Below are 72,089 nucleotides of genomic sequence, written 5' to 3' on the forward strand. Positions count from 1 at the left end.
CCGGATATTATCGGTGATTCATTGAAGGGTTTTCGAAGATTGCGAAACCAATGACAGCGTTGCTAGGCAACAAAGTTGAGTTCAAGTGGACCGAGAAATGCCAAGAGGCCTTTGAAGCGCTGAAAGAGAGGTTGACTACAGCGCCTGTCCTAGTCTTGCCTGATGTGCACAAGCCCTTCTCGGTGTATTGTGATGCTTGTTACACAGGTTTGGGATGCGTGTTGATGCAAGAGGGAAGAGTTGTGGCTTACTCGTCCCGACAGCTGAAGGTTCATGAGAAGAACTACCCAATCCATGATCTAGAGTTGGCAGCAGTGGTTCACGCACTGAAGACATGGAGGCACTATCTGTATGGACAGAAATGCAATGTTTATACGGATCACAAGAGTCTGAAGTATATTCACTCAGTCAGAGTTGAACATGAGGCAACGAAGATGGTTAGAGTTGATCAAAGATTATGAGTTGGAGATTCATTACCATCCAGGCAAAGCAAACGTAGTGGCAGATGTGTTAAGCAGAAAGAGTCAAGTCAATCTGATGGTCGCTCGTCCGATGCCTTATGAGTTGGCCAAGGAGTTTGACAGGTTGAGTCTCGGATTTCTGAACAATTCGCGAGGAGTCACAGTTGAGTTGGAACCTACCTTAGAGCGTGAAATCAAAGAAGCGCAGAAGAATGATGAGAAGATCAGTGAGATCCGGCGACTGATTCTAGATGGCAGAGGCAAAGATTTTCGAGAAGATGTAGAAGGCGTGATATAGTTCAAAGATCGCTTGTGTGTTCCCAATGTCCAGTCCATTCGAGAGTTGATTCTTAAGGAAGCTCATGAGACAGCTTATTCGATTCACCCTGGCAGTGAGAAGATGTATCAGGATCTGAAGAAGAAATTCTGGTGGTACGGAATGAAGAGGGAAATCGCAAAGCATGTGGCTATGTGTGATAGTTGTCGAAGAATTAAGGCAGAGCACCAGAGACCAGCTGGATTGTTGCAACCGTTGCAGATCCCTCAGTGGAAATGGGACGAAATCGGTATGGATTTCATAGTCGGATTGCCTCGCACTCGAGCCGGCTACGATTCCATTTGGGTAGTAGTGGACCGCTTGACCAAGTCAGCCCACTTCATACCTGTCAAGACCAACTACAGCAGTGCAGTATTGGCAGAATTGTATATGTCTCGGATCGTTTGTCTTCATGGTGTGCCAAAGAAGATAGTATCAGATAGAGGAACGCAGTTCACCTCTCATTTCTGGCAGCAGTTGCATGAAGCCTTGGGCACCCATCTGAATTTCAGTTTAGCTTATCACCCGCAGACAGATGGCCAGACCGAAAGGACCAACCAAATTCTTGAAGATATGCTGAGAGCCTGTGCGTTGCAAGATCAGTCCGGATGGGACAAGAGATTGCCTTATGCAGAGTTTTCCTATAACAACAGTTACCAGGCCAGTTTGAAGATGTCACCATTTCAGGCGCTCTATGGAAGGAGTTGTAGAACTCCGTTGCAATGGGATCAGCCTGGAGAAAAGCAGGTGTTTGGGCTAGACATTCTGCTTGAAGCCGAAGAGAACATCAAGATGGTCCGAGAGAATCTGAAGATAGCGCAATCAAGACAGCAAAGCTATGCAGACACAAGAAGAAGAGAGCTGAGTTTCGAAGTCGGAGACTTTGTCTATCTGAAAGTGTCACCGATCAGAGGAGTCAGAAGATTCGGAGTGAAAGGCAAGCTAGCACCCCGCTACATTGGTCCGTATCAAATTCTTGCAAGACGTGGAGAAGTGGCCTATCAGCTCAGTTTGCCAGAGAATTTGTCAGCTGTGCATGATGTCTTTCATGTGTATCGGTTGAAGAAGTGCTTGCGTGTGCCAGAAGAGCAGTTGCCAGTGGAAAGTCTTGAAGTCCAAGAGGACTTGACCTACGTGGAGAAGCCAGTGCAAATCCTTGAGGTCGCAGACCGAGTCACCCGGAGGAAGACTATCAGAATGTGCAAAGTTAGATGGAATCACCACTCTGAGGAAGAAGCAACCTGGGAGCGTGAAGATGATTTGATGGCTAAATACCCTGAGCTCTTTGCTAGCCAACCCTGAATCTCGAGGGCGAGATTCTTTTAAGGGGGATAGGTTTGTAACGCCCTAAATTTGGGGGTAGAATTTTTTCTTCTTTTCTCTCACCAAATTCGGGCGTTACTCTCTTTTCTCTTTCCCCGTTTGCTCCTTCTTCCCAATTTCAAACCAGTATAGCGACAAGTGACCGTGTCATGTATAAACCAAAACCTAAGTGTCATGGGTGTTGCATCATGCCGAAGCACTTTTCTTTGTCTGATGTTGAGTGTTTGTCTCGTTCCGTTCTGGATTTCGATTCGCAATTTAATTCCGTTTAGTGGTCCGCGCACGTCGTGGGTTTTCAATCCGCGAAGTGGCTCGACCCAGCCTAGCCCAGCCCAGCCCAGCCGGCCCGGTCCGACCCGGCCCTGCGCGCCCCTGGCGCCCAACCCCCCCATGCGCCCCCTCCTCTCTCTCTCTCTCATTTGGATCTCCCGCGCAACAACCTCTCCTCTCCCTCTTCCACCTCTCTCTCCCCGTGGTGCCCTAGGATTTGGAGACGGCGATCACCGGATTTTGGACCCCGAGGTGAGCTCCCCTCCCCTCCCCTTCTCCTCTCTCTCTCCCTCTCCCTCCTCTTCTCTCCCCCACGCGCGCCCTCTCTCTCTCCCTGCTCGCACGCGCCCCCGCCCTCCCCTGGCCCGCGGCGGCGCGGCCCCCGCCCCCCTGCCTGCGCGGCGGCGCCCGCGGCCCCCGCCTGCTCCCCCCCCGCGGCGCGCGACCCCGCCCCGGCCTCCCCGCGGCGGCGCTCGCCCCCGTCCCAGCCCCGTGCGCGGCGGCGCAGCCCCGGCGGCCCCTGCTCGCCCGGCGCGGCCCCCGGAGCGGCGGCGCGGCCCCGGCGTGGCCCCGGCGCGGTCCGGCCCCCGGCGCAGCCCCTGGCCGGTTCAACCGCCCCCCCGGTTCAACAGCCCCGGCCCGGTCGCCCCGCCCCCGTCCCGGCCTCGCTCGACCGTATACTCGCTCGCCCGCGCTCGCGATGATTATTTGTTAGTCGATAGTTAATGTCAAACTCCGTTAGTTAGCGTGCTGCGTCGCGCGCTTCGCCGCGCGACGGATTGTCTAAATTCAGATTCTATCTATGTGCTGCGTCGTGCGCTTCGTCGCGCGACGATCCATTTTAATTTCAGGTTGTTTAAGGTGTAACGCCGCGTGTGTATTCACGTGACGTTCCACTTTGGACTCAGTTTAGTCGACGTATGCTGTCGCGCGTCTCGCCGCGCGACCATCCTCTTTATTTATCTCCACCTGCTTATAATGATTAGACATGAAACATGACTTTACTTTACGCTAAACATAGTGTCTACATTAAATTTCCTTACATTAAGCGAGTGGTTAATTTATAATCATGTAACGTGATCGTTTCTCGACTGTCTTTTCCTCTTTCTCTCTTAACCGTACTCGCGAACCCGCGTGGAACGTCTGTTTACTTATTGCATTCTATTGTATGGTGTACTGTTCTTTTGTATTAAATATGTGGATGTATGTATGTTTGCAATCGCATAGAGAACGATCCGGTTGAAGAGCCCGAGGAACTCGCAGGAGAAGCCCCTGAGCAGCAGTCGGTTGGTGGAGGCAAGTGTCCCTTGACCTATCTCTGTCCTATTCATTATTTAATTCACCTCCCGCATTACACATTTATACCTAAGGATTTACTAGCTTTTGTGATCCATGTCCTTGTTTACCTATCTGGGTTGGATTATTATTGTTTAGCTTTATGCTATTGCTCAAACTCTAATCAATGAACATGATGAGATTATCTATGATACGCTGTTTTCCCCTTTCTTATGATGATGTTATACTTGTGGTCTTCAAGGGGGCTCGAGCGGTTTCTCGAGTGCCTCTCCGTAAGGACCTGTTCTTTGGATGACCGCCCGGGAAAACAGTGCAACCATGAGGGTGGAATGGGGTGCCCTTAGCTGAATAATTAGAGGATCCGGGGTGTAGTTCGCTTAGCCGTCGTGCCGTCAATGGGGCTCGGTGTATGCGGCTCGCTCTGCCAAGTTTGGGTTCGCCCCTTGGGGAGGAGTGCGGTGCATTTAGGAAACCTAACGGGTGGCTACAGCCCCGGGGAATCTTTGTAAAGGCTACGTAGTGATGCCCTGCTAGGCCACCTAGGTAGTGGTCAATGGGGAGTAGCTCTCTCCGGGCAGAAAGGGAATCACGGCTTGTGGGTAAAGTGCACAACCTTTGTAGAGTGTTTGAAAACTGATATATCAGCCGTGCTCGCGGTTATGAGCGGCCAAGGGAGCTCCAGTGATTAGTGGTAGTTGATCAGAGATACTTTGGTACAGGTGGCGATGAGATCAATGGTTTTGGTTATGACTATGGTGCTGGTAAGTGGTATTCTTTCCGTTTGGAAAGGGTACATCGGGCTAATAACTTGGGTTAATGCTAAAACCTGGCTTTTTCATTAGTAAATAATAATCTGACCAACTAAAAGCAACCGCTTGACTTATCCCCACATAAAGCTAGTCCACTACAGCCAAACAGGATACTTGTTGAGTATGTTGATGTGTACTCACCCTTGCTCTACACACCAACCCCCCCATCCCTAGGTTGTCAGCATTGCAACCACTGCTCAGGCGAAGATAAAGCTGTGGAAGGAGACTTCCAGGAGTTCCAAGACTACGACGAGTTCTAGGTGTGGGTTAGCGGCAACCCCCAGTCGGTTGCCTGTGAAGGCCGCGGTTATCTACGTTTCTTTTCCGCACTTTGATTTATTGTAAGGACTATATGGACGTCTCAGACGTATGATGTAATCGACTATTATTTCCCTTTTTAATACTATTTGAGCACTGTGTGATGATGTCCATGTTATGTAACTGCTGTGTACGTGAATAACTGATCCTGGCACGTACATGGTTCGCATTCGGTTTGCCTTCTAAAACCGGGTGTGACAGCGACCGACCGTTGCGCTGGCGACCGTTGGCTCACCGGACAATCCGGTGTACCACCGGACAGTCCAATGAATTATAGCCGTACGCCGCCAAACTTTTCCCGAGAACGGCCTGTTAACCGGAGACCAGTCTGGCGCACCGGACACTGTCCGGTGCACCACCGGACAGTCCGGTGTGCCAGACTGAGCTAAGTTTTGGCTACACCGAGCCAAGTCTTTTTCCCATTCTTTTCTCCCTATTTCTAGTACTTAGACAAAATATGTTAGTACTCAAAACAATATACTAAGTCTAGAAACGTACCTTGTTACATGATTTGCACTTCTTGCTTGTTTGGCACATCAGAACTCAATTAAATGTGTTGGACACTTAATCACCAAAACATTATAGAAATGGCCCAAGGGCACATTTCCCTTTCAACTAGACCAAGGGAATGCAATTCACAACCACCCTCAATATTCTTCTATCTGCCATGTTTTAGTGACTACGCATGAGATGTCTACTTTAAAATATTTAGCCGAACAGATTTACTGTCATGTTACCCCTTTTTTTATACAATTATCTTGAGAACTATTTGTTGATAAATTAATTTTAAGCAATTGGTTTTGCATATCCTTGACATGACTGCAATTTTCTTAGTAGTTACATGTTTTCTTACATAACAAGTTCTCGGTAATTTTGGTGCGATTTTCTTTGCTAATGTATAATGTTTTTTTGTTTGTCGATGGACTAGTTGTAATTTGGGGACCTTGCCATTAAAACTTTCTAGACTACTCTCGATGAAATAAACTCTAAGCATATCACAAGATTTACCAAAGTCAATCATTTTTAGAGCCTTTTGAGGCAGAATAAATGTCTTTCACCAATAAATCAATTGTTTGTTATGATAATAGCTTCTATATTCACTAAAAATAAGGAATGGAAGGTCATGGGAATAAGGAAGATTGTGCTACAAAGGCTAAGGAATGGGTTACTGCTAAATCTGTTACGGGAAACTAACAGATTCAACAACATGCCATATCTACAAGTAATTGGAGGACATCGTAATGGTTACCATGATCAGTATCAACAACTAGCTGGTCTGCCCACATAAGTTATAGAAGCTTTGCACCCACCAGTACCTCAATCGAGTATTGATCATGTGCCATTTCTAATGATAGGTCAACAGAGCGAAATAAACCATTTATTAGGTGAAGTATCTTATTTCCTTTGGTCTATAAATTTTACGTACGGATGTGCAAGTTTTAGAATGAAGCTGAAGATTATATTGCAAATAGAGGTCCAATGGTGTCTCCAGCAAAAAATGGTTCATTTTCGTCCACCTGTGAGCAGGAGATCACCTACAACAGAATTGACAATAAAAATGGGTCCTTCGGCGCAATGGATGTCCTCCTGAGCAAGCGACACTTCCCAGCGGTGCCAACTCAGGTCCGTTGGAGTGGGGGAGGATATTGGAGGTGATTCCTGCTGCCTTGGCCCCCATCTCACCGAGGCGGCGTCCACCCCGGTCTCCCGCGTCCTCTTGGCCATGACCTCCTCCATTCAAAAACCCCGAGCACACGAGGGAGAAACGAAGAGAGTCACAAGGTCAAGGAGCTCTACCGATGCAGACGCCGAGAGCGTGGGGAGGGAGAAGATAGAAAATAGAAAGCAATCACCCTAAAGGATGGTAAGTTATGTGGGACCTAGTTGTGAACTTGTGATTTGGTTATTCCACCGGTGTCGATGTGCAAAAGACATGCCAAAAGGATCAATTGACCTTGTAGTAGTGAGTTGAATGGTTTGTTTTCATGTGTTCAATAAATCCTATGTGATATAGTTCTCATGACCTTTCTATTTGACATTGACTACTAATGAGACCATAATGTTTTTTCTTTATTTTCGATGTGTGGGTGGGTCTTCCCGGCCTCCCGGCATAGGGAGATATATGCATATTCATTAACCATAGTTTATTAGTTTGTGTCTAGGAACAACACACGGAATTCTCGAGGAAACTCTTGGGCAACTAGATGCTCTCACTTAATATCCGGAACACCTGACCATTTTTGTCTGACCGCTCTTTGGACTTTGGATCGGTTGTGAATTCCAGCATAAGTGTATGCCCTTTTATTTGTTGCATTTGGTATAATAAGAAGGATACATGTTCTATAGTTTCTCATGCCTTCTTGTTTGTTACCTACATGATAAGGTTATAATCTGCCCCGAGTCACTGTATTTGTTTTTTAAGGCCGAGTGGTTGGTTGTTTTTAGGGTGTAATTGTATTTGTTTTTAAGGCTGAGTGGTTGGTTGTTTTTAGGGTGTAATCGAACCAGATACAGACGAATATTGTTGGTACCATATTTGTTTTTATATTTTTCTTTTCGAATTCGGATTGGATATGAATATTATTATCGAGGTGTGTCGGATAAGATTTGAATAGATATCGATATCTTGAATATTCAACTTTGAGTATAAGAATATGAATATAAATTGCATACGGATCGGATACTGAGTACCCGAAATCAAATACGGATTGAACATCAGTCTTCTATGGGCTAGTTTGACAACTACACTTTCCCAAGAGATTCCCATTTTCTAAAGGGAAAATAAACTAATTTTCCTTTGGAAAATAAAAATACCTTGAAAAACTAGGTTGTCAAACTAGCTCTACGACGAATCAAATAAATAAGGACAAATAATATCCATATCATTTACGTCTTTAGTTGGTTTGATTTTGCATACCAAAAGGAGACGTTGTGATGGAAGTGATATGTCATATGTCCAGATCAAATGAGAGGAAATCTCAGTTTGAAATATATATATATATATAGTATTTAGAGCCCTGGGCTCTACTTAACTACAGGAAGCCCCACCAGGTGCGCAGACCGCACCGAACTTTTTTTGCTTATTGTACCTAACTGTGCTTACGCTAAATTATAATACGAGTTATGCTGATGTGTGTATCAGTTTATGCAAATATAGTCTGCGCATATTACGTGCATCAGGCCCACGATCCGGCCCACGCGCTCACAATTATCCAATCACATGCTGCCACTATAAAAACACCCCCACGCCGCCAGGGATTAGGTTTTAGCGGCGGCTGCGGTTCCCTCGGGCGTGCGAGCATCGGTGATCCTGGGGGGGCAGCAGCGGTGTCGCCTCGAGGCAGGCGACCGACGGCGGCGCTCCGCTAGGAACGAGCGACAACGACGCTCCGAGGCAAGCGGGCAAGCGGTGACGGCGCTGTCGAAGCGGACGGACGACGGCAGCGCACCCTAGACCCAGCGATAACGACGGTTGTCCCGTCTGTCTCTGTGATGGCCACCGTCGCCGCCGCTCCAGCATCTGTGGCACCGTCCCTTGCACCCAAGGCCAACGACAACAGGAAGGCGGTGGTGCCCGTGGATGCGTCGGAGCTGGAGAAGCACGTGCTGGCGGTGGACGACAAATCTGTGGACCGTGTCGCGATCGCCAGGATCCTGCGTGGCTCCAGGTACAGGGTGACCGCCGTGGAGTTGCTCGCGATGGGACTGCTCCCCGACGTCAGCATGATCATCACCGACTACTGGATGCCTGGGATGACCGGGTACGAGCTGCTCAAGCGCGTCAAGGAGCCGGCGGCGCTCAGGGGCATCTACGTCGTCATCATGTCGTCTATGACCATCGTGATTTATACATTTTCAAACAAAATTTTACGATAGCTCTTATTGCATTTTACGCTTCCACTAAAAAGCAAGTGCCACATTCGTCGTTACAAGACAGATAATTGATTTACGCTAAAATTCGTATCCATTTACGCTGTTTCGGATCACGTTTTACGCTTAAATCCACCTGACCTAGAACCTAAGCATGTTCGGAGCGCGATTTTCACGTCGTAATTTAGGCCACATTCGTCGTTACGAAATATATTGATGATGTACGATAAAATTTGTACCCATTTACGCTGTTTGGTTCATGTTTTACGCTGAAATTTGACCAAGCCAAAATCCGTGCATGATCGAACGTGATCAATTTTCACGCCGTAATTTTCGGACCCCATTCGCTGTTACAAAATAGATCTATAATTTACGTAAATTTCGTATTCATTTACGTTATGTTGATTCACGTTTTATGATTAAATCCACCCGAGCCAGAACCCTAGCACGATCGACTGCACGCGATTTTCACGCCGTAATTTTGGGCCCCGTTTGATGTTACAAAACAGATATAGCTTTTACGCTAAATTTCATATTCATTTACGATGTTTTAGCTCACGTTTTACGCCGGAATCTGCCCTAGCCAGAACCCGCGCATGATTGGGTGCACGCGATTTTCACGCCGTAATTTTGGGCTTCATTTGCTGTTACAAAACTGCTATATGATTTACGCTAAATTTCGTAATCATTTATACTGTTTTAGCTCACGTTTTATGCTGGAATCCGCCCGAGCAGAACCCGCGAACTGTGGCTGTAAATTAAAATTTATTTCCTTCTACTAATGCTCCTCAAACCGTAACTATCCCTTTATTTACGCGATTATGCAGCACGTCTTTCCTTATATCAAACCGGTCAATATTTATATAATGCATGGTTTATGCTATCATGTTACACATCGTTATGCAGTCGTAAACGGTGTGCACATGGTAATATTCGTTTCCGTGAGTCGAGGTACAAAATATTCCTTCTATGCATGATTTATACACATTACTACATATATTTATGCGTGCATATATCTCCTGACGCGTATCACCCGGGATTCGTGGCTATCATGTGCATGGCTGACGCAAGCACACGTACACTAGGCCGACCGCGGTCTGGCTGGGGCTTCCCCACTAACGAAAGCCCAGGGCTTCCATTACCTCTTCCATATATATATATATAACACACACTAGCCAGTTGGTCGTGCTCTACTACGATTTTTATATATCATATAAATAGGTATTAAAATATAACTATTTTTTATTTATAAACACTAAGACACGTGTGGCTTTTGGTTAGCCTCACATTTTCGGGGTTGGGTGTGTGGGTTCAAGTGCTCGCTCTACACTTTTTTGCGCGGTATGGTAGCTGCGTGGGTGGGGTCTGGTGTTGAGCTAGCACCAGATGTCCACATTAGGTTCTTAATAGAGTACTATAGATAAATATGTATTGATATATTTATTCAAATATAATTGTGTGGGTTTGAGTGCTCGTTTTGCACTATTTTTGTTATATATATAGTTTATCTATTAAGAGACCTGGGCTTTATATAACTGTGGAGAGTCCCGACCATCAACACTGCAAATCCATTTAAGCCCACGTTCGATCACTTTTTATGCAAGCGAACTGATTTAGCGTAAACGGAAAACCACTTTAGCGTAAACAGAGTAAAAGTCGCGAGCCCTCGTTCCAGAAAAAGCGGTTTTAGGCCCATTTATCACGTGGTCAACCATATCTTCCTTAGTCAACACATGTTTACACTACTCCATTCTCCTGTTTATACACAATAGCGATTTAGCGTAACTACTTCATCCGACCCAAGTTACAGAAATACAGGATTAGGCCCACTACCCCACTTCCCACGCGGTCAAACATTTCTATACCCTAACCCCCGCGCGGTCAACCTTCCTGGCCGACTCGCCGCGATTCTTCAGGCGTCGCCAGGGCGATTCGTCTTCATCCTCTCCCGACAGCGCGATTCACCGTCCTCCGCCGCCGCACGCCCTCAACTTTAATCGTCGCCGCTGTTGACAGTATCGTCGAGCCGCTGCTGCTGTCAATCCTCTGCGCCTCGCGTCACATTGGTACACGTCCGCGGACGGTCTGTCGTCCGGATTCCAAGGTGCTCGAGTTCCTCTATTAAATTTATGCCTTACAATGCAACTTCCTAATATCCTTCCTCCCCTCCGGCAGTGCGAATCGCCTTTGTTTGTCCCCGCGCGAACTCAACCCTAATCGGCGCCGCCGTTGACAGTGTCGTCGAGCCGACCGCCGCTGTCAATCCTTCGCCATCGCGTCACATCAACGGTCGTCCTCTGATTTCCTAGTTTTTTTCAGACAGGAGGTCAGAACGCCTACACTCATAGTAGCTTTCAGTAGAGAATTTAGTCATGTATAAATGTTTAGGTTGCTGCTTATTAACTACTACTGCTGCTGCATAAATATATATTTTCCAGAGGAAATACTGTTTTAGATGAACATTATGTTGGTTTGCATATATGTATATGACAGTCTATAGTACTCTCATATATAAGGTAGGGATAGGGAGCTTCACCTTCCCTCCTTGAAAGCAAATTGTGGCGCTTCCGAGTATGTGGTATTCCTAGCCTTGAACATCAAATTTGATCATAAGAAAATCAGAATAATTGCCAAACTGTAATGCCTTATATGAATGCACAATTTGTTTATGCACTATGGCAACCAATCAATCATGGTTTGCTACACCCTACTCAGGTTGCAGTTAATATTACAAACAAAAAACATTCTCTTTTTAGACAAAGGGAACTGAAACATGATTGCTGAAACCGAGACCATAATCACCAATTTGAGACCATAAATGGTAGAAGATTATTTCTTCATTTTGTTATTTGCAAACCGAGACCATAGTTACTTGAACGCAATAAAAATTATATCAACCCATCAATTACAATAATGAAACACTGAAATGACCCCAAAAGCACAAGGATCTTGAAATAAAGATCATACTCAACTGACCTATTTTTTCTTATCATACTCAACTTGAGTCACCAGCCCAAACAATTTAGGCGGTTCTAGATATGTAGAGAGGTCAAACAACAGGCATATCTCTACATTTTAGACGGTTCTAGATAAAAAAGGGACAAGACTGCATAAGTCTAGAACTTGTAGAGCTTGTTTAGTAACATACATCAATTCCAGAATGTGATTCAGCCAGTTGGATGTTTGCTTTTTTCAAGTAAATTATTAGAGTTTTATTATGTAAAAGTGTTCCAGATGCACAGTAAGGGTCTAATATCCACGTAAACTAATATGTTATGAACTGCAGAATTTTGAACTTATGGTTGCATGTTTTTGTTTTAGTCATGTATAAATGTTTATGTTGTTGCTTATTAACTACTACTACTACTGCATAAATATATATTTTTATGAGGAAATACTGTTTTAGATGAACATTCTGTTGGTTTGCATATATGTATATGGCAATTTCTACAATGCAATGATATAATTTTTTTGATGTTTTGTTCACTTACCATTTATGTTGTTAGGGTCATATAACACAATTGATGAATTATAATGTGTATGACTGTGTTGAGTGTACAATTGGTTCGTATAATCATTGGTGTATATGTTGATGTAACTCAATAAAGCACATATGTTTTACATTGTTCCTTTGCAGGCCGCTGCTTCAATTATGCGAAAGGTTGATCGACCCCAACCAATCTGAAGCGTTTAATCATTGAGTCAAGTCAAGAATGTTTCAGTGTTGACATTCCGCGCTCGACTGACATTGGAGACCCTACAAATACGCAGTGTGTTGGTGATCCTTCGTAGCATAGAAAGAGGGGTGTTGCTGCCGATGCTAAAAAGATTCCTATGCCTAATGTGGATGATGATGACTTTGAGCCACCAAAAAACAAGTGCAATATCACAATGGATGCCCAAATAAGACGCAAGTGAGTTTACAACATTGCAGAAATTTATCGTTTCCAATATTTTAATCATGCATCTAATCACAATACATAGCTTATGTGCTTAAATATATAGGTTTCAACATTACCTTAGCTCATTAATCCAAAACAGTCATAGGCCAAGGAACTTTGTATAAATAAGATCACATAAATTGTGATATTTAATTATTAACATATTCATCCATCTATCTACGTTTTCATTACAGAGACTCAACATCAGATGCAACCCAGGAGATGTTCTCGCGTCCATTCAGATATTGAATGAAAGGCAACGTCAAGCTATAGTCAGAAAAGGCTTCTCCAGTATTCTTGACATGACAATTGATGCAATTGGATGTCGAACACTTCTTTGTTGGCTCATGAAGAAGCTAGACCCCAGAGACATGACTCTTCATATTGGTCCAGACAAAGAACTCAAAATCACCAAGCAGATTGTCCATCTGATATTGGGTCTTCCAAATTCGGGTGGTGGAAAGCCACTTAATATTGTTGAAGCGAACGAAGCGGCAACACTTCGGTCCTCCTTGAATATTAGCAAGGATGAATTTGTTATTTCAAAGCTACAGGACAGATTGAGGCTAGGCCAGGATGATGAGCTTTCTATCAGATGTTTTTTTATTCTCTTCAACCGGCTGCTATTTCCAACAACTAGTTGGTCGATATCTTTCAATGAGGTTCTACTTACAGAAGAATTGGAGCGATTCCCTCAAATTGATTGGTGCCATCTAATTTTTAGTGACCTATGTGAAGCTGCCCAGAAATGGCGCAATAGGAGCACTAATAATGTGTCGGCGACGATATATGGTTGTTCCATCGTTGTTCTTGTAAGTTTCATACTTAATTTGGCAAATCTTTTATTAGATTAATCAATTGCAATCTGAAAATACATACATATATTATGTGTTTACGTTCATTTGCATATGACTCTCATGATATATATATGTTATGTAGTTGTATTATTTGGACCACTTGCACCATGCCGCAGCTCCCAACAATAGAAGTGGCACTCCGTGCATAAAGTATTTTAATAAGAATATCATAAGGGCGTTGTCAATGGCTGATAAGCGTAAGCCTCGCCAGGGAGGCGAACCATTTGGTGTTTGCCCTGTGAGTATTCATTTATTCTATCATAATTTTAGCTTAATGCACATTTTTTCGATACTATATTGTTGTTTGTAGTGTTTACATTTTGCACATTACAAGGCGTCATCTATGTTAGGTGTCATCACATCATATTTTTTCTGTTTTTTACAACAATGTTATTTATGACTATCTACAAATTTAATGATTTTAGTAGTCATATCATGATCTCAATTCATGGCATTTGTCAATCCATATACATAATTCTTAATTTTCATTCAGTTTCATCAGTTTGGGAGGAGCAGTGAGACTTGTTATGTCTCAAAATCGCCATCTACTAGTCAGCTTGAGGTTAGATCACATATCCACTATGTTCTTTGTTTGTCTGTTTCTTTACCATACTTATTCTATCATTATTATATTTTTTACTTTAGTCTACAATGAGGCCAGAAACAGTTGATGAAGACCCAAATGAACATGGCTGACTTCCCAATATAAACATCCAACTGCCTCTTATGCAAGACCTGATGGCAACTAAGATCCAGATGCTTCCTGTACATCAACGCCAGAAGTTCCAAGCTAAGTTAATTGATTATGACTTAGTGAAAGGGAAATAGGGTCAAACCTTTTCCTAAATGATTTTGATGGTTGAATTGCCCAACACAAATAATTGGACTAACTAGTTTGCTCTAGAATATAAGTTCTACAGGTGCCAAAGGTTCAACACAAACCAATAAAAAGGTCCGAGTTAGGGTTCAAAAGAAAAGAGCAAAAGAAATCGAAGAGGACCCTGGTCTGGCGCACCGGACTGTCCGGTGCACCAGGGAGGATCGACCTCAAACTCTTCACCTTCGGGTTTCTTCAGGCGCACTCCGCTATAATTCACCGAACTGTCTGGTGTGCCACCGGACTGTCCGGTGCACCAAGCGGAGCAACAGCTATCAGCGCAACGGTCGACTGCACAATGCCCTGGCAGAGCTACAGTTTGCGGCAGAAGTCAGAGCAGGCGCCAGAGGCGCACCGGACAGTGAACAGTGCCTGTCCGGTGCACCAAGATGTCAGAGCTCCAACAGTTGAAACCGTCAGAACCCTAACGGTTGGGTGACGTGGCTGGCGCACCGGACAGTGTCCGGTGGCGCACCAGACTGTCCGGTGCGCCCATCGACAGCAGCCCAACCCCAACGGTTTGTTTGGTGGTTGGGGCTATAAATACCCCCAACCACCACCATTCAAGGCATCCAAGTTTTCAACCATTGCATTCAATACAAGAGCTCTAGACTTCACTCCAAGACACAAACAAGAGATCAAATCCCCTCCCAAGTCCAAAATCACTCCCAACACTTAGTGACTAGTGAGAGAGATATTTTCGTGTGCATTTGAGTTCTTGTCGCTTTGATCGCTTTTCTTCTTCCCCATTCTTATTCTCAACACCTTTGTAATCAAAGCAAGAGACACCAAGTTGTGGTGGTCCTTGTGGGGTCTAAGTGACCCATTTGATTTAGGAGAAAAGCTCACTCGGTCTAGGTGACCGTTTGAGAGAGGGAAAGGGTTGAAAGAGACCCGGTCTTTGTGACCACCTCAACGGGGAGTAGGTTTGCAAGAACCGAACCTCGGTAAAACAAATCACCATGTCATCCGCTCTATTTCTTTGGTTGATTTATTTTCGCCCTCTCTTTCGGACTCGGTTATACTTCTAATGCTAACCCGGCTTGTAGTTGTGCTTAAAGTTTATAAATTTCAGATTTGCCTATTCACTCCCCCTCTAGGCTACTTTCAATTGGTATCAGAGCTCGATACTTCATTAGAGTCTAACCACTCGAAGTGATGTCGGGAGGATCCGCCAAGAGGGAGATGGAAACGAACACAAGCCGCGAGAAAGCTCCATCGAAGGAGTCCGGCGCCAAAGGAAGGGAGGAATCACCTCCCCGCGTCAAGTCGCATCGGAGTGGCGACAAGAAGAAGAAGATGAAGAAAGTGGTCTACTAAGAGACCGACTCTTCGTCGCCATCCACCTCCAGCTCCGACGCACCGTTCGTCACTTCTAAGCGCCATGAGCGCAAGAAGTTTAGTAAGATCCCCTTACGCTACCCTCGCATTTCTAAACGTACTCCATTACTTTCCGTCCCATTAGGCAAACCACCAGTTTTTGACGGTGAAGATTATTGTATGTGGAGTGATAAAATGAGGCATTACCTAACCTCACTCCACTCTAGCATTTGGGACATTATTGAGTTTGGAGCGCAGGTACCATCCGTAGGGGATGAAGGATATGATTCAGACGAAGTTGCCAAAATCTGGCACTTCAACTCCCAACCCACTACTATACTCCTCGCCTCTCTAAGTCGAGAGGAGTATAATAAGGTGCAAGGGTTGAAGAGTGCCAAAGAAATTTGGGACGTGCTCAAGACCGCGCACGAAGGGGATGAGGTGACAAAGATCACCAAGCGGGAGACGATCGAGGGGGAGCTCGATCGGTTCATCCTCAACCAAGGAGAGGAGCCACAAGCCATGTACAACCGTCTCAAGACCTTGGTGAATCAAGTGCGCAACCTCGGGAGCACAAAATGGGATGACCATGAAATGGTCAAGGTTATTCTAAGATCACTCGTTTTTTTAACCCTACACAAGTTCAATTAATTCGTGGTGATCCTAGATACAAGCTAATGTCTCCCGAGGAGGTTATATAAGAAAGTTTGTGAGCTTTGAATTGATGATCAGAGGCTCCAAACAAATCATCGAGCGAGGCGCCACCTCCACACCCGAGGTGCAACCCGTTGCATTCAAAGTGACGGAGGAGAAGAAAGAAGAGTCTACGTCAAGTAGACTCCCCATCGATGCCTCTAAGCTCGACAACGAGGAAATGACGCTCATCATCAAGAGCTTCCGCCAAATCCTCAAGCAAAGGAGGGGGAAGGATTACAAGCCCCGCTCTAAGAAAGTTTGCTACAAGTGTGGTAAGCCCGATCATTTTATTGCTAAATGTCCATTATCAAGTGATAGTGACAGGGGCGACGACAAGAAGGGAAGGATGAAAGAAAAGAAGAAGTACTACAAGAAGAAGGGCGGCGATGCCCATGTGTGTCGGGAATGGGACTCTGATGAGAGCTCCACCGACTCCTCCTCCGACGAGGACACCGTCAACATCATCGTCACCAAAGGCCTCCTCTTCCCAAACGTCGCCACAAGTGCCTCATGGCAAAGGACGACAAAAAGAAGAAGGCAAAATCTAGAGCCTCCACTAAATATGCAACATCTAGTGATGAGGATAGCTCTAGTGATGATGAAGAAAATTTGCTTGCTCTTTTTGCCAACCTAAACATGCAACAAAAAGAAAAATTAAATGAATTGATAGGTGCTATTCATGAGAAGGATCAACTCTTGGGTAGCCAAGAGGACTTCCTTATTAAGGAAAATAAAAAGCATGTTAAGGTAAAAAATGCTTATGCTTAGGAAGTAGAAAAATGTCAAAAATTAACTAGTGAGCTTAGCATTTGCCATTGTTGGGGGCCTTCGTCTTCTGAAGGTCCTCAAAAACATGATTTAACAATGTTTCTGGAGTTTAATACATGAACAGGTACCTTCGGACTCGGAACAGAACTACAGCGTGAAGAAGCACAAAGAATACGAAGGTTGGCACGAAGCCGAAGCTATGCGCAAGGGAGCTTCGGCATGATAGCAGAAAAGGGAACCGACTTAAAAGGAAAAAGGCTATTTAGACCTCGATGGATCACTATAGAGTCATTAGCAAATGAAAAGGGCATGGGTGTAATTTTACATGGGCTGCGTCCCGTGCCTATAAATAGATGAACAGTGCTCCTGTACTATTCACGCTGACTCGGCATTTGCTTTTGCATCACGCCTGTACCTTTGTTGTCTATCAAGTCAAAGGTATCAAATGTAACTCAATATTGTTTTTATTCTCTCATGATAATATAATGGAGATGAATTGATACTACTATATGATTGTCTATATTATCTTTTATATTTTGCGCGCTTCCTTTTATTACCTTCATATCTTCGATATACGAAGGTATGTATTTTTAACCTTCATCTAAAGATCATTATGTCCCAAGGGAAATAATATTTCGGAGGATGAAGGGATTTAATATTTAACATTCTATGTTGCCTCGTTCTTGATTCATAGCATTTGAGAACAAGTCCCCAACATTGGCGCCCACCTCCGGTGAATCCTTTTCGACCACCTTCAGCAAGCTTGACCTTCGTCATGCCATCGAAGAAAGTTTCAGCGCCAGGGGCTGCCGCTTTGCAGCCGCTGGACCCGAACCAGGAGACCCTTTCTCTTCGACAGGCCCGAAGCCAGAAGAGGAAGGCCACTAGTCCAACACCCCAGGAGGACGAGTTGGACCAAGAAATCAGAAACATGGAGATGCTTCATCAACAAGTACAAAGGAAGAAGGAGAAGATGGCTCGACTAGCCGACCTTCAAAGGCAGATTGACGAAGCCACTGAAGAAGTACGCCATCTTGCTCAAGATGAACAAGAACAAAGGCCCCAACACAGGGAGCTTCATCAAGAAGGCATGTTCGATGATGGATGGTATGATGATTTTAATCATGGTACCTTTACTTTTGACGATGCTTCTCCCTTGGCAGCAGAACTGCAAGCTATCCCATGGCCCCCATCGTATAAGCCACTTCAGCTTCCGATGTATGATGGGCATTCAGACCCGAAGCAGTTTTTGATGAGTTATGAAGCAACTATATCCTCATACGGAGGTAATGCAGCTGTCATGGCCAAGTCCTTCATCATGGCAGTCAAGAATGTAGCTCAAACGTGATATTCTTCTCTTCGGCCAGGGACCATCACTTCATGGCAGAAGCTTAAGGACATGAAGTCATAGCTCAGGCTCTGTTTCAATGCACGCAAGACCATGAGGAGTATCTCTAGGCATAAGTTTGAAGGTTCTTGCGTCTAAGAGCACAAGCGCCTACAGTGCCCAATGAGATCGTCATTGAGGGCATGATCAAGGGGCTTCGTCGAGGACCTACGGCCCAGTATTTCGCTAGAAAGCCTCCACAGACTTTGGAGAAGCTGCTTCAAAAGATGGATGAATACATCTGTGCTGACAATGACTTTCGCCAAAGAAGGGAGGAAGCCTACAGGTTCTCTGAGACGACCAGGGGCTTCAGAGGAAGAATCCACCCAAGGCATGTCAGGTCAATCCACTCCACCCAGAGTGACGATAGAGGAAGTGAACAGCAGAGGCCGCAATATTCCTCGCAAGCTTCGGGGCAACAACAAAATTCTTTCCGGCCACCAGCTCCAAGAGGCAGAGGCGCCAGGGGCTTCGGAGGAAGGTTTGGGGATCAGCCTAGGAAAATTTATTGCCTATTCTGTGGTGAGGACAAGGGCCATACTACAAGGATGTGCCATGTCACCATTCAGAAACAGAAGGAAATAGCAGAAGCCACAGCTCAATAGAACCAAGCGAAGCAGGTCATGCACACTGCTTCGTATCACTCGCCCTACATACCAGAGTATGTGGGTAACCATCCTGCAACTTCTGTGGCTTCGGTTAGCCAGCCACAGGCATCCTGGCAACAACCTCCACCTCCACCACCACTACAACTTGCATATTCACGAGGCCAGCAGCCAGAAGGGAGCCATCAGCAGCGAGATTTCAGGGAGGAGTCCGAAGCTCGCACAGTCAAAAGTACTGTGCCAGAATCGAAGCATATCTATTGAGAGATATCCTACTCCTGAAGCAATCTTTACATTCATCGTCACTTTCTTTTTTACTAAGGAACAATTCTCTCGTTAATTTCAATTTCCTGTAATAACTTCGTTCTTGCAATAGTGAAATATATCTTCTCCACAAACTCACGAAGTTTGAAAAGTCGTTCTAAAGGAACGCAGCGTAAGTTGCCGAAGCTACGAAAAGTCGTTCTAAGGAACGCAACGTAAGTTGCCGAAGCTACAAAAAGTCATTCTAAGGAACGCAGCGTAAGTTTGCCTAAGCTACAAAAAGTCGTTCCTAAGAGAGCGCAGTGTAAGTTTTCTGCTCAAAAGTCGTTCCAAAGGGAATGCAGAGCCAAATACCGCCGAAATATAAGGCGAAGCGCGAAAAGTCAACGTGAATACCGCCGAAATAGAAGGCGAAGAAGTTCAAAAGGCGTTCCTAAGGGAATGCAGAACTTACAGCGAAAAGTCAGCGCTGATACACCGAAAAATAAGCGGTGAAGCCGAAAAATAAACGGCAAAGAGATTGTGTATTCCACTATGGGAATGTGTGTCTTCGGCACAAATATCATTTTGCATAGCATAACATCATCACATCATTTCGCATAACATAACATCATACATCATATTGCATCAATGGCACAAGAAGGGGATACAATGTTAACCTTCGGAGAATGCTTCGAAGAAGTGAAATTGTGCTAAGGCACAAAATAAGTTTTGAAGAAATACAGCTTCATCAGCTCTGATACGGAGGAAAAAATCTATTGTTGATGAAGCATTAATGTTTTGGCGACACTTGGAGGATTTTTTACGAAGCATTCTGTTGTGGAGGAAAAAATCTATTGTTGACGAAGCATTAATATTTTTGCCATGATTGGAGGATTTTTTATGAAGCATAAAAGCCCTTCTTTACGAAGCATGAAAAGAAGGGAAGGTGTTTTTTCGCCGAAGGCTCAAAAACGGTATGTACATAAAAGTTCCATGCATCGCAAAGAAATGAATTACAAAGCCATTTATATATTACATTCAAAACCCATGAGCACCAAATATTACAAGCATAGTCCACCAAATGTTACATTCACATTCTACAAATGTTTTTACAATAGTTGTTCTTCTTCTTTCAAAACTCTATCTGCAACTTTGGTCAGCAGGTGGGTGACGACTTCAACCATAATGGTTTCGGCCATGCTAATAATTTCTATTGATTCCTTTGCCTCTGGGTCGGCCAGTGACTCGAAGGGCTCTGGGGGAGAAGATAGTTCAGCTGCGGTAGAAAACGTAAATCAGTTCGAATTCATAAAAATAAACAATAGAGTTAAAAGCTATAAAGCAATACCTATCCGTCTTTCGAGTTCCGCAACTTTTTCAGCTGCTTTCGCTGCTTCTCTAGCGTCGTGAGTATCTTTTTCGCTCTTCTTTATTATTTCGTGGGCCATCCCTCGGCCGCCATTTTCCCAGATGTCAGTGAAGAATTTTCCACCAATTAAGCTTGCTTCGGCCGAGAGGTCTTTCGTACCGTCAACAGAGAAAGCAGCTTCGGCTTGGGCCAGAATTTTCACATGTTCGCACCCTGCTTTCTCCAAAATACTTGCACCAGAGAAGGCACAGACGTCCCCTCGGTCGCTCAAAATTTCTTCAAAAGCTTCGGCTTCGTTGCTGATCCACTCAATTGGGCCTTCGGGGTCGCCCCGTACAAAGTTATCTTCACTTGAATATGCGTCAACATTGGCGAAGCTGGTTTTTATCTTTTTCACACATTCTACAGATTTTTCAAAACATCTTTCTTTGGATATGCGAAGTTCTTCGATGTTTCTCTCTAAATAATTTGTCCATTGTTCGCTAATTTCTCGTTTGGCTTCTGCGACTGCGCACTTCTCTTTAGTTTCGGCTAATTGCTTCCGAAGGTCTTCAATCTCAATTTTTTGGGTTTCAGATTGGGTTTTGAAGTTAGCTTCATCTCCCTTTACTTTGTCCACCAATGTAAGTAGAATTTTGTCTTTTTCCAAAGCTTCGTTCCTCAGCTTAATAACCTCTGTTCGAAGGTTGTTGAGAGCAATAGTGCAACTCTCGTCTTCGGCATTCTTTTGCGCCCTTAAGACGTTGCTGAGTATTAAGCCCTACACCAAAGAATGAATGAATCAATATAAGAGCCAAAGGCTAATTCAAAATTCATAAAATTCCAAATTCGTACCTTCAGACTATTGTATGCGAGGCTATCTACAAGATCGTCCTTCGTCATGGCGCAAAGGCCAGCTTCAAGCTTCGGAAACCCCATACTTCTGGCCATCTCCCGGCAGACAGATAATTCTTTGTTGTCTGGGAGGCAATATAAGAAGTCATCTTCGTATGTGCCATTGAACACTAAGGCCCCTTTCGGGTACCTCAGTTCTCGGGCATAGTGTTTAGCTTCAAAAATATCTTCTTTAGATAATCTTTTTCCCGAAGCGTGTCGTATAATATAATCAAGAGCTTCGAGAGTCCCTTCGGGAGTGGGAGTGGCAACTTTTTCATGCGCAATTTGTTCTACAACTTCCGTTTCCGCTGCCTTTCCTCTGGTTTCCAAGGATTTTTCCTTGGTAGGCTCTGAAGGCCCAGCTTCGGCGTCGGCCTGGCTCTTTGTAGCTTCAGCTTTGGTCAGCTTTGTCTCGGTTTCAATCTGCGTTTTCGAAGCCTTGGCAGTTTTCCCTGGAGTAGAGCTTGAAGCTTTTATTGTCTCCAGCACATCTAGTACACAGGACATCCTTTTTCTCTTGGGAGTCGCTGTAAAACCTTTTCTTCATCTTCAACCACAAATTTGCTTAAGGGTAACCGAAGCCCAGCTTTCAAGAAGCTTCGGTAGATCACAACTTCATTTTCTTCGGTAACAGGAACAGTCTTATCTCCGATGTTAGCCCTCACAATAGACATATCCCGAAAATACCTTCCTCTCATATTATCGAGATGACTCTGTTTAATAGTTGATTTTCCGAAGACTGAATGGCTTGGCCGCCAGGGTCGATCTTCGGAGTCTTCGCCCCCACTTTCTGCATCATAGCTGTCGCTGTCATCAGTATCTTCAGATAAGCCTTCTAGAATTTCTTTCGTAATTTTCTCTGTATTGGTTTTTGCAATTGACTCAATGAATCCAGCAGTCTTCTCCTTAAGGAGCTTCTCCTCCTCACTCAGCTTCGTCTCAGCAACAACTTTTTATCTTGAGACATCTTCTCTTCGGAAACGGTGAAAATGTGTTCTTAAAACCGAAGCTTTCAAAATCTAAGAAACTAAGCAAATGTTGGCAAACAAGAGCTAAAAAATTAAGCAAAGCAAAGCAGGCGTACCAAATGTGCTCGGGGTGAGTTCTTATTTATACGCCCAACGCGCTCCGAGTTGGAGGGTCCCGTTTGTCATTGACTGTTGCTATTCTAGCAAAGGGAAGGTGTTTTTCGGACCTTCGGCTTAAGGCCTTCGTCCATATCTCAATCTGAATTCGTTATTCTAACAAATTAACCTTGTGAGGGGCTACTGTTGGGGGCCTTCGTCTTCTGAAGGTCCTCAAAAACATGATTTAACAATGTTTCTGGAGTATAATACATGAATAGGTACCTTCGGACTCGGAACAGAACTACAGCGTGAAGAAGCACAAAGAATACGAAGGTTGGCACGAAGCCGAAGCTATGCGCAAGGGAGCTTCGGCATGATAGCAGAAAATGGAACCGACTTAAAAGGGAAAAGGCTATTTAGACCCCCGATGGATCACTATAGAGTCATTAGCAAATGAAAAAAGCATGGGTGTAATTTTACATGGGCTACGTCCCGTGCCTATAAATAGATGAACAGTGCTCCCGTACTGTTCACGCTGATTCGACATTTGCTTTTGCATCACGCCTGTACCTTTGCTGTCTATCAAGTCAAAGGTATCAAATGTAACTCAATATTGTTTTTATTCTCGCATGATAATATAATGGAGATGAATTGATACTACTATATGATTGTCTATATTATCTTTTATATTTTGCGCGCTTCCTTTTATTACCTTCATATCTTCGATATACGAAGGTATGTATTTTATAACCTTCGTCTAAAGATCATTATGTCCCAAGGGAAATAATGTTTCGAAGGACGAAGGGCTTTAATATTTAACATTCTATGTTGCCTTGTTCTTGATTCATAGCATTTGAGAACAAGTCCCCAACAGCCATGACACTATCTCTAACCTTAGAATTGAAAATGCCAAATTAATTGCTAAGATGGAGAAATCAAATGTTTGTAATAATTCTCTTGTCAACCTTAAAAATGATAATGCTAGTTTGATTGCTAAGATTGACAAGTTGAATGAATCACTTTCTAGCCTTAAGATTGAGAATGATAAATTAATGTCTAAGGCTAAAGATTTAAATGTTTGCAATGTTTCTATTTCCAATTTTAGAAATGAGAATGCCATGTTACATGCTAAGATTGATGAATTAAATGTTTGCAAACCCTCTACATCCACCGTTGATCATGTTTCTATTTGCATGAGATGTAGAAATATTAATGTTGATGCTATCCATGATCACATAGCACAACTAACTAGTAAAATTAATGAGCATGAGATAGAAAATGAAAATTTTAAATTTGCTAGAAGTATGCTCTATAGTGGGAGACGCCCTGGCATTAAGGATGGCATTGGCTTCCAAAAGGGAGACAATGTCAAGCTTAATGCCTCTAAGAGATTGTCCAATTTTGTTAAGGGCAAGGCTCCCATGGCTCAGGATAACGAGGGCTATATTTTATATCCTGCTGGTTATCCCGAGCACAAAATCGGGAGAATTCATTATAGGAAGTCTCATTCTGGTTCTCATCATGCTTTTATGTATAAGAATGAGGCATCTAGTTCTAGGCAATCCACTCATGTTAAATTGCCTAAAAAGAAAACTCCTACTGCATCAAATGATCATAAATTTTCATTTAAGACTTTTGATGACTCTTATGTTTTAACTAACAAATCGGGCAAAGTAGTTGCCAAATATGCTGGGGGCAAACACAAGGGCTCCAAGACTTGTGTTTGGCAAGGTGCTTGTTTCTAATGTCAAAGGACCCAAGACCGTTTGGGTACCTAAAAACAAGGCCTAAACTTGTTTTGTAGGTTTATGCATCCGGGGGCTCAAGTTGGATCATTGATAGCGGGTGCACAAACCACATGACTGGGGAGAAAAGGATGTTCTCCTCCTATGAGAAAAACAATGATCCCTAAAGAGCTATCACATTCGGGGATGGAAATCGAGGTTTGGTCAAAGCACTTGGTAAAATTGCTATATCACCTGACCATTCTATTTCCAATGTTTTTCTTGTAGATTCTTTAGATTACAATTTGCTTTCTGTCTCTCAATTATGCAAAATGGATTACAACTGTATTTTTACGAATATAGGTGTTACTGTCTTTAGAAGAAGTGATGATTCAATAGCATTTAAGGGAGTATTAGAGGGTCAGCTATACTTAGTTGATTTTAATAGAGCTGAACTCGATATTTGCTTAATTGCTAAGACTAATATGGATTGGCTGTGGCATCGCCGACTAGCCCATGTTGGGATGAAAAATCTTCACAAGCTTCTAAAGGGAGAACACATTTTAGGACTAACAAATATTCATTTTGAGAAAGACAGGGTTTGTAGCGCATGCCAAGCAGGAAAGCAAGTTGGTGCCCACCATCCACACAAGAACATCATGACGACCGACAGGCCGCTTGAGCTACTCCACATGGATCTATTCGGCCCGATAGCTTACATAAGCATCGGTGGGAGTAAGTATTGTCTTGTAATTATGGATGATTATTCTCGCTTCACTTGGGTATTATTTTTGCAGGAATAATCTCAAACCCAAGAGACTTTAAAGGGATTCTTGAGATGAGCTCAAAATGAGTTCGGATTAAGGATCAATAAAATAAGAAGCGACAACGGGACAGAGTTCAAGAACTCACAAATAGAAGGCTTTCTTGAGGACGAGGGGATCAAGCATGAGTTCCCTTCTCCCTACACACCTCAACAAAATGGTGTAGTGGAGAGGAAGAATAGAACTCTATTGGACATGGCGAGGACCATGCTTGATAAGTACAAGACTTTGGACCGGTTTTGGGCGGAAGCAGTCAACACCGTTTGATACGCCATCAATCGACTCTACCTTCACCGAATCCTCAAGAAGACATCATATGAACTTCGAACCGGTAAAAAGCCCAATGTTTCATATTTTAGAGTCTTTGGTAGAAAATGCTTCATTCTTGTTAAAAGAGGTAGAAAATCTAAATTTGCTCCTAAGGCTATAGAATGCTTTTTACTTGGTTATGACTCAAACACAAGGGCATATAGAGTCTTTAACAAGTCCACTAGGCTAGTTAAAGTTTCTTGTGACATTGTGTTTGATGAGACTAATGGCTCCCAAGTGGAGCAAGTTGATCTTGATGAATTAGATGATGAAGAGGCTCAATGCGTCGCTCTAAGGAACATGTCCATTGGGGATGTGTGTTCTAAGGAATCCGAAGAGCCCACTCATGCACAAGATCAACCGTCATCTTCCAATCAAGCATCTCCACCAACCCAAGATGAGGATCAAGCTCAAGATGATGAAAATGAAGATCAAGAGAATGAGCCACCTCAAGAGGAGGACAATGATCAAGGGAGAGATGACAATGATCAAGACAAGAAAGATGATCAAGAAGTACAGGGTCAAAAACCGCCACACCCAAGAGTCCACCAAGCGATACAACGAGATCACCCCGTGAAATCCATCCTCGGCGATATTCATAAGGGGGTAACCACTCGATCTCGTGCCGCTCACTTTTGTGAACATTACTCTTTTGTGTCTTCTACTGAGCCATATAGGGTGGAAGATGCATTAAGAGATTCAGATTGGGTGTTGGCAATGCAAGAGGAACTCAACAACTTCACGAGAAATGAGGTATGACATTTGGTTCCACGTCCTAATCAAAATGTTGTAGGAACCAAGTGGGTATTCCGCAACAAGCAAGATGAGCATGGTGTGGTGACAAGGAACAAAGCCCGACTTGTGGCCATGGGATATTCACAAGTCGAAGGTTTGGATTTCGGTGAAACCTATGCACCCGTAGCTAGGCTTGAGTCAATTCGTATATTACTTGCCTATGCTACTTACCATGGCTTCAAGCTTTATCAAATGGACGTGAAAAGTGCCTTCCTCAATGGACCAATCAAGGAAGAGGTCTATGTTGAGCAACCTCCCGGCTTTGAAGATAGTGAGTACCCTAATCATGTTTACAAACTCTCTAAGGCGCTTTATGGGCTCAAGCAAGCCCCAAGAGCATGATATGAGTGCCTAAGAGATTTCCTTATCACTAATGGCTTCAAAGTCGGCAAAGCCGATCCTACACTTTTTACTAAAACTATTGCAAATGATTTGTTTGTATGCCAAATTTATGTTGATGATATCATATTTGGGTCTACTAACAAATCTACTTGTGAAGGGTTTAGTAGGATTATGATTCAAAAATTCGAGATGTCGATGATGAGGGAGTTGAAGTATTTCCTAGGATTTCAAGTGAAGCAACTCCAAGAGGGCACCTTCATCAGCCAAACCAAGTACACTCAAGATATACTTACCAAGTTTGGAATGAAGGATGTTGTCGGAGAGGAAATCTCCGGCCGGGTGGCGGAATGCACCCGCCCTAAATCCTTAGATGAGAAGGGGCCTATGCATTTTTCCTGTTAGGTGGAAACGGGAAGAACACACAAGGGTTTAAAGTGGTTCGGGCCGTCGGAGCGTAATACCCTACTCCACTGTGTGTTGTATTGAACTTGAGAGCTTGTGTGAACTTGTGAGTGTCTGAGTGAGTCTGTGTCTGAGCCTTCTTGAACCTATGTTGTAACGGTGGATGCCTCCCCTTTTATAGTTAAGGGGGACACGTACAAGGGTACTGAGCCCCGACATGTGGGCCCAGGGACATAACGGATGTAATACTTGGAGCAACTAATGTTCGTTGCTGGTGCAATCTTCTTGCGCCCTGACATCCGTGATCTGCGTAGTATTGGCGTGCAGGAGAAGCTTTCCTGGCAACGTATAAGTGCTTATGGACACAGTATTATGCAAAATTCTGAAATCATTTTTGATTTACTATGCAAAATTCCGAAATCATTTTTCAGCATAGTTACATTCTACTTCTATATTCTGTTTAACTTTTTCTTATGCTGTTAGTAAATGTATTTGCTTTGAGAATGATATAAGAAGAATATATTCAATTACCAATCTATGTGACAACCGAGGGAGATAATGGAATTTTAGCTATGCTGGTGTCAGTTGAAGCTATTTGAGGTGAAGTTGTAATAGAGAAGCGGATTTGCCATGTGACACTCTCCTCTCCAACTCCATCAAGCTTGGCATCTCTCTTTCATCCCTGGCAGATTAGGGTGAGGGAATTTTTGGGTTGAGGATTCAGACCTTTGAGGGAAGGAAGGTCAGCTCGGTGGTGGAGGTGGTTGCTGGGTGTAATGATAAGGTGGTAGGGATGCTGTGGTGGAGGATTGGTAGGGTTGGTGCGGGGGTAATTCACTCGACAGGTTAGCGCAGCTGTGTGGAACGGCAGCGGTTCTGGCTGCAGGAAATGGGAGGAGGACAAGACGGAGGCTGCCAATGGAGATAGGGGGAGGTGAGTAGGCAGAGCCCTGGGGTCCTCCTTGGGGCGTGGACGCGTGGTTGTAGGAAGAATATGATGGTTGGATGAAAAGGGCAAAAGGTAAAAGAAAGGAGAGCCCCTGGATGGAATATTCTAATAAGATCCAATGTCCCAAAATTTGAGTATGGGTAGACAGGTGGTAGAGATCAACACATAGATATCCACTAGGTGCACCCTAGAAAAGCTTGTCACCAAGGTCATCATGTGAATTCTTCACATTGGTGCTTTGTTCACTAGTATGAGTTTTTTTTTTGCTTTAAAAAATCCTTTTTTATATATTTCTCTTTGCGTTATTGACTTACCGTATGTCTGCCAGTTTTGGTGCATTGCAAGATACTGTTTTTTTTTCTTATCAAATGTTCATTTGTTCTTCATACAATTATTCTTGGTTCAGGTGTGAAGGGTTCTCTACTTATCCAAGGACATATGACCTTATACATTCTAATGGCATCTTCAGCTTGTACCAAAACAAGTAAGCATGTGGCATCTGTAAATTTGCAGTGGGACAAGTTTGTGAATAAAATAAAACTTCCTAACTAATATCTGTGTTCTTGAACAGATGTCAGTTTGAAGATATACTCCTGGAAATGGACAGAATCTTACGGCCGGAGGGTGCAGTCATAATTCGTGACAAGGTTGATGTTCTTGTAAAAGTGGAGAAAATAGCCAATGCCATGAGGTGGAAGACAAGATTGGCTGATCATGAGGGTGGCCCTCTTGTACCTGAGAAGATACTCTTCGCGGTCAAGCAATACTGGACCGTTGCAAAAACAAGCAGCTAACATTATTCGTATTTTATTTTTTTCTCCAGTCACAGGTAACTTGGTCCCTGGATGTGTTTATTGGGGGGAAAATCTGCCGGTTTGAAAATCATCATCCCATGTTTGTTACTAAAAATAGAAAACGAGCTTACAATCACCCTGGAGGATGGTAAGTTATGCGGGACCTAGTTGTGAACTTGTGATTTGGTTATTCCACTGTTGCAGAGATGCAGAAGACATGCCAAAAGGATCAATTGGCCTTGCACTAGTGACTCATATAGTCATATCTGATCGGACAGATGCAGCTGCTTATAATTGGAACCCTGCAGCAGTCCAGGAAGTTATGAACTAGCAGTGGACTTACAGTTTTGTATAGGATACTCATTTACCTCTACACGCACCTCTTTTTTGTTGTTGTATCTCAGAATCCCATCAAATGGATTGCATGTGGACCTATAAGGTCTTTTTCGGTGTTAAATATTGCATAATTCACCATAGGATGATTCGTGTGGTAGGTTTATTTGTAATAAACTCGAAGGAATAACTGTGATGGTGTACAGAACAAAGGACACAAGATTTAAATATATTCATGCAGCCAAATCGTTGTACTCTATGACATGTTGGGGTGATTGATGATTGTATTGCATATAGATGAGCTGATGTCGTAAGGTGGTGTCATGAGTTGTCTTTATATGTATACTAGGTGGATGCCCGTGCGTTGCAACGGAAACATATCGTCGGGATAGGGAACATGACTCCTACCAATCTGGTATCAAAGGTCTCGACGATCATGAGCTTTGCCGCTGCCCCCAGGCAGCAGCCACTGCCAGTATCAGGCGGCCCCCTAGCAACGTCCAGCGCGCTAGTCACAGCCCCTGTTTCGTCGGGAGCCATGATGTTTCGCCGATAATCCCCCAAATACCCAGCCTCCTTGTCGGGCAGCGCCACTGGAGGCATGGCGGCCCCGTAGCCGATGGCGGCCACATCTTCTAGGTGGAGTACGCTCTTGAGACCGTCTGCGGCACGAACACCGTTGTCCTCCATTCCCCTGTTCACCAAATTAGTCCTAATAAGTCCAGTCTATATAAAGACATTCAAGAAGACAGCGAAGCAGTTCCCTGCCTGATGCTGTCCTAGCTAGCTGCCTACAATCTAGGAATCTGTCTGTCTACATATCACTGTTGGTGCATGTGTGTGCCCGGCTGGCGGTGTTGTTCCGTGGCCGGTGAGCGGCAGGGACGAGGGACCTGCATGTGCGGCGTTTGGCGGTTCCCACGCTCCAAATTGCTGGTCGGGGACTCGTTCCTCACATCACGGGCAGGGACTGCGGAGGGCGGATGGGGATTGCGGAGTTCGTGGCGGGAACTGCGGCGGGCGGGCGGATCGCGGCTGTCGTGTCTGACGGGGTAGGGAGACGGGGGCAGTCTACATTGCTCGTAGAGATTTTTGGAGGAACCATTATTGAGAGGCCGTTGTCTTTTGCAGAGAGCTACTAACCGTACAATGGATGTGATGTTTGCCAGCAGCAAATCTCGTGTTGCTGCTCTTGTTTTGGTAGAGCACCTGCTGCTGCCGACGATGCAAGGTTTCTGATCCTGTGTGGGATCTAGCCATGAGCTGGTTGGTTTCTGCTGCTACCAAGCTTGGCATTTTAGACTTCTTGGGCTGCACTAATGCACAAGATGGCAACGATCTGGGCACAACTTTCTTCTCATGAGTAGACTTGGGCGTCATCAGGTAGCTGTTCGCCAAGTGTTGTGCCGACTGGCTCAAAGATGCCTGCTCAGTACTGGACATGGACACCACAAATTGGTTGTTCTTTTGGAAATTATCCTTGACTGCATTCTTCAGCTCATCGGTAGAACTGCTTAACTGCTGTGTTAATCCATTGTCCTGCACCTGGCAAGTGATGTCCTGCGCCTGGTAGCCTGATATAAATCACTCAGCATCTGGCAAGTGATGAGGACAGGAGATCATCTGCCCATTAACTACTTTGACTGCCAGTCTGCGATCTAATGTCTGAACACCTGACTACCTTGGCTGCCATTTGTCACTTATAAAAATATGTGACGATCCTGAATAAATGAGAATGAGGAGCTCATGTTGCTGGACAGTACCTCGAAGATGCAGTGTAGTAGCTGTGTCCACTTCCGACCATGCATTTTCAATTCCTCATCATAGCAGCAACCGCAAGGTGGCGACGAGCAAGCATTCGCCTCTGTGCACCCATCAGAGTCTGCAAAATCCACAGGCACACATAACACAGGTCGACAACTTTCTACTGGCAGTACTTCGTTGATGAGTTCCTGCTCCCATTTGTACTGCTTCATTTGATTCTCTTCAAGCTCAGAGTGAGTTAGAACATACTGATTGTAGTTACCAGTGTATAACTTGAGAACCTCATAAACCCCTATGGTGAAAGACGACCATGGGATTGGACGTAAATTAGCACGGCCACACCCAAACTCACAGTGCAAATGTGGTGGTGGCCAAGGTTGCCGATGTGGAACTGCATCCCAGCTGAAAGCACTGTGTATGAGGTTGAAGCAATTCATCAAACACCTGTTGGGCGTAGTGGCGAGAACCTCGTCCTCCTTGCTCATTTGTGTGTACGATCGCATACACAGCTAACAGCGCCACCGCCGCAGCCGCCGTAGCGGGGGAAGGGCACGAAGCCGGCCTTGATGGAGCCGACAGCGACCTCCAGGTCGTCGTAGTGCGCCGCGACGTCGGCCACCGTCCTCCCGGGCAGCACCGCGGCCACGCGCTCCCACCGGTCCGCCGCGCGGAGATGGACGAGCAGCATCCCGGCGCCCAGAACGAGCGGCTCGCCGGCCTCCGAGTTCGAGCGACCTGCGAGGCACGGGCCATACGAGGAAAGCGGTTACACTCGGCGAGGTGTGCGCGCGGCGAGAGAGCTCACCGGGGTCGATCGGATCTCTTGGCCGGGACTGCGGTGGGGCGGGGGAAGAGGGTTCGCCGACGAACGGAGCCGGGCGCGGGGTGCTGCTACGGCGACGTCGAGGATGAGGAGGAGGAAGAGGAGCCGCGGGCGGGAGAGGGGGGGGGGGCGCTGGATCCGCGGGCGGTCCGCCGCGCGGAGATGGACGAGCAGCATCCCGGCGCCCAGCACGAGCGGCTCGCCGGTCTCCGAGTCCGAGCGACCTGCGAGGCACGGGCCATACGAGGAAAGCGGTTACACTCGGCGAGGTGTGCGCGCGGCGAGAGAGCTCACCGGGGTCGGCCGGATCTCTTGGCCGGGACTGAGGTGGGGCGGGGGAAGTGGGTTCGCCGACGAACGGAGCCAGGCGCGAGGTGCTGCTACGGCGACGTCGAGGATGAGGAGCCGCGGGGGGGGGGGGGGGGGTGAATCGCGGCAGGGGGGCGTGCGCGGGTTTCGCGGCGTGGGCTGGTTAGGGCGGGGATAGTCTACACTTTGCTCTTAATAGTTGTAGAGATTAAAAAAATCAGACATTGGTTCCCTCCGGGGCAAAATGAGACCAGCGGCACCACCGTGCCAACTTTCCCAACCCAAACTCAGACGCGTCCCCCAGTCCCCACCTCCGTCGCCGATGACACCGCGCGCCCCGCAGCTTCGGCACCACCCGCCGCACCTCCTCCTCGCCGAGGCCGTTGCCTCCTGGCACCCCTTCCACAAGAAGCCCTGTCGCTCGGACCGCTCCACCGCTCCCCCTTCCTCGGCCCGCCTCCCTGATGCGGAGACTCCGACGCCTGCCCCCTCGGGGGGCGCTAGCGGCGGATCCTTCCGGTGGTTCGGGCTCCGCAAGCGACGCCGCCGCGGTGCGGGCTCGCGGTCCGTGTCCGGCCGCAGCAGCGACCGCCGGAGATCTGGCACGTGCTCCGACTTCCATTTCACGTGCGGCGCCGATGGTGGTGGTGGCGGCGGCGGCGCCACTGACTCCAGTGGGGAGATGTGGGCGTCAGATGTCGGGGAGGTGCGGATGAGGGACGTGTCGATGGCGACGGAGTTCGGCCCGGCGCCCGTTAGCGGGGTTGGTGTCGGAGGTGGTGGGGTCGGCGCTGCAGCGGAGGCAGCGGCCACCGATTCTGGGTACGGGAGCGAACCTGGGTACCGTGGAGACGTGGAGCTGGGATACAGAGATGAAATGGACGAAGAAGATGAGGATGGGAGGCAACAGCTGTTCTGGGACGAGGTGATTGGAGGTGATAAGCGTCTTTGAATTCAATTACTTGGATAGTCACTGCCTTTTAGTATCCTCGACTCGCGGGCGGGCGGTGAATCGCGGCGGGGGGGGGGGGTTTCGCGGCGTGGGCTGGTTAGGGCGGAGGCAGTCTACACTTTGCTCTTAATAGTTGTAGAGATTTTATTAGATCTCTCATCTTTCAGGAGGGTCCTCACCTCTCTTTATGTATGCAGGGGCTAGAGCTACAAGGCGATTATATATTATAGATCTAATCAGGCTATAATTTACGTATAAATCCATAACCAAGTAGAACTTCATTTTGTATTTATGAGGAATACGTCTTTTTGCACCGCATGTCTTTCATGACGTGCGCTCATGCAAGAGTCGAATGTTTAGCTTTCATGTGCTCAAGAAATCGTATGTGATATAGTTCTCATGGCCTTCCTATTTGACCTTGGTTACTATATACTGAGATCACAATGTTTTTTTTTCTTTTTTTTTCTTTGTTCCGTTTGGTATAATAATAAGGATACATGTTCAATAGTTTCTCACGCCTTCTTTTTTTTCTTTGTTCCGTTTGCACCGCATGTCTCCTTCATGTTCCGGAGTCTAACGGTTGGGCCTAACTAATAAGTAGAGGAGGCAAGAACGCCCGCTGGGCCGCGGCCCATTAACGTAGCACCAGACGGATGCAGCAGCCAAGCGCTCGCACGGCACGGGGGATGCAGTGCGTTCAGCTTCATCCGTTTTCAGTTAGTCCCACCTCGCCCAGCCAAAGCAGCACGGAGGCGCGCGCTCGCTACATAAGGAGACGGAGGCCGGCTGTAGAAATCATACCTTTCTCGGCCTTTTGGCTAAGATCAAGTGTAGTATCTGTTCTTATCAGTTTAATATCTGATATGTGGACTATGTGTCCACTTCGATATTAAATTTATTTTTTGTGGGGGAGGGCTCGCTACAGCGGCTTGCCACTGGAGCCCTCGAGCGTCGCTCGGCCGTTGCACTATAGGCTGAGCCAGGCGCGCCCCAACCAATGCAATTTGAGCTTTAAGTATGTTTTTAGACGCGGCAAAATGTAAGGTTGCATATGTATATATATATGAGTCAGTAAATTTGGTCGTAAATTATGAAGCTAGTATCGCCCACAAATTAGTCATCAAACATCATGCCGGTAAGTAGTAGCAGTGAACGTCGTGACGCCCAAAATAGCATGTTCCTGTGTTGCCCGGAGAGACCCGCCTGTTCAGGTCCAGGCACACGACGGCGCAGTCGTCCACCATGGACGTCGGGTACTTGCGCCGACCGATCAGCTGCCTCGCCGCCTAGGACGGGTCGGGCGCCGATGACACGAGCTTCACCACCTCCTTGTTCGACAGCACGTCCCAAACCAAACCTGCAACAGGTAAAGAGAACCATAACATCTGAGAGCTTTCCTCTACTGTGTAAACAAACCATTATCAGCTAAAACTCTATTGAACCGTCTTAGATAGGTACTGCTGGAAAAGTGTCATACCAATCAAAAATCATTGATAGTTATAATGTGTGAGGGTCGGACGTGCCACGGGCGATAGAAGCAGCAAGCTAAGTTGTCACAAGCTTTTCACCGAACACCTTGTATACATGAACTAAACATAATCAAGTTTCACCTTGTATGCATGAACTAAACAGAATCAAGTTTCAGACCAGACAACCACAAGATGTCCAGCACTACAACAACGCTATATGCACAACAATCAGGTCACTACACCATCAATCCCATCATCAGATCACCAACATATCAAAATAACACATATATATGCCCCTCATGCCAACATGACCATACAACAGCAACGATATGGCTCCAATAGCAAGCAAGATGATGAACAATCAGCACATATGACAAATAAAATATCCAAGCAAGTGAAGACACATAGATTTACGTGAGAAACTCCTTGCGGAGAGAAAACTCACGGGCGACAATGAACAAAACCCCACTATGAAGATGAAGAGTACAAGAGGTGGGAGCCAATAGGTGTGGGGAGACTCCAGATCCCCAAATCACTCTCTCAAATATTTGGATTTGGTGCCTCTCAAACTCCACTCTCCTTTCTCTAAGCCTAGCTCTCTCTTCTCTGGTTTTCCCAAATGAGCTAGTCGTTCTGGACAAGCTTCCCACGGAAAACAGAGCAGCATACGGGTTGCACTTATTAGGGCTAGTTTGACCTTTTTGCAGAATAACTCATGCTAACCCCAAGGTTGTTGGACACAACCGACCCTCGTGTGAAATTGGAGCTCCTCACCCCAAGGGTTGGCTGGAGTTGCCGACCACATAATGGATGTAGGTAAATATAAATTCAGTTAGAGTGATAAAAATGCTTAGTTAAGGACATTTTCAACATGACTAAACTAAAGGGAATGTAATTCACAACCACCCTCAACATTCTTCTATCTGCCATGTTTTAGTGACTGCGCATGAGATGTCTACTTTAAAATATTTAGCCGAACAGATTTACTGTCATGTAACCCCCTTTTTGTATACAATTCTCTTGAGAACTATTTGTTGATAAATTAATTTTAAGCTATTGGTTTTGCATATCCTTGACATGACTGCAATTTTCTTAGCAGTTACATGCTTCCTTACATACTAAGTTCTCGGTAATTTTGGTGCGATTTTCTTTGCTAATGTACAATGTTTTCTTGTTTGTCGATGACTCGATGGACTAGTTGTAATTTGGGGGCCTTGCCATTAAAACTTTGTAGACTACTCTCGATGAAATAAACTCTAAACATAGCACAAGATTTACCAAAGTCAATCATTTTTATAGCCTTTTGAGGCAGAATAAATCTCTTTCGCCAATAAATCAATTGTTTGTTATGATGATAGTTTCTATATTTCCTTAAAAATAAGGAATGTAAGGTCATGGGAATAAGGAAGATTGGGCTACAAAGGCTAAGGCATGGGTTGCTGCTAAATCTGTTACGGGAAACCAACATATTCAATAGCATGCCATATCTACAAGTAGAATTGGAGGTCATCATAATTGTTACCATTATCAGTATCAACAACTAGCTAGTCTGCCCACATAAGTTATAGAAGCTTTGCACCCACCAGTACCTCAATCAAGTATTCATCATATGCCATTTCTAATGACATGTCAACAGAGCGAAACAAACCATTTATTATATGAAGTATCTTATTGCCTTTGGTCTATATATTTTACGTACGGATGTGCAAGTTTTAGAATGGAGCTGAAGATTATATTGCAGATAAGAGGTCCAATGGTGTCTCCAGAAAAAAATTGGTTCGTTTTCGTCCACCTGTGAGCAGGAGATCACCTACAACAGAATTGACAATAAAAATGGAAAACAGTGTACCTCAATTGGGTTTAGAGGAATAAGATCATCCTCCGGTGCCATGGATGTCCTCCTAAGCAAGCGACGCTTCCCCAGCGGTGCCGACTCAGGTCCGTTGGAGTGGGGGGGGGAGGATATTGGAGGTTATTCTTGCTGCCTTGGCCCCCATCCCATCGAGGCGGCGTCCACCCCGGTCTCTCGCGTCCTCGTGGCCATGACCTCCTCCATTCAAAAACCCTGAGCACACGAGGGTGAAACGAAGAGAGCCACAACCACAAGAAAGGTCGAGGAGCTCTACCGACGCGGACGTCGAGAGCGAGGGGAGGGCGAAGATAGAAAATAGAAAACAATCACCCTAAAGGATGGTAAGTTACGTGGGATCTAGTTGTGAACTTGTGATTTGGCTATTCCACTAGTGTGGTGTCGAGGTGCAGAAGACATGCCAAAAGGATCAATTGACCTTGTACTAGTGAGTTGAATGTATAGTTTTCATGTGTTCAATAAATCCTATGTGATCTTGACTACTAATGAGACCACAATGTTTTTTTCTTTATTTTCTGTGTGTGTGGGTGTAAGTTGGGTCTTCCAGGGCTCGCGACATAGGGAGATCTGTGCATATTCATCAACCATAGTTTTTTAGTTTGTGTACAGGAACAACACACGAAATTCTCGAGGAAACTCTTAGGCAACCAGATGCTCTCACTTAATATCTGGAGCACCTTGCCATTTTTGTCTGACCGCTCTTTGGATTTTGGATCGGTTGCGGATTCCAGCATAAGTGTAGGCCCTTTTGTTTGTTGCATTTGGTATAATAAGAAGGGTTTTTTACATCTGTATCTTTAGTTTTGGCACAGGCCTCATTGCTACCCTTAGTTTTCGGACGACCTCAACCATACACATGCCTCTCTCCTTTCCTCATTCATGCCCTCCCACGCCGTTTCCGTCACTTGCCGTCGACTGACGTGTGGACCCAAATTTGTCTCAGTCGTTTTCCTCTCTATCCGGGCGATTCCCCGAACCCCGATTCCCCATTCCTCTCCTCCCTCCCCGAATCCGAGCTCGGCGCGGCGCTCCTGCGCGCGCGGACGCGGCCTGCGGACGCGGCGGCCTGCGCAACGCACGGAAGCGGCTCGGCGCGTTGGCCTGCGCGCGCGGAAGCTACTCGGCTCGGCTGCCTGCGGGTCCTCTCCCTCGTCCGTGCCTCTGCTGCTCCTTCGTGCCTCCGAGCCCGCCGATTCCCCATTCACCTCCTCCAACCCAGGACCCGACGCGACGGCCTGCGAATCCCCGAATCCGAGCTCGCGCGGCGGCCTACGGCGGCCCATTCCTCTCCTCCCTCCCCGAATCCGAGCTCGGCGCGGCGGACTGCGCAGCGCGCGGACGCGGCTCAGCGGGCGGCCTACGCGCGCGGTCGCAGCTGGGCGGGCGGTCTGCGCAGCGCGCGGACGTGGCTCGGCAGACGGCCTGCGCAGCGCGCGGACGCGGCTCGGCGGGCGTCCTACGGGCGCGGCTGAAAGTCGCGCTAGAGGGGGGTGGATAGGCGAAACCTGAAAATTAAAACTTTATCCCCCAACTAGATCCCTTGATTAGTGGTTAGAACAAGATATACAATTATCGGAGTATAAAAACTAAGTCCTTGCTTGTAAAGAGTATTGCTTTCAAATAATGCGGAATTGATAAATCAATACTACTAATAAGTCTATGAGAATAAATCACAAGGGCTTAGATAAGAAGAGTAATGCCACGAGTTCTTACTTGCAATGTGTTGCCTCACTAAATGAGAATTTAACTTAAGGCAACACCAAATAAGTTTAGCAAAGAATAGTGCAAAGAAAAACTTAGAGTGAGGGAAAACAAACAAATCACAAGCAATAAACACAATGGACACGGGTGATTTGTTTTACCGAGGTTCGGCCCTCGAAGGCCTAGTCCCCGTTGAGGAGTCCACTTAAGGACGAGTCTTTTTCAACCCTTTCCCTCTCTCCACTGATCACCCAAGGATCGGCGAGCTCTTCTTCTTCTCAAGGATCACTCTCGATCCCACAAGGACCACCACACTCTTTGGTGTCTCTTGCTAGCTTTTACAAGCCTCCAGAACTTTGGAGGAAGTTCAATGGGAGTCAAAACTCCACGCGCAAATGTACACAAAGATGTAGCACACACTATCTCTCAATGAATCTCACAAGGCACTAGTGCTAAAGTCAAATGAGTAGCTCTCTATTGCTAGTTCTCTCTTTTGTGGCACTTGTGTTTGTTGTAGTGGTCTAAATCTTGTGTATAGGATGGATCAATGAATATATGTGGTTGGGAGGGCTTGAGTATGTCAACTAGATGACTTGGAATGTTGCTTGGGCTCCCACGCCTTGAAGTGGCCGGTTGGGGTGGTATTTATAGTCCTCAACCACCCATATAGCCGTTGGGGCGCATCTGCCAGAAATTGCACTGGCGGACGGTCCGCGGCTAGGGCCCGGACGATCCGCGACCCTCCAACGGTCGATTCTGACATCTTCAACGGATACTTCTGACAGATCAACGGTTAGATCAACGACTATCTGCCTCGGTGACACCACGCGGACGGTCCGCCCTTGGTCCCGGACGGTCCGCGCGAGCTATATAATTCCTTTTGCTCAACTTGTCACCTTCGGGCTGAATCAGGTCTTCACCTGCGGACTGTCCTGAATTATAGCCGGACGGTCCGCGAGTTGTAGCTGGACGGTCCGTGGTTTATTCGGACTGTCCCTAATTTATAGTTCCTAGTCGAAGTCAAAGCGGTGTCGCGGACGGTCCGCCGCAAGGGCCCAGACGGTCCGCGCGTGGTCTCGGACGGTGCTTGCTCTTCCATCGGACGGTCCGCAGTAGAGACACATGTTTTTGCATTGGTTCTGTCTGAGGTTTATTTAGGTGTCGCGGACGGTCTGCCGCAAAGACCCGGATGGTCCGCGCTTGGCCTGATTTTCCAAAAAGCTTCTCCTGTCCGGAATAATCTACGGTATTCCGGACAGTCCATTTAGTATAGTTGTAGATGAACCTTTGGCACCTGTAGAGCATATAATCTAGAGCAAACTAGTTAGTCCAATTATTTGTGTTGAGCAATTCAACCACCAAAATCATTTAGGAAAAGGTTTGAGCCTATTTCCCTTTCAATCTCCCCCTTTTTGGTGATTGATGCCAACACAAACCAAAGCAAATATATAAGTGCAGAATTGAACTAGTTTGCATAAGGTAAGTGCAAAGGTTACTTGGAATTAGACCAATTTTCATTTAATGTTTTAGACCATGCTTGCACCAATTGTTTTGTTTTTGCAAACTCTTTTGGAAATTCTTTTCAAAGTGTTTTGCAAAACAGTCAAAGAATAAATGAATAAGATTTTGAGAAGCATTTTCAAGATTTGAAATTTTCTCCCCCTGTTTCAAATGCTTTTCCTTTGACTAAACAAAACTCCCCCTCAATGAAATCCTCCTCTTAGTGTTCAAGAGGGTTTTAAGATATCAATTTTGAAAATACTACTTTCTCCCCCTTTTGAACACAATAAGATACCAATTTGAAATTTACCAATTGAAAATCATTAGTTTTGAAATTAGGAGGGTGGTGCGGTCCTTTTGCTTTGGGCTAATACTTTCTCCCCCTTTGGCATGAATCGCCAAAAACGGATACTTAGAATGAGATATAAGCCCTTCTTTAACTACTTTCTCCCCTTTGGCAAATAAAACATGAGTGAAGATTATACCAAAGACGGAGAGACGGCGGGATACCGGCAAGGAGTGGATAATACCAATTGAAGCGATGTCTTTGCCGAATACTCCATTTCCCTTTCAATTTAAGACTTAATACATGAGATGCTCATGAAAACATATTAGTCTTAGCCTTGGCATAAAGAGAGATAAGAAATATGCAAATGTACCAAAAGAAAGAGATATGATTAAAAGGATATGTCAATTAAGCTTAAACAATTCTTATATGATATAGATTGCTCCCCCTAAATATGTGCTTTGAGAGGAATACAAATTTTTGGTCTTAAATGCCAAGTGCACATACTTAGGTTAATGAGATCATATCTATATCATAGAGAATGTGAAGTGCATTGTGTCATATTATAAGTGTGATGCTCATGACAGTTTATGCACTTATGAAAGCATGTTATAAATATCTCAAGCATTCACCCTTAAGGATTTCAAGGAGGCTTAAGGACCATCCACCTTCTGAACAAAGGCAGCTTATCCTCGTTACAAGGTTAAGCTTTAAGCTCCTTGACAATAAAATTACTTCATCCAGTTTAAACAAAGATGTAAAAAATGAATGTTTGAGAAGTTAAACTAGGTATGAAACAGGGTTAATGCATGAACATGCTTTCTCTTCCTTTTAAACATGATATGCAATTAATGTAGGAAGATTTTAGGTACATGTATGAATGAGATGGAGTAGTTTTACCCTTTTGTACCTTCACATAGAGATGCTCTCTTCATTGTGCTTGTCCTTAGTCTTAGTCGCTTAAGACCTATACTCAAGACAATGTATGAGAATATTTTGCACAAGAGAGAGTTCTACAACTAGTGATCTTTTTCTAAGTCATTGTTTTTAGATATCAAGTAGATCACAGATTACATAAATGTATCAAGAATTCTCCTTTTAACTTAGTGCATATCAAGATAGATGTCGATTGAAAATACCAATTTAAATCAAATTGAAATTGCCTGAAGCACTAAGAAGCATAAGTGATAATTGAAGTTATTCAATGATCATACAACAGATGCGATCAAAAGAACAACATAGGCATTAGATTTTCAAACATGCTCATAAATAGGAGAATCCAATAAATATGCTACTTTAACATTGAAAGCTACAATCCTTGATAAAGGTGACATTATTTTATTAAGTTGGATTGAAATGAAGTAGCATGCCTTATGAGAAACTTGTTCTCATACAAGAGACTATATGAGATTACTAAGATAACGTGCTAGTCTCAATATAATCAAGATATAGAAATAGGCTCCCCTTAAAGATATGCATCAAGAATGGAAGAAATGGGTGGATGCACTCACTTTTAAAGGCAAATAGGGAGAAGCACTATTTATCTTGATCAAGGCTTAAAAGATTTGCAATAAACAATTTTTGCCTAGTATTCTCATAATGAAAAGATTTAGGATGCTTACAACCACACCATTGAATGTTTTGAAAATCTCATTATCCAAGTAGGTGTTGTTGCTCTTGATGTCTTCCTTTTTCATTTGAGTGTCCTCCCTTTATAGTCGACTCTTTTTCCTTCCAAACTTATTGAAAATACTTAAGAGAGATGTTAATAGCACAAGGGAGTAAATGATGAATGATGGTTTCATTAGATAGAAGATAAGAACAATTCATCATCCATAAGTCACATAGACATGAAGTAAATTTCTTAACATTAGTGCACATCAAAAGAAATATGCACTCTCTAAACATTTTGATCAATCACAGGAAATTTACTTCTTCATATTGAATTTATTAATCATCACTTGGAGGCAAGTCAATATGAGAACATATATAGCAAAGGCATGAAATAGATTCTAACGGACAAGTGCATTTTTAAGAATGAGATTGAATGCACATCTAGCCGACTTTGGTTTAATTCAGAATCTATTCTTCACATAGGTAGAATATGATAAATTAGAGTAAGCAACCATTGATGGGAACTATATTTGATTGAGAAGATGAGTTCCCATACCTTTGCTTTTACCTTCCTTCCTATGGGTGAAGAGCAACCCTTTGAGGCTTGAGGCTTTAAACTTGCACTCACTCTCTTGTAGATTTCATAAGTGAGCTCAAGAGAAATGTTAATAGCAACACAAGCACTAGTTTCCCTTTGAGTAATCATTTTGATAAGGAATGGAAAATAGATTACTAAAGCATGGAAACTTTATAATATGAACTAGGTTATTCCATGATGCATGCTTAGTTTTTGCTTACAAAACAAGCATAGATAATTCTTTTAAGATTATGGGAATAAATCTAATTCATAACATGGAGAGCGATAGATGAAGAAGAATCTTATCCAATATAAGCAAGAAGCAAAACAACATAATCATTGGATTGACTTTTCCTTTTGTGTTAAATTATGCATCTCCACAAAGAAACATACTAATGAGACTACATGGGTTACTTAGATACAAGCATTAGTCTCACTATTCTAGTTATAGAGAGAATGTTCCTTTTGTAGATGTCGTAGGGATTTGAATTCCTTACATGACATCTTATTCTTTTAGGAACTTGGAACATCTTTCTATATCTAGAATCATGGCAATAATAGGATAATAAGTGTAAAACATGCCATGAGTTACTTAATATTGTAAAACATGTAGATTGCCATAGTATAGGAATGATGAATATACAATCTACCATATGAGAGGAACTTCTTCAAAGAATGGTGATATAATTTAAAGATACTTGAAGTGCTTTATTTTTCTATGTGACTACATAAGACACATAAGAAATGATATTCTAAAATACTTGCACTTAAAAGCATAAATGTTACCATCCTTTGGCTTTCCTCCATGTTGTAGGTCTTGACTTTTCGGCATAGGATTAATTCTTTATTTCCTACAACATTAATATCTTCCCGAGATGATATGAGTTTTAGACATAATAATTTGAAATAACCTTGGGTCAATCTTAGATATGTAGATCATTGTAGATTGATAGCTTGAGTTAATAAAAATTGAATTGACTCTCTCAAGCATCCCAAAGCTTCATACCATCTCCATCTCCTGCAAAGCTTGTCAAGCATGTTTTGGTACCCATCTCTTGATGGGTCCATTATGGTTAGTTAACAAAGATCTAGGAACCCAAATGTCCTTTGCGCTAGCGTTTGGCAAATTCATTGCCTTTCTAGCACAAGTTGCAATTTTGGGTTGCCTAGTTATATATGAATCAAATGACAAGCTATGAGTGGAGGAGTTACCAATGGGACAATCACTGCATTGATGTCCCTTTTCCCGGCATGTGTAGCATAGGTGTTTTCCAAGTTTTGAAAATTTCTTCTTTCCTTGTTTGTTGCTTGCTACATGGTTAATAAAAACTTTCTTTTCTAACCCTATGCCCTTTTGTTTTAAATAGGGACAAGATTTAATAAAGTGTCCCTTCTTTGAACATTTAAAACAGAGTTTATCATCCTTGTTAATAATCAAGCCATTTTTAATATAGGGACATGATCTAATCAAATGCCCCTTTTCAAAGCATTCACTACACCTCTTATTTCTATTTGTAAGAAGTGTGACTTGATTATTACCTTGGATGTTACCTTTTATGGAGGCATTGATAGTCCCCTAGAGGGGGGGTGAATAGGGCGAAACTGAAATTTACAAATATAAATACAACTACAAGCCGGGTTAGCGTTAGAAATGTAAACGAGTCCGCGAGAGAGGGCGCAAAACAAATCGCAAGCAAATAAAGAGTGTGACACGCGGATTTGTTTTACCGAGGTTCGGTTCTCGCAAACCTACTCCCCGTTGAGGAGGCCACAAAGGCCGGGTCTCTTTCAACCCTTCCCTCTCTCAAACGATCCCGAGGACCGAGTGAGCTTCTCTTCTCAAATCAAAGCCGGGAACAAAACTTCCCCGCAAGGGCCACCACACAATTGGTGCCTCTTGCCTTGATTACAATTGAGTGTTGATCACAAGAGCAAGTGAGAAAGAAAAGAAGCAATCCAAGCGCAAGAGCTCAAAAGAACACGACAAATCTCTCTCGCTAATCACTAAAGCCTTTTGTGGAATTGGAGAGGATTTGATCTCTTTGGTGTGTCTAGAATTGAATGCTAGAGCTCTTGTAGTAGTTGGGAAGTGGAAAACTTGGATGCAATGAATGGTGGGGTGGTTGGGGTATTTATAGCCCCAACCACCAAAAGTGGCCGTTGGGAGGCTGTCTGTTCGATGGCGCACCGGACAGTCCGGTGCACACCGGACATGTCCGGTGCCCCCGCCACGTCATCACTGCCGTTGGATTCTGACCGTTGGAGCTTCTGACTTCTGGGCCCGCCTGGATGTCCGGTGCACACCGGACATCTACTGTTCCTTGTCCGGTGCGCCAGTATGGGCGCGCCTGCCTTCTGCGCGCGCAGAGCGCGCATTAAATGCGTCGCAGGTAGCCGTTGGCGCCGAAATAGCCGTTGCTCCGCTGGTACACCGGACAGTCCGATGCACACCAGACAGTCCGGTGAATTATAGCGGAGCGGCTGAAGTGAAATCCAGAGGCTGGCGAGTTCTGGAGGCCGCGCTTCCTTGGAGCACCGGACACTGTCCGGTGTACACCGGATAGTCCGGTGAATTATAGCGCGCCGGCCTGAGAAATTCCCGAAGGTGGCGAGTTCGAGTTGGAGTCCTCTCGTGCACCGGACACAGTCCGGTGGCGCACCGGACACTGTCCGGTGTACACCGGACAGTCCGGTGCCTCCAGACCAGAGGTGCCTTCGGTTGCCTCTTTGCTCCTTTGTTGAATCCAAAACTTGATCTTTTTATTGGCTGAGTGTGAACCTTTTACACCTGTATAATCTATACACTTGGGCAAACTAGTTAGTCCAATTATTTGTGTTGGGCAATTCAACCACCAAAATTATTTAGGAACTAGGTGTAAGCCTAATTCCCTTTCAATCTCCCCCTTTTTGGTGATTGATGCCAACACAAACCAAAGCAAATATAGAAGTGCATAATTGAACTAGTTTGCATAATGTAAGTGTAAAGGTTGCTTGGAATTGAGCCAATATAAATACTTACAAGATATGCATGGATTGTTTCTTACTTATAACATTTTGGACCACGCTTGCACCACATGTTTTGTTTTTGCAAATTCTTTTGTAAATCCTTTTCAAAGTTCTTTTGTGAATAGTCAAAGGTAAATGAATAAGATTTTGCAAAGCATTTTCAAGATTTGAAATTTTCTCCCCCTGTTTCAAATGCTTTTCCTTTGACTAAACAAAACTCCCCCTAAATGAGATCCTCCTCTTAGTGTTCAAGAGGGTTTTGATATATCATTTTTGAAATACTACTTTCTCCCCCTTTTGAACACGATAGGATACCAATTTATAATATTCTTGAAAACACGAAATTTTTGAAATTGGTGGTGGTGCGGTCCTTTTGCTTTGGGCTCTTACTTTCTCCCCCTTTGGCATGAATCGCCAAAAACGGAATCATTAGAGCCCTTAAAAGTGCTTTCTTCCTCTTTGGTCATAAGAAAAAGTGAGTTAAGATTATACCAAAGACGAAGTTCTTTTGCTTGGTGCTCATGCTTTCTCCCCCAAGCATGGAGAGTGACTTGGAGTGACGGCTAAGGATGAGTTACGGAGTGGAAGCCTTTGTCTCCGCCGAAAAACTCCAATTCCCTTTCAATACACCTATGACTTGGTTTGGAATAGACTTGAAAACACATTAGTCATAGCATATGAAAGAGACATGATCAAAGGTATATAAATGAGCTATGTATGCAATCTAGCAAAAGAAATTGCGCGAATCAAGAATATTGAGCTCATGCCTAAGTTTGTTAAAAGATTGTTCATCAAGAGGCTTGGTAAAGATATCGGCTAATTGATCTTTAGTATTAATGTATGAAATCTCGATATCTCCCTTTTGTTGGTGATCCCTAAGAAAATGATACCGAATGGCTATGTGTTTAGTGCGGCTATGCTCGACGGGATTATCCGCCATCTTGATTGCACTCTCATTATCACATAGCAAAGGGACTTTGGTTAATTTGTAACCGTAGTCCCGCAGGGTTTGCCTCATCCAAAGCAATTGCGCGAAACAGTGGCCTGCGGCAATGTATTCGGCTTCGGCGGTAGAAAGAGCGATCGAATTTTGCTTCTTTGAAGCCCAAGACACCAAGGATCTTCCCAAGAACTGGCAAGTCCCCGATGTGCTCTTCCTATTGATTTTACACCCCGCCCAATCGGCATCCGAATATCCAATCAAATCAAATGTGGATCCCCTAGGATACCAAAGCCCAAACTTAGGAGTATAAGCCAAATATCTCAAGATTCGTTTCACGGCCGTAAGGTGAGATTCCTTAGGGTCGGCTTGGAATCTTGCACACATGCATACAGAAAGCATAATATCCGGTCGAGATGCACATAAGTAGAGTAAAGAACCTATCATCGACCGGTATACCTTTTGATCCACGGACTTACCTCCTGTGTCGAGGTCGAGATGCCCATTTGTTCCCATGGGTGTCTTGATGGGCTTGGCATCCTTCATCCCAAACTTGCTTAGAATATCTTGAGTGTACTTCGTTTGGCTTAGGAAGGTGCCTTCTTGGAGTTGCTTCACTTGAAATCCTAAGAAGTACTTCAACTCCCCCATCATAGACATCTCGAATTTCTGTGTCATGATCCTACTAAACTCTTCACAAGTAGATTCGTTAGTAGACCCAAATATAATATCATCAACATAAATTTGGCATATAAACAAGTCATTTTCAAGAGTTTTAGTAAAGAGTGTAGGATCGGCCTTTCCGACTTTGAAGCCATTAGCAATAAGGAAATCTCTAAGGCATTCATACCATGCTCTTGGGGCTTGCTTGAGCCCATAAAGCGCCTTAGAGAGCTTATAGACATGGTTAGGGTACTTGAGAGCACCTAGAGGGGGGGTGAATAGGTGATCCTGTAAAACTTAAACTTATAGCCACAAAAACTTGTTAAGTGTTAGCACAATAATTGCCAAGTGGCTAGAGAGAAGTCTCAACAAAACACAATACCACAAAAGATCAAACGCAGAGATGACACAGTGGTTTATCCCGTGGTTCGGCCAAGACCAACGCTTGCCTACTCCACGTTGTGGCGTCCCAACGGACGAGGGTTGCAATCAACCCCTCTCAAGCGGTCCAAAGACCAACTTGAATACCACGGTGTTTTGCTTTGCCTTTCAATATCCCGTTTGCGAGGAATCTCCACAACTTGGAGCCTCTCGCCCTTACAAAAGATGTTCACAGAGAATCACGGAGCAAGGGAGGGATTAGCAACTCACACACGACACAAAGATCACAACGAATACGCACACACAAGACCCAGACTTAAGCTCAAGAGACTAGCACACTAGAACGGAGCTCAAATCACTAGAATGTCAAACAAGTGCGCAAGATTGATGTGAGAGTGATCAAGAGTGCTCAAGGAATGCTTGGTGTACTCCTCCATGCGCCTAGGGGTCCCTTTTATAGCCCCAAGGCAGCTAGGAGCCGTTGAGAACAAATCTGGAAGGCCATCCTTGCCTTCTGTCGTCGGGCGCACCGGACAGTCCGGTGCACACCGGACACTGTCCGGTGCCCGATTTCCTTCCTTAAACAACGCAGTCGACCGTTGCCGACCGTTGCAGATCTGGCGCACCGGACATGTCCGGTGCACACCGGACAGTCCGGTGCACACCGGACAGTCCGGTGCCCCCTCCCGACCGTTGGCCAGGCCACGTGTCCCGCGCAGATCGCGCGGCCGACCGTTGGCTCGGCCGACCGTTGGATCACCGGATAGTCCGGTGCACACCGGACAGTCCGGTGAATTATAGCCGTACGCCGTCGGCAAATTCCCGAGAGCGGCCTCTTCGCCCGAGGCAGCCTGGCGCACCGGACAGTCCGGTGCCCCAGACCGAAACAGCCTATTTGCTGTACACAGCCAACTCTTCTCTTCTTCCTTCTTTCTGTTTCTAACACTTAGATAAGTATATTAGTACACAAAACCAATGTACTAAGGCTTAGAAACATACCTTTACTCGTGATTTGCACTTTGTTCATCCATGGGCACATATTTACATTTAAGCATTTGTGTTGGCACTCAATCACCAAAATACTTAGAAATGGCCCAAGGGCACATTTCCCTTTCAATCTCCCCCTTTTTGGTGATTTATGCCAACACAACATAAAACAACTAGAACAAGTGCAAAGTCACTTCAAATAAAATAAATTCGAGTTTTATTCAATTTTGGCATATATGGATCATCCTTTGCCACCACTTGGTTTGTTTTTGCAGATCAACCTCAAATCTCTATCTCTAAGTCAAGCACACATGTTGAAGCATAAAGAGAGTCATTCCAAAAGAGATTGATCAAAGATTTCAAAAACTCCCCCTTTTTCCCATAATCAACATTTCTCCCCACAAGAAGCCAACTTTTGACAAAAGAGACAATGCAAGAGTTTTGAACAAACCAAAAGCTCTATTCTACTATTTTCAAAATCTCTCAAGTGGTAGCTGATCCATTTATTGCTTTGGCCTTTATTTTCTCCCCCTTTGGCATCAAACACCAAAACGGGATCAATCTTGGCCCTTTAACCCCATTGCCTCACCAAAATCTTCAATAAGAATACAAAGGCAATAAGAGTACATGAGATGAACTTGGAATAATTTACCCTCTCATCGGAGTGCAGTGGAAGTCTTTCATGGTCCAAGTCCATCTTTTCCCTTTCAATTCTCCTTCGAGACTAAATCAAGCAAACTCAAGCATATGGTTAGTCTCAAAGGGTCAAGTTGTAACACAACTCCCCCTAAACTTATGCATCGCTTTGCAACGGACTTGTAAGGTCCAGGGAGTGTTTGTACAACTTGAGCACCATAATAAGCAACAAAATGCAGAATGAACATGATCAAAGGCATAAACACATGTATGCTACAATTCAATCCAAGTTCCGCGAATCTAAGACATTTAGCTCACTACGCAGCCTGCAAAAGGTCTTCTCATCTAGAGGCTTGGTAAAGATATCGGCTAGCTGGTTCTCGGTGCTAACATGAAACACTTCGATATCTCCCTTTTGCTGGTGGTCTCTCAAAAAGTGATGCCGGATGTCTATGTGCTTTGTGCGGCTGTGCTCAACAGGATTTTCCGCCATGCGGATAGCACTCTCATTATCACATAGGAGTGGGACTTTGCTCAGATTGTAGCCAAAGTCCCTGAGGGTTTGCCTCATCCAAAGTAGTTGCGCGCAACACTGTCCTGCGGCAATGTACTCGGCCTCAGCGGTGGATAGGGCAACGGAGGTTTGTTTCTTAGAATTCCATGACACCAGGGACCTTCCTAAGAATTGGCACGTCCCCGATGTACTCTTCCTATCGACCTTACATCCAGCATAGTCGGAGTCTGAATATCCAATCAAGTCAAAGGTAGACCCCTTTGGATACCAGAGCCCGAAGCAAGGCGTAGCAACTAAATATCTAAGGATTCGCTTCACTGCCACTAAGTGACACTCCTTAGGATCAGATTGAAATCTAGCACACATGCATACGCTAAGCATAATATCCGGTCTACTAGCACATAAATAAAGTAAAAACCCTATCATTGACCGGTATGCTTTTTGATCAACGGACTTACCTCCTTTGTTGAGGTCGGTGTGTCCGTCGGTTCCCATCGGAGTCTTTGCGGGCTTGGCGTCCTTCATCCCAAACCGCTTTAGCAGATCTTGCGTGTACTTCGTTTGGGAGATGAAAGTGCCATCCTTGAGTTGCTTCACTTGGAACCCAAGGAAGTAGTTCAACTCGCCCATCATCGACATCTCGAATTTCTGCGTCATCACCCTGCTAAACTCTTCACAAGACTTTTTATTAGGAGAACCAAATATTATGTCATCGACATAAATTTGGCACACAAACAAATCACCATAACATGTCTTTGTAAAAAGAGTTGGATCGGCTTTCCCAACCTTGAAAGCATTAACAATTAGAAAGTCTCTAAGGCATTCATACCATGCTCTTGGGGCTTGCTTAAGTCCATAGAGCGCCTTAGAGAGCTTACACACATGGTCGGGGTACCGTTCATCCTCGAAGCCAGAGGGTTGCTCCACGTACACCTCCTCCTTGATTGGCCCGTTGAGGAAAGCGCTCTTCACATCCATTTGGTACAACCTGAAAGAATGATGAGCGGCATATGCTAGCAAGATACGAATTGATTCTAGCCTAGCCACAGGAGCAAAAGTCTCCTCGAAATCCAAACCTGCGACTTGGGCATAACCTTTTGCCACAAGTCGAGCCTTGTTTCTCATCACCACCCCGTGCTCGTCTTGTTTGTTGCGGAACACCCACTTGGTTCCCACAACATTTTGCTTCGGACGAGGAACCAGTGTCCAAACTTCATTCCTCTTGAAGTTGTTGAGCTCCTCTTGCATGGCCAACACCCAGTCCGGATCTAGCAAGGCCTCTTCTACCCTGAAAGGCTCAATAGAAGAGACAAAGGAGTAATGCTCACAAAAATTAACTAATCGTGACCGAGTAGTTACTCCCTTGCTAATGTCACCAAGAATTTGGTCGACGGGATGATCCCTTTGAATCATTGCTCGAACTTGGGTTGGAGGTGCTGGTTGCGCTTCTTCCTCCATCACATGATCATCTTGTGCTCCCCCTTGATCACACGCCTCCTGTTGATGAACCTGTTCATCGTCTTGAGTTGGGGGATGCACCATAGTTGAGGAAGAAGGTTGATCTCGTTCATCTTGTTCCTGTGGCCGAACTTCTCCAATCGCCATGGTTCGTATAGCGGCCGTCGGAACATCTTCTTCATCTACATCATCACAATCAAAAACTTGCTCTCTTGGAGAGCCATTAGTCTCATCAAATACAACGTCGCTAGAGACTTCAACCAAACCCGATGATTTGTTGAAGACTCTATACGCCTTTGTATTTGAGTCATAACCTAACAAAAACCCTTCTACAGCTTTGGGAGCAAACTTAGAATTTCTACCCTTCTTCACTAGAATGTAGCACTTGCTCCCAAATACACGAAAGTAAGATACATTGGGTTTGTTACCGGTTAGTAGCTCATACGACGTCTTCTTGAGGAGTCGATGAAGGTAGACCCTGTTGATGGCGTGGCAAGCCGTGTTCACGGCTTCCGTCCAAAAACACTCGGGGGTCTTGAACTCTCCTAGCATCGTTCTTGCCATATCGATGAGCGTCCTGTTCTTCCTCTCTACCACACCATTTTGCTGTGGTGTGTAGGGAGCGGAGAACTCGTGCTTAATCCCTTCCTCTTCAAGGAACTCCTCCACTTGAAGGTTCTTGAACTCGGACCCGTTGTCGCTCCTTATCTTCTTCACCTTGAGCTCAAACTCATTTTGAGCTCTCCTGAGGAAGCGCTTGAGGGTCCCTTGGGTTTTAGACTTATCCTGCAAAAAGAATACCCAAGTGAAGCGGGAAAAGTCATCGACAATAACTAGACCATACTTACTTCCTCCTATACTCAGATAGGCGACAGGTCCGAAGAGGTCCATATGCAGCAGCTCCAGAGGTCTTGAAGTGGTCATCACATTTTTGCTGTGATGTGCTCCTCCCACTTGTTTACCTGCTTGACAAGCTGCACAAGGTCTATCTTTTTCGAATTGAACGTTAGTCAGACCTATCACGTGTTCTCCCTTTAGAAGCTTGTGAAGGTTCTTCATCCCCACATGTGCTAAGCGGCGATGCCACAGCCAGCCCATGCTAGTCTTAGCAATTAAGCATGCATCTAGACCGGCCTCTTCTTCTGCAAAATCAACTAAATAAAGTTTGCCGTCTAATACACCCTTAAAAGCTAGTGAACCATCACTTCTTCTAAAGACAGACACATCTATATTTGTAAATAGACAGTTATATCCCATGTTGCATAATTGACTAACAGATAGCAAATTATATCCTAGAGACTCTACTAAAAACACATTAGAGATAGAGTGCTCATTTGAAATTGCAATTTTACCTAACCCTTTTACCTTGCCTTGATTCCCATCACCGAATATAATTGAATCTTGGGAATCCTTATTCTTGACGTAGGAGGTGAACATCTTCTTCTCCCCCGTCATATGGTTTGTGCATCCGCTATCAATAATCCAGCTTGAACCCCCGGATGCATAAACCTGCAAGGCAAATTTAGGCTTGGGTCTTAGGTACCCAACTCATGTTGGGTCCTACAAGGTTAGCACAAATATCCTTAGGGACCCAAATGCAAGTTTTGTCTCCCTTGCATCTTGCCCCTAATTTTCTAGCAATTATCTTCCTATCCTTTCTACAAATAGCAAAGGAAGCATTTAAAGCATGATATTTTGTGGAAGGTTCATTAACTTTCCTAGGAACATTAATCATATTTCTCCTAGGCATATTATGAACAACATTTTTCCTACTAACATTTCTATCATGCACATAGGAAGAACTAGAAGCAACCATGGCATGAGAATCAAAAGCATCATATGCATTATAACTCCGATAAGCATTTCTAGATTGTCTCCTATCATGATACAAAAAGGCATAGTTCCTTTTAGTACTATTAGCCATAGGGGCCTTCCCTTTCTCCTTGGCGGAGATGGGAGCCTTATGGCTTGTTAAGTTCTTGACTTCCCTCTTGAAGCCAAGCCCATCGTTAATTGAGGGGTGTCTACCAACCGTGTAGGCATCCCTAGCAAATTTTAGTTTCTCAAAATCACTTTTGCTAGTCTTAAGTTGGGCATTAAGACTAGCTACCTCTTCATTTAATTTAGAAATGCAAGCTAGGTGTTCACTATAAGCATCAATGTTAATATCTTTACACCTAGTGCACGCTACAACATTTTCTACACAAGAGGTGGATTTACTAGCAATCTCTAACTTAGCATTCAAATCATCATTAATGCTCCTTAATTTAAAAATTGTCTCATGGCAAGAAGATAATTCACAAGAAAGCATTTCATTTCTTTTAACTTCTAGAGCATAAGATTTTTGTGCCTCTACAAATTTGTCATGCTCTTCATACAAAAGGTCCTCTTGTTTTTCTAAGAGTCTATCTTTTTCATTCAAGGCATCAATCAATTCATTAATTTTATCTACTTTAGTTCTATCCAATCCCTTGAACAAACTAGAGTAATCTATTTCATCATCACTAGACTCATCATCACTGGAGGAATCATAAGTGACATTGTTTTGATTACATACCTTCTTCTCCCTTGCCATAAGGCATGTGTGACGCTCGTTGGGGAAGAGGGATGACTTGTTGAAGGCAGTGGCGGCGAGTCCTTCATTGTCGGAGTCGGAGGAGGAGCAATCTGAATCCCACTCCTTTCCGATATGTGCCTCACCCTTGGCCTTCTTGTAATGCTTCTTCTTTTCCCTCTTACTCCCGTGTTCCTGGTCACTATCATTGTCGGGACAGTTAGCAATAAAATGACCAATCTTACCACATTTGAAGCATGAGCGCTTCTCCTTTGTCTTGGTCTTGCTTGGTTGTCCCTTGCGACCTTTAAGCGCCGTCTTGAAGCGCTTAATGATGAGGGCCATCTCCTCATTATTTAGCCCGGCCGCCTCAACTTGCGCCACCTTGCTTGGTAGCGCCTCCTTGCTCCTTGTTGCCTTGAGAGCAATGGGTTGAGGCTCATGAATAGGACCGTTCAACGCGTCGTCCACGTATCTTGCCTCCTTGATCATCATTCGCCCGCTTACGAACTTCCCAAGAACTTCTTCGGGCGACATTTTGGTGTACCTGGGATTCTCACGAATATTATTCACCAAATGAGGATCAAGAACGGTAAAGGACCTTAGCATTAGGCGGACGACGTCGTGGTCCGTCCATCGCGTGCTTCCATAGCTCCTTATCTTGTTGACAAGGGTCTTGAGCCGGTTGTACGTTTGGGTTGGCTCCTCCCCCCTTATCATCGCGAATCTCCCAAGTTCGCCCTCCACCAACTCCATCTTGGTGAGCATGGTGACGTCGTTGCCCTCGTGAGAGATCTTGAGGGTGTCCCATATCTGCTTGGCATTGTCCAAGCCGCTCACCTTATTGTATTCTTCCCTACACAAAGATGCTAAGAGAACAGTAGTAGCTTGTGCATTTCTATGGATTTGTTCATTTATAAGCATAGGGCTATCCGAGCTATCAAATTTCATTCCATTCTCTACAATTTCCCATATGCTTGGATGGAGAGAGAATAAGTGACTACGCATTTTGTGACTCCAAAATCCGTAGTCCTCCCCATCGAAGTGTGGAGGTTTGCCAAGAGGAATGGAAAGCAGATGCGAATTCGAATTATGTGGAATACGAGAATAATCAAATGAAAAGTTCGAATTGACCGTCTTCCTGTAGTCGTTGTCGTCGTCCTTTTGGGAAGAGGAAGATTCGTCGCTGTCGTAGTAGACAATCTCCTTGATGCGCCTTGTCTTCTTCTTCTTCCCATCTTTTCGTCTATGGCCCGGGCCCGAGTCGTTGGACTTGTCATCCTTAGGTTCGTTGACGAAGGACTCCTTCTCCTTGTCGTTGATCACGATTCCCTTCCCCTTAGGATCCATCTCTTCGGGCGATTAGTCCCTTTCTTGAAGAGAACGGCTCTGATACCAATTGAGAGCACCTAGAGGGGGGGGTGAATAGGTGATCCTGTAAAACTTAAACTTATAGCCACAAAAACTTGTTAAGTGTTAGCACAATAATTGCCAAGTGGCTAGAGAGAAGTCTCAACAAAACACAATACCACAAAAGATCAAACGCAGAGATGACACAGTGGTTTATCCCGTGGTTCGGCCAAGACCAACGCTTGCCTACTCCACGTTGTGGCGTCCCAACGGACGAGGGTTGCAATCAACCCCTCTCAAGCGGTCCAAAGACCAACTTGAATACCACGGTGTTTTGCTTTGCCTTTCAATATCCCGTTTGCGAGGAATCTCCACAACTTGGAGCCTCTCGCCCTTACAAAAGATGTTCACAGAGAATCACGGAGCAAGGGAGGGATTAGCAACTCACACACGACACAAAGATCACAACGAATACGCACACACAAGACCCAGACTTAAGCTCAAGAGACTAGCACACTAGAACGGAGCTCAAATCACTAGAATGTCGAACAAGTGCGCAAGATTGATGTGTGAGTGATCAAGAGTGCTCAAGGAATGCTTGGTGTACTCCTCCATGCGCCTAGGGGTCCCTTTTATAGCCCCAATGTAGCTAGGAGCCGTTGAGAACAAATCTGGAAGGCCATCCTTGCCTTCTGTCGTCGGGCGCACCGGACACTGTCCGGTGCCCGATTTCCTTCCTTAAACAACGCAGTCGACCGTTGCCGACCGTTGCAGATCTGGCGCACCGGACATGTCCGGTGCACACCGGACAGTCCGGTGCCCCCTCCCGACCGTTGGCCAGGCCACGTGTCCCGCGCAGATCGCGCGGCCGACCGTTGGCTCGGCCGACCGTTGGATCACCGGACAGTCCGGTGCACACCGGACAGTCCGGTGAATTATAGCCGTACGCCGTCGGCAAATTCCCGAGAGCGGCCTCTTCGCCCGAGGCAGCCTGGCGCACCGGACACTGTCCGGTGCACCACCGGACAGTCCGGTGCCCCAGACCGAAACAGCCTATTTGTTGTACACACCCAACTCTTCTCTTCTTCCTTCTTTCTGTTTCTAACACTTAGATAAGTATATTAGTACACAAAACCAATGTACTAAGGCTTAGAAACATACCTTTACTCGTGATTTGCACTTTGTTCATCCATGGGCACAGATTTACATTTAAGCACTTGTGTTGGCACTCAATCACCAAAATACTTAGAAATGGCCCAAGGGCACATTTCCCTTTCAGTACTCACTGTCTTCAAAGCCGGGAGGTTGCTCAACATAGACCTCTTCCTTGATTGGTCCATTGAGGAAGGCACTTTTCACGTCCATTTGATAAAGCTTAAAGCCATGGTAAGTAACATAGGCCAATAAAATGCGAATTGACTCAAGCCTAGCTACGGGTGCATAGGTTTCACCGAAATCCAAACCTTCGACTTGGGAGTATCCCTTGGCCACAAGTCGAGCTTTGTTCCTTGTCACCACACCATGCTCGTCTTGCTTGTTGCGGAAGACCCATTTGGTTCCTACAACATTTTGATTAGGACGTGGAACTAAATGCCATACCTCATTCCTAGTGAAGTTATTGAGCTCCTCTTGCATCGCCACCACCCAATCCGAATCTTGAAGTGCTTCCTCTACCCTGTGTGGCTCAATAGAGGAAACAAAAGAGTAATGCTCACAAAAATGTGCAACACGAGATCTAGTAGTTACCCCCTTATGAGTGTCGCCGAGGATGGTGTCGACGGGGTGATCTTGTTGGATTGCTTGGTGGACTCTTGGGTGTGGCGGCCTTTGCTCTTCATCCTCCTTGTCTTGATCATTTGCATCTCCCCCTTGATCTATGCCGTCATCTTGAGGTGACTCATTTGATTGATCTTATTCTTCATCAACTTGAGCCTCTTCCTTATTTTGAGTTGGTGGAGATGCTTGCGTGGAGGAGGATGGTTGATCTTGTGCATTTGGAGACTCTTCGGATTCCTTAGGACACACATCTCCAATGGACATGATCCTTAGGGCGATGCACGGAGCCTCTTCATCACCTATCTCATCAAGATCAACTTGCTCTACTTGAGAGCCGTTAGTTTCATCAAACACAACGTCACATGAGACTTCAACTAGTCCAGTGGACTTGTTAAAGACCATATATGCCCTTGTGTTTGAGTCATAACCAAGTAAAAAGCCTTCTACAGTTTTTGGAGCAAATTTAGATTTTCTACCTCTTTTAATAAGAATGAAGCATTTGCTACCAAAGACTCTAAAATATGAAATGTTGGGCTTTTTACCGGTTAGGAGTTCATATGATGTTTTCTTGAGGATTCGGTGAAGATATAACCGGTTGATGGCGTAGCAAGCGGTGTTGACCGCCTCCGCCCAAAACCGATCCGAAGTCTTGTACTCATCAAGCATGGTCCTTGCCATGTCCAATAGAGTTCGATTCTTCCTCTCCACTACACCATTTTGTTGTGGCGTGTAGGGAGAAGAGAACTCATGCTTGATGCCCTCCTCCTCAAGAAAGCCTTCGACTTGAGAGTTCTTGAACTCCGTCCCGTTGTCGCTTCTTATTTTCTTGATCCTTAAGCCAAACTCATTTTGAGCCCGTCTCAAGAATCCCTTTAAGGTCTCTTGGGTTTGAGATTTTTCCTATAAAAAGAATACCCAAGTGAAGCGAGAATAATCATCCACTATTACAAGACAATACTTACTCCCGCCGATGCTTATGTAAGCAATCGGACTGAATAGATCCATGTGGAGTAACTCAAGCGGCCTGTCGGTCGTCATGATGTTTTTGTGTGGATGATGGGCACCAACTTGCTTCCCTGCTTGGCATGCGCTACAAATCCTGTCTTTCTCAAAATGAACATTTGTTAATCCTAAAATGTGTTCTCCATTTAGAAGCTTATGAAGATTCTTCATCCCAACATGGGCTAGTCGGCGGTGCCAGAGCCAACCCATGTTAGTCTTAGCAATTAAGCAAGTGTCGAGTTCAGCTCTATCAAAGTCTACTAAGTATAGCTTACCCTCTAACACACCCTTGAATGCTATTGAATCATCACTTCTTCTAAAGACAGTGACACCTACATCAGTAAAGAGACAGTTGTAGCCCATTTTGCATAATTGAGATACAGAAAGCAAATTGTAATCTAAAGAATCTACAAGAAAAACATTGGAAATGGAATGGTCAGGAGAAATAGCAATTTTACCAAGACCTTTGACCAAACCTTGATTTCCATCCCCGAATGTGATAGCTCGTTGGGGATCTTGGTTTTTCTCGTAGGAGGAGAACATCTTCTTCTCCCCTGTCATGTGGTTTGTGCACCCGCTGTCGAGTATCCAACTTGAGCCCCCGGATGCATAAACCTACAAAACAAGTTTAGTTCTTGATTTTAGGTACCCAAACGGTTTTGGGTCCTTTGGCATTAGAAACAAGAACTTTGGGTACCCAAACACAAGTCTTGGAGCCCTTGTGTTTGTGAAAGGGAAATGTGCCTTTGGGCCATTTCTAAGTATTTTGGTGATTAAGTGCCAACACAAGTGCTTAAATGTGAAAATATGCCCATGGATGAACAAAGTGCAAATCACAAGTAAAGGTATGTCTCTAAGCCTTAGTACATTTGTTTTGTGTACTAACATGTTGTCTAAGTGTTAGAAACAGGAGAAAGAAGAAAAGAAAAGAAGTGGAGAGTGGCTGTGTACAGCGTAAGGCTGCTTCGGGCTGGGGCACCGGACTGTCCGGTGTGCACCGGACAGTGTCCGGTGCGCCAGACCAGCGCGGAGCAAACCAGCCGCTCTCGGGTTTTTTCTCCGGCGACTTCGGCTAAAATTCACCGGACTGTCCGGTGTGCACCGGACTGTCCGGTGAGCCAACGGTCGGCCGAGCCAACGGTCGGCCGCGGAATCTGCGCGCGACACGTGGCCAGACCAACGGTCGGGAGGGGGCACCGGACTGTCCGGTGTGCACCGGACTGTCCGGTGCGCCAGATCTGCCGCGGTCGGCAACGGTCGGCTGCGCCTGTTAAGGAAAGAAATCGGGCACCGGACAGTGTCCGGTGTGCACCGGACTGTCCGGTGTGCCCGACGACAGAAGGCAAGGATGGCCTTCCAGATTTGCTCTCAACGGCTCCTAGCTGCCTTGGGGCTATAAAAGGGACCCCTAGGCGCATGGAGGAGACACCCAAGCATTCCTTGAGCACTCTTGATCACTCACACATCAATCTTGCGCACTTGTTCGACATTCTAGAGATTTGAGCTCCATTCTAGTGTGCTAGTCTCTTGAGCTCAAGTCTGGGTCTTGTGTGTGCGTATTCGCTGTGATCTTTGTGTTGTGTGTGAGTTGCTAATCCCTCCCTTGCTCCGTGATTCTCTGTGAACATCTTTTGTAAGGGCGAGAGGCTCCAAAGTGTGGAGATTCCTCGCAAACGGGATTGAGAAAAGAAAAGAAAAACACCGTGGTATTCAAGTTGATCATTGGATCACTTGAGAGGAGTTGAGTGCAACTCTCGTCCGTTGGGACGCCACAACGTGGAGTAGGCAAGTTTTGTACTTGGCCGAACCACGGGATAACCACTGTGTCATCTCTGTGATTGATTTCTTGTGGTTATTGTGTTTTGACTCCTCTCTAGCCACTTGGCCATAATTGTGCTAACTCTTAACAAGTTTTTGTGGCTTAAGTTTTGAAGTTTTACAGGATCACCTATTCACCCCCCCCCCTCTAGGTGCTCTCAATTGGTATCAGAGCCGTTCTCTTCAAGAAAGGGACTAGCCGCCCGAAGAGATGGATCCTAAGGGGAAGGGAATTGTGATCAACGACAAGGAGAGGGAGTCCTTCGTCAACGAGCCAAGGGATGACAAGTCCAACGACTCAAGCTCGGGCCACAGACGCAAAGATGGGAAGAAGAAGAAGACAAGACGCATCAAGGAGATCGTCTACTACGACAGCGATGAGTCTACTTCTTCCCAAAAGGATGAGGACAACGACTACAAACAAAAGACGGTTAACTCGAACTTTTCATTTGATTATTCTCGTATTCCTCAAAGTTCGAATTCGCATTTGCTTTCCATTCCACTCGGCAAGCCCCCACACTTTGATGGAGAAGACTACGGATTTTGGAGCCACAAAATGCGTAGTCACCTATTCTCTCTCCATCCAAGCATATGGGAGATTGTAGAGAGTGGAATGAAATTTGATAGCTCGGATAGTCCTGTGATTATAAATGAACAAATTCATAGAAATGCACAAGCTACTACTGTTCTCTTAGCATCTTTGTGTAGGGAAGAGTACAATAAGGTGAGCGGCTTGGACAATGCCAAGCAAATATGGGACACCCTCAAGATCTCTCACGAGGGCAACGACGTCACCATGCTCACCAAGATGGAGCTGGTGGAGGGCGAACTTGGGAGATTTGCTATGATAAGGGGGGAGGAGCCAACCCAAACATACAATCGGCTCAAGACCCTTGTCAACAAAATAAGGAGCTACGGGAGCACGCGATGGACGGATCACGACGTCGTCCGCCTAATGCTAAGGTCTTTTACCATTCTTGATCCTCATTTGGTGAACAACATTCGTGAAAATCCTAGGTACACCAAGATGTCGCCTGAAGAAATTCTTGGGAAGTTCGTAAGCGGGCGGATGATGATTAAGGAGGCAAGATATGTGGACGACGCGTTGAACGGTCCTATTCATGAGCCTCAACCCGTTGCTCTCAAGGCAACAAGGAGTAAGGAGGCGCTACCAAGCAAGGTGGCGCAAGTTGAGGCGGCCGGGCTAAATAATGAGGAGATGGCCCTCATCATAAAGCGCTTCAAGACGGCGCTTAAAGGTCGCAAGGGACAGCCAAGCAAGACCAAAGCCAAGGGGAAGCGCTCATGCTTCAAATGCGGTAAGCTTGGTCATTTTATTGCTAACTGTCCCGACAATGATAGTGATCAGGACCAAGGGAACAAGAGGGAAAAGAAGAAGCACTACAAGAAGGCAAAGGGCGAGGCGCATCTAGGCAAGGAATGGGACTCGGATTGCTCCTCTTCCAACTCCGACAATGAAGGACTCGCCGCCACCGCCTTCAACAAATCAACCCTCTTCCCCAACGAGCGTCACACATGCCTGATGGCAAGTGAGAAGAAGGTATGTACTCGGAACTCTACCTATGCTTCTTCAAGTGAGGACGAATCTAGTGATGAAGATGAAGTAGATTACTCATGTTTGTTTAAGGGTCTAGATAGAACCAAGGTAGACAAAATTAATGAATTGATTGATGCTCTAAATGAGAAGAACATGCTTTTAGAGAAACAAGAGGATTTATTGTATGAAGAACATGATAAATTTATAGAAGCTCAAAAATCCTATGCTTTAGAAGTTAAAAGAAATGAATTGCTTTCTTTTGAACTATCTACTTGTCATGAAACCATCTCTACTTTAAAAGGTGTCAACAATGATTTAAATGCTAAATTAGAAGTAGCAAATAAATCCAATTCTTGTGTAGAACATGTCGCAATTTGTTCTAGGTGTAAAGATTTTGATATTAATGCTTGTAGTGAACACTTAGTTTCTATTTCAAAATTAAATGATGAATTAGCTAGTCTTAATGCACAACTTAAGACTAGCAAGAGTGATTTTGATAAACTGAAATTTGCTAGGGATGCCTACACTGTTGGTAGACACCCCTCCATTAAGGATGGACTTGGCTTCAAAAGGGAAGCCAAGAACTTAACAAGCCATAAGGCTCCCATTCCCGCAAAGGAGAAAGGGAAGGCCCCTATGGCTACTAGCACTAAAAAGAACCATGCTTTTTTATATCATGATAGAAGACAATCTAGAAGTGCTTATAGGGGTTATAATGCTTATGATGATTTTGATTCTCATCACATGATTGCTTCTAGCTCTTCATATATGCATGGTAGAAATATGTCTAGGAGAAATGCTATTCATCATGTGCCTAGAAAGAATGTTAGTCATGCTTCTAGGAAAGTAGTAAATGAACCTTCTACAATTTATTGTGCTTTAAATGCTTCCTTTGCTATTCGTAGAAAGGATAAGAAAATTGTTGCTAGGAAGTTAGGGGCAAAATGCAAGGGTGACAAAACTTGCATTTGGGTCCCTAAGGATATTTGCACTAACCTTGTAGGACCCAACATGAGTTGGGTACCTAAAACCCAAGCCTAAATTTGCCTTGCAGGTTTATGCATCCGGGGGTTCAAGCTGGATTATCGACAGCGGATGCACAAACCATATGACGGGGGAGAAGAAAATGTTCACCTCCTACGTAAAAAATAAAGATTCCCAAGATTCAATTATATTCGGTGATGGGAATCAAGGCAAGGTAAAAGGTTTAGGTAAAATTGCAATTTCTAACGAGCACTCCATATCTAATGTGTTTTTAGTTGAGTCGCTTGGATATAATTTGCTATCTGTCAGTCAATTATGTAATATGGGGTATAACTGTCTATTCACAAATGTAGATGTGTCTGTCTTTAGAAGAAGTGATGGTTCACTAGCTTTTAAAGGTGTATTAGACGGCAAACTTTATTTAGTTGATTTTGCAAAAGAAGAGGCCGGTCTAGATGCATGCTTAATAGCTAAGACTAGCATGGGCTGGCTGTGGCATCGCCGCTTAGCACATGTGGGGATGAAGAACCTCCATAAGCTTCTAAAGGGAGAACACGTGATAGGTCTAACTAATGTTCAATTCGAAAAAGATAGACCTTGTGCAGCTTGTCAAGCAGGGAAACAGGTGGGAGGCTCTCATCACACCAAAAATGTGATGACAACATCAAGACCCTTGGAGATGCTGCATATGGACCTCTTCGGACCCGTCGCCTATCTGAGCATAGGAGGAAGTAAGTATGGTTTAGTTATTGTTGATGACTTTTCCCGCTTCACTTGGGTGTTCTTTTTACAGGATAAGTCTGAAACCCAAGGGACCCTCAAGCGCTTCCTCAGGAGAGCTCAAAATGAGTTTGAGCTCAAAGTGAAGAAGATAAGGAGCGACAACGGGTCCGAGTTCAAGAACCTTCAAGTGGAGGAGTTCCTTGAAGAGGAAGGGATCAAGCACGAGTTCTCCGCTCCCTACACACCACAGCAAAATGGTGTGGTAGAGAGGAAGAACAGGACGCTCATCGACATGGCGAGGACGATGCTAGGAGAGTTCAAGACCCCCGAGTGCTTTTGGACGGAAGCCGTTAACACGGCTTGCCACGCCATCAACAGGGTCTACCTTCATCGCCTCCTCAAGAAGACGTCGTATGAGCTACTAACCGGTAACAAACCCAATGTATCTTACTTTCGTGTATTTGGGAGCAAGTGCTACATTCTAGTGAAGAAGGGTAGAAATTCTAAATTTGCTCCCAAAGCTGTAGAAGGGTTTTTGTTAGGTTATGACTCAAATACAAAGGCGTATAGAGTCTTCAACAAGTCATCGGGCTTGGTTGAAGTCTCTAGCGACGTTGTATTTGATGAGACTAATGGCTCTCCAAGAGAGCAAGTTGTTGATCTTGATGATGTAGATGAAGAAGATGTTCCAACGGCCGCTATGCGCACCATGGCGATTGGTGATGTGCGACCACAGGAACACTTGGAGCGAGATCAACCTTCTTCCTCAACTATGGTGCATCCCCCAACTCAAGACGATGAACAGGTTCATCAACAGGAGGCGTGTGATCAAGGGGGAGCACAAGTTGATCATGTGATGGAGGAAGAAGCGCAACCGACACCTCCAACCCAAGTTCGAGCGATGATTCAAAGGGATCATCCCGTCGACCAAATTCTGGGTGACATTAGCAAGGGAGTAACTACTCGATCTCGATTAGTTAATTTTTGTGAGCATTACTCTTTTGTCTCTTCTATTGAGCCTTTCAGGGTAGAGGAGGCCTTGCTAGATCCGGACTGGGTGTTGGCCATGCAGGAAGAGCTCAACAACTTCAAGAGGAATGAAGTTTGGACGCTGGTGCCTCGTCCGAAGCAAAATGTTGTGGGAACCAAGTGGGTGTTCCGCAACAAACAGGACGAACATGGGGTGGTGACGAGAAACAAGGCTCGACTTGTGGCAAAAGGTTATGCCCAAGTCGCAGGTTTGGATTTCGAGGAGACTTTTGCTCCTGTGGCTAGGCTAGAGTCCATTCGAATCTTGCTAGCATATGCCGCTCACCATTCTTTCAGATTGTACCAAATGGATGTGAAGAGCGCTTTCCTCAACGGGCCAATAAAGGAGGAAGTGTACGTGGAGCAACCCCCTGGCTTCGAGGATGAACGGTACCCCGACCACGTGTGTAAGCTCTCTAAGGCGCTCTATGGACTTAAGCAAGCCCCAAGAGCATGGTATGAATGCCTTAGAGATTTCTTAATTGCTAATGCTTTCAAGGTTGGGAAAGCCGATCCAACTCTTTTTACAAAGACTTGTGATGGTGATTTATTTGTGTGCCAAATTTATGTCGATGACATAATATTTGGTTCTACTAATAAAAAGTCTTGTGAAGAGTTTAGCAGGGTGATGACGCAGAAATTCGAGATGTCAATGATGGGCGAGTTGAACTACTTCCTTGGGTTCCAAGTGAAGCAACTCAAGGACGGCACCTTCATCTCCCAAACGAAGTACACGCAGGACCTGCTAAAGCGGTTTGGGATGAAGGACGCCAAGCCTGCAAAGACACCGATGGGAACCGACGGACACACCGACCTCAACAAAGGAGGTAAGTCCGTTGATCAAAAAGCATACCGGTCAATGATAGGGTCATTACTTTACTTATGTGCTAGTAGACCGGATATTATGCTTAGCGTATGCATGTGTGCTAGATTTCAATCCGATCCTAAGGAGTGTCACTTAGTGGCGGTGAAGCGAATTCTTAGATATTTAGTTGCTACGCCTTGCCTCGGGCTCTGGTATCCAAAGGGGTCTACCTTTGACTTGATTGGATATTCAGACTCCGACTATGCTGGATGTAAGGTCGATAGGAAGAGTACATCGGGGACGTGCCAATTCTTAGGAAGGTCCCTGGTGTCATGGAACTCTAAGAAACAAACCTCCGTTGCCCTATCCACCGCTGAGGCCGAGTATGTTGCCGCAGGACAGTGTTGCGCGCAACTACTTTGGATGAGGCAAACCCTCAGGGACTTTAGCTACAATCTGAGCAAAGTCCCGCTCCTATGTGATAATGAGAGTGCTATCCGCATGGCGGAAAATCCTGTTGAACACAGCCGCACAAAGCACATAGACATCCGGCATCACTTTTTGAGAGACCACCAGCAAAAGGGAGATATCGAAGTGTTTCATGTTAGCACCGAGAACCAGCTAGCCGATATCTTTACCAAGCCTCTAGATGAGAAGACCTTTTGCAGGCTGCGTAGTGAGCTAAATGTCTTAGATTCGCGGAACCTGGATTGAATTGTAGCATACATGTATTTATGCTTTTGATCATGTTTTTTCTGCATTTTGTTGCTTATTATGGTGCTCAAGTTGTACTGACACTCCCTGGACCTCACAAGTCCGTTGCAAAGTGATGCACATGTTTAGGGGGAGTTGTGTTACAACTTGACACTTTGAGACTAACCATATGCTTGAGTTTGCTTGATTTAGTCTCGAAGGAGGATTGAAAGGGAAAAGGTGGACTTGGACCATGAAAGACTTCCACTGCACTCCGATGAGAGGGTAACTTATTCCAAGTCCATCTCATAAACTCTTATTGCCATTTGATCTTAATTGAAGCTTTGATTCCGTTTTGGCAATGGGGTTAAAGGGCCAAAGTTGATTCCGTTTTGGTGCTTGATGCCAAAGGGGGAGAAAATAAAGGCCAAAGCAATAAATGGATCAGCTACCACTTGAGAGATTTGAAAATAGTAGAGTAGAGCTTTTGGTTTGTCAAAAGCTTTTGGTTTTGTCAAAACTCTTTTTATTGTCTCTTTTGTCAAAAGTTGGCTTCTTGTGGGGAGAAGTATTAATTATGGGAAATAGGGGGAGTTTTTGAAATCTTTGATCAATCTCGTTTGGAATGACTCTCCTTATGCTTCAACATGTGTGTTTGACGTAGAGATAGAGATTTGAGTTTGATTTACAAAAACAAACCAAGTGGTGGCAAAGGATGATCCATATATGCCAAAATTGAATAGAACTCAAATTTATTCCTATTTGAAGTGATTTTGCACTTGTTCTAGTTGCTTTATGTTGTGTTGGCATAAATCACCAAAAAGGGGGAGATTGAAAGGGAAATGTGCCTTTGGGCCATTTCTAAGTATTTTGGTGATTAAGTGCCAACACAAGTGCTTAAATGTGAAAATATGCCCATGGATGAACAAAGTGCAAATCACAAGTAAAGGTATGTCTCTAAGCCTTAGTACATTTGTTTTGTGTACTAACATGTTGTCTAAGTGTTAGAAACAGGAGAAAGAAGAAAAGAAAAGAAGTGGAGAGTGGCTGTGTACAGCGTAAGGCTGCTTCGGGCTGGGGCACCGGACTGTCCGGTGTGCACCGGACAGTGTCCGGTGCGCCAGACCAGCGCGGAGCAAACCAGCCGCTCTCGGGTTTTTTCTCCGGCGACTTCGGCTAAAATTCACCGGACTGTCCGGTGTGCACCGGACTGTCCGGTGAGCCAACGGTCGGCCGAGCCAACGGTCGGCCGCGGAATCTGCGCGCGACACGTGGCCAGACCAACGGTCGGGAGGGGGCACCGGACTGTCCGGTGTGCACCGGACTGTCCGGTGCGCCAGATCTGCCGCGGTCGGCAACGGTCGGCTGCGCCTGTTAAGGAAAGAAATCGGGCACCGGACAGTGTCCGGTGTGCACCGGACTGTCCGGTGTGCCCGACGACAGAAGGCAAGGATGGCCTTCCAGATTTGCTCTCAACGGCTCCTAGCTGCCTTGGGGCTATAAAAGGGACCCCTAGGCGCATGGAGGAGACACCCAAGCATTCCTTGAGCACTCTTGATCACTCACACATCAATCTTGCGCACTTGTTCGACATTCTAGAGATTTGAGCTCCATTCTAGTGTGCTAGTCTCTTGAGCTCAAGTCTGGGTCTTGTGTGTGCGTATTCGCTGTGATCTTTGTGTTGTGTGTGAGTTGCTAATCCCTCCCTTGCTCCGTGATTCTCTGTGAACATCTTTTGTAAGGGCGAGAGGCTCCAAAGTGTGGAGATTCCTCGCAAACGGGATTGAGAAAAGAAAAGAAAAACACCGTGGTATTCAAGTTGATCATTGGATCACTTGAGAGGAGTTGAGTGCAACTCTCGTCCGTTGGGACGCCACAACGTGGAGTAGGCAAGTTTTGTACTTGGCCGAACCACGGGATAACCACTGTGTCATCTCTGTGATTGATTTCTTGTGGTTATTGTGTTTTGACTCCTCTCTAGCCACTTGGCCATAATTGTGCTAACTCTTAACAAGTTTTTGTGGCTTAAGTTTTGAAGTTTTACAGGATCACCTATTCACCCCCCCTCTAGGTGCTCTCAGTTTGCCCCCAGCAAACTTGGCAACTACCTTGCCGGATTTGTTAGTCAAAACATAAGATGCATCAAAAGTTTTAAATGAAATGTCATGATCATTTGATGCAATAGGAATTTTCTTAGGCAACTTAGCACGAGTTGGTTGCCTAGAACTAGATGTCTCACCCTTATACATAAAAGCATGATTGGGGCCAGAGTGAGACTTCCTAGAATGAATTTTCCTAATTTTGTCCTCGGGATAACCGGCAGGGTATAAAATGTAACCCTCGTTATCCTGAGGCATGGGAGCCTTGCCCTTTACAAAATTAGACAATCTTTTAGGAGGGGCATTAAGTTTGACATTGTCTCCCCTTTGGAAGCCAATACCATCCTTGATGCCAGGGCGTCTCCCACTATAGAGCATACTTCTAGCAAATTTAAATTTTTCATTTTCTAAGTTATGCTCGGCAATTTTAGCATCTAGTTTTGCTATATGATCATTTTGTTGTTTAATTAAAGCCATATGATCATGAATAGCATCAATGTTAACATCTCTACATCTAGTACAAATGGAAATATGCTCAACACTAGGAGTAGAGGGTTTGCATGAATTAAGTTCAACGATCTTAGCACGCAAGATATCATTATTATCTCTAAGATCGGAAATTATAACATTGCAAACATCTAGTTCTTTAGCCTTAGCAATCAAATTCTCATTTTCTACTCTAAGGCTAGCAAGGGAAATGTTTAATTCTTCAATCCTAGCAAGCAAATCATCATTATTATCTCTAGGATTGGGAATTGAAACATTACAAACATGTGAATCAACCTTAGTATTTAAACTAATATTTTCATGTCTAAGGTTGTCAATCATCTCATGGCAAGTGCTTATCTCACTAGATAGTTTTTGACATTTTTCTACTTCTAGAGCGTAAGAATTTTTAACCTTAACATGCTTTTTATTTTCCTTGATTAGGAAGTCCTCTTGGGTGTCCAAGAGATCATCCTTTTCATGGATGGCACTAATTAATTCATTAAGTTTTTCTTTTTGTTGCATGTTGAGGTTGGCAAAAAGAGTACGCAAATTATCCTCCTCATCACTAGCATTATCATCACTAGAGGATTCATATTTAGTGGAGGGTTTAGATTTAACCTTCTTTTTGCCGTCCTTTGCCATGAGGCACTTGTGGCCGACGTTTGGGAAGAGGAGTCCCTTGGTAACGGCGATGTTGGCGGCGTCCTCGTCGTCGGAGGAGTCGCTAGAGCTTTCGTCGGAGTCCCACTCCCGACAAACATGGGCATCGTCGCCCTTCTTCTTGTAGTACCTCTTCTTCTCTTTTCTTCTCTCCTTGTCGTCGCCCCTGTCACTGTCACTTGATAATGGACATTTAGCTAAAGTGACCGGGCTTACCACACTTGTAGCAAACCTTCTTGGAGCGGGACTTGTAGTCTTTCCCTCTCCTTTGCTTGAGGATTTGGCGGAAGCTCTTGATGACGAGCGCCATTTCCTCATTGTCAAGCTTGGAGGCGTCGATTGGTTGTCTACTTGGTGTAGACTCCTCCTTTCTTTCCTCCGTCGCCTTGAATGCGACGGGTTGAGCCTCGGATGTAGAGGGATCATCAAGCTCGTTGATCTTCCTCGAGCCTTCGATCATGCACTCAAAACTCACAAAATTCCCGATAACTTCCTCGGGGGTCATTTTAGTATATCTAGGATTACCACAAATTAGTTGAACTTGAGTGGGGTTAAGGAAAATAAGAGATCTTAGAATAACCTTAACCACTTCGTGGTCGTCCCACTTCTTGCTCCCGAGGTTGCGCACTTGGTTCACCAAGGTCTTGAGCCGGTTGTACATGTTTTGTGGCTCCTCCCCTTTGCGAAGCCGGAACCGACCGAGCTCCCCCTCAATCGTTTCCCGCTTGGTGATCTTTGTGAGCTCATCTCCCTCGTGTGCGGTTTTGAGCACATCCCAAACCTCCTTGGCGCTCTTCAACCCTTGAACTTTGTTATACTCCTCTCTACTTAAAGAGGCGAGGAGTATTGTTGTTGCTTGAGAGTTGAAGTGCTCGATTTGGGCCACCTCATCCTCATCATAGTCTTCATCCCCTACGGATGGTACCTGTGCACCAAACTCAACAACATCCCATATACTTTTGTGGAGTGAGGTTAGATGAAATCGCATTAAATCACTCCACCTAGCATAATCTTCACCATTAAAAGTTGGTGGTTTGCCTAATGGGACGGAAAGCAAAGGTGCATGTTTAGAAATGCGAGGGTAGTGTAGGGGGATCTTACTAAACTTCTTACGCCCTTGGCGTTTAGAAGTTACGGAGGGCGCATCGGAGCCGGAGGTCGATGTTGATGAAGTGTCGGTCTCGTAGTAGACCACTTTCCTCATCCTCTTTGGCTTGTCCTCACTCTGATGCGGCTTGTGGGAAGAAGATTTTTCCTTCTTCTCTTTGTGGTGAGAAGAAGATTTCTTCTCCTTCCCTTTGTTGGAGGAGCTCTTCTTCTTCTCCCTCCTCTTGGTGCGGGACTCTTCCGATGAAGTGCTCCCGTGGCTTGTAGTGGGCTTTTCGCCGGTCTCCATCTCCTTCTTGGCGTGATCTCCCGACATCACTTCGAGCGGTTAGGCTCTAGTGAAGCACCGGGCTCCGATACCAATTGATAGTCGCCTAGAGGGGGGGTGAATAGGGCGAAACTGAAATTTACAAATATAAATACAACTACAAGCCGGGTTAGCGTTAGAAATGTAAACGAGTCCGCGAGAGAGGGCACAAAACAAATCGCAAGCAAATAAAGAGTGTGACACGCGGATTTGTTTTACCGAGGTTCGGTTCTCGCAAACCTACTCCCCGTTGAGGAGGCCACAAAGGCCGGGTCTCTTTCAACCCTTCCCTCTCTCAAACGATCCCGAGGACCGAGTGAGCTTCTCTTCTCAAATCAAAGCCGGGAACAAAACTTCCCCGCAAGGGCCACCACACAATTGGTGCCTCTTGCCTTGATTACAATTGAGTGTTGATCACAAGAGCAAGTGAGAAAGAAAAGAAGCAATCCAAACGCAAGAGCTCAAAAGAACACGACAAATCTCTCTCGCTAATCACTAAAGCATTTTGTGGAATTGGAGAGGATTTGATCTCTTTGGTGTGTCTAGAATTGAATGCTAGAGCTCTTGTAGTAGTGGGGAAGTGGAAAACTTGGATGCAATGAATGGTGGGGTGGTTGGGGTATTTATAGCCCCAACCACCAAAAGTGGCCGTTGGGAGGCTGTCTGTTCGATGGCGCACCGGACAGTCCGGTGCACACCGGACATGTCCGTTGCCCCCGCCACGTCATCACTGCCGTTGGATTCTGACCATTGGAGCTTCTGACTTCTGGGCCCGCCTGGATGTCCGGTGCACACCGGACATCTACTGTTCCTTGTCCGGTGCGCCAGTATGGGCGCGCCTGCCTTCTGCGCGCGCAGAGCACGCATTAAATGCGTCGCAGGTAGCTGTTGGCGCCGAAATAGTCGTTGCTCCGCTGGTACACCGGACAGTCCGGTGCACACCGGACAGTCCGGTGAATTATAGCGGAGCGGCTGAAGTGAAATCCCGAGGCTGGCGAGTTCTGGAGGCCGCGCTTCCTTGGAGCACCGGACACTGTCCGGTGTACATCGGACAGTCCGGTGAATTATAGCGCGCCGGCCTGAGAAATTCCCGAAGGTGGCGAGTTCGAGTTGGAGTCCTCTGGTGCACCGGACACTGTCCGGTGGCGCACCGGACACTGTCTGGTGTACACCGGACAGTCCGGTGCCTCCAGACCAGAGGTGCCTTCGGTTGCCTCTTTGCTCCTTTGTTGAATCCAAAACTTGATCTTTTTATTGGCTGAGTGTGAACCTTTTACACCTGTATAATCTATACACTTGGGCAAACTAGTTAGTCCAATTATTTGTGTTGGGCAATTCAACCACCAAAATTATTTAGGAACTAGGTGTAAGCCTAATTCCCTTTCAGGCATGGTTGAGGCTTTTGGAGGCGGTATTGATTTTCTTCTTTTGCTTCCTCCTCTTGGCAATCCTCAAGTCCTTGACATTTTCTTCAAGGGATTTAGTGCACGCCACGGTTGTTCCCGTCTCAAGCTTCTTCACCATGTGATCACGGTTATCTTGAGAAGGTTGAGCAATGCATTTCCCTTTTAGTTGTGTCAAGCTCCTTATTAGCCTCTCATTTTCTTCTTTGAGCTTTTGATATGTATCATCTTTTGTTCCTGCAAACTCTAGCTCAAAGGAAGATTTGCTTGTCGACGGACAACAAGCATTAGCACATGGTAATATAGTTTCTATTTGAATACATGTGCATGATTGAGGTTGTTGGGATTTTAAGTTTTCTATCACAACCTCATGAGTAATATTTAATATGATATGATCATCCATAAGATTTTCATGAGAGCATAGGAGCATATCATATTTTTCTTGAAAAGCTAGATTTTCAACTTTTAGCTTTTCTACTTGGTCCTTAAGCAAGGTATTCCTATTTACTAATTGAGCGATACAATGTAAAGCGTTATCTTGCTCAATTGAAATAGTTTCATACCTTTGGACCAAATCAACATGAGAGCACTTTAGCTCCTCATGTTCTTTAGTCAACTCGTCAAAGCATTGCATTTTGATGGAGATAATATCTTCTAGCATTTGACGAGCTTTGCTTTCCTCTTTCGCTCTTTCTAGAAGTTTGAGCATGACCGCCTTATCTTCTTGGCTTAGGTGAGCGTAGAGTTGCACGGAGCTTCCTTCTTCCTCCTCACCCTTGTTTGTGCTTCCGCTATCATTTACATTAGCCACACAACACATGTGGGAATCGAAATGGGAAGACAAACCTTTTGGGGAGGTGGATTCATCGTTTGGTCTCCATCGGTCATTTCTTCTTCTTCCTTGCAAGGGTTAGTATCACAAATACCAAAGGAAGTAGAAGCATGAAATGAACTATTATGTTTGGACTCATCAAACTTGATTTTAATTCTAGTCCAAATATCATGCGCATCGGGAATATGTTCATAATGATTCATTATGAGGGCATGATAATCTTCCTTGCTAAGAGAATTAACTAAGATGTCAAAAGCTAGATAGTTTAAGCGTATACATCTTTGATCTTCCTCGGAAACATTTTTC

At 45.0% G+C, this 72,089-nt stretch overlaps 1 protein-coding gene, 1 long non-coding RNA gene and 1 other non-coding gene across 3 annotated transcripts; all 3 read left to right on the forward strand.

Annotated features, from left to right (window-relative positions):
- Positions 1–28,388: 28,388 nt before the first annotated feature.
- On the forward strand, positions 28,389–29,200 carry LOC109943636 (uncharacterized). Its single transcript, XR_002266682.2, has 2 exons — positions 28,389–28,501; positions 28,589–29,200. It is a non-coding gene; the product is annotated as an uncharacterized lncRNA (long non-coding RNA).
- A 3,106-nt stretch (positions 29,201–32,306) lies between these two features.
- LOC103644683 (glycine-rich cell wall structural protein 2) lies at positions 32,307–32,992 on the forward strand. Its single transcript, XM_020541767.2, has one exon. The coding sequence runs from the start codon at positions 32,363–32,365 to the stop codon at positions 32,990–32,992; it is 630 nt and encodes a 209-aa protein (XP_020397356.1). The 5' UTR covers positions 32,307–32,362.
- A 797-nt stretch (positions 32,993–33,789) lies between these two features.
- On the forward strand, positions 33,790–33,986 carry LOC111590671 (U2 spliceosomal RNA). Its single transcript, XR_004855712.1, has one exon. It is a non-coding gene; the product is annotated as a U2 spliceosomal RNA (small nuclear RNA).
- The last annotated feature ends 38,103 nt before the right edge of the window (positions 33,987–72,089 follow it).

This window comes from Zea mays, chromosome 1 (genome assembly GCF_902167145.1).
Source record: "Zea mays cultivar B73 chromosome 1, Zm-B73-REFERENCE-NAM-5.0, whole genome shotgun sequence".
NCBI lineage: Eukaryota > Viridiplantae > Streptophyta > Magnoliopsida > Poales > Poaceae > Zea > Zea mays.

Bases quoted from the DNA above. Each gene is read 5' to 3' on its own strand.
- LOC103644683 (XM_020541767.2), top strand. From the start codon at position 32,363: ATGACACCGCGCGCCCCGCAGCTTCGGCACCACCCGCCGCACCTCCTC.